This window comes from Chiloscyllium plagiosum, chromosome 21, assembly GCF_004010195.1.
Source record: "Chiloscyllium plagiosum isolate BGI_BamShark_2017 chromosome 21, ASM401019v2, whole genome shotgun sequence".
Lineage (NCBI taxonomy): Eukaryota > Metazoa > Chordata > Chondrichthyes > Orectolobiformes > Hemiscylliidae > Chiloscyllium > Chiloscyllium plagiosum.
Window position 1 is genome coordinate 16,055,376 of NC_057730.1, and position 60,948 is coordinate 16,116,323.

A 60,948-nucleotide genomic window follows, 5' to 3' on the forward strand; every position below is an offset into this window, starting at 1 on the left:
CATCTGAGGAGCAGTTCCTGATGAAGAGCTTTTATCCAAAACGTCGATGCTCCTGCTCCTTGGATGCTGCCAGACTTGCTATGCTTTTCCAGCAACCACACTCTCGCATATTATTCAGTCATTCCTCAAAATGTGGGAAACAATTGCCTTGGAGCACAGCCCATGACAAGAACCAACATGTGGTACTCTTTTTTGAGGGGGGTAGTCAGGGATTCAAGCCCAGGGCCCAAGAACATTATTCAGGTCGCTGGATCAAGTCATAATGCCACTGGGCTATCACCTCCCTCAGGTAATGGCCCCTTGTCTCATAATACTTTAACTCATATAGGGAAGGCAATGGCCTGGTGATATTATCACTACACTGTTAATCCAGAGAACCAGGGACCCTGGGTTCAAATCCCACCAAGGCAAATGGAGTATTTGGATTCAGTAAAATCAAATCTGGTTTAAGAATCTAATTAATCCATTGCCAATTGTCAGGGTAAAAACCTGTCTGGTTCTCTAATGTCCTTTAGAGAAGGAAACTAATGTCCAAAAGTGAAAGAAACAGCTATTCTTACCTGGTCTGGCCTACATGTGACTCCAGACCCACAGCAATGTGGTTGAGTATTTAAACTAGTAAGGTTAGTGAGGAAAGAGATCAATCTGAGACTGGTACAACTGAGAAAGGGAGCAAATCAAACAGTCAGGGCAGGCAGGAACAAAGCAGAGAACAAGGCAGGGCTGATAAATTAACCTGCATTTATTTCAATGCAAGAGGCCTAACAGGAAAGGCAGATGAACTTAGGGCATGGTTAAGAACACGGGACTGGGATATCATAGCAATTACATAGACATAGCTCAGGAATGGAAAGGACTAGCAGCTTATGTTCCAGGTTACAAATGCTACAGGAATGATAGAAAGAGGGGCAAGTGAGGAGGGAGAGTGGTGCTTTGATAAGAAATAGTATTTCTGCTGTATTTTGGGAAGATATTCCTGGGAATACATCCAGGAAAGTTATTTGGGTGGAACTGAGAATTGAGAAAGGGATGATCACTTTATTGGGATTGTATTATAGTCCGCCACAATGGTCAGTGGGAAATTGAGAAACAAATTTGTAAGGAGGTCTCAGTTATCTGGAAGAATAATAGAGTGGTTGTGATAAGGGATTTTAACTTTCCAAACATAGACTGGGATTCCCATGGTGTTAAGGGTTTAGATGGAGAGAAATTTGTTAAGTAGGTACAGGAAAGTTTTCTGATTCAGTATATGGATGTACCTACTAGAGAAGGTGCAAAACCTGACCTATTCTTGGGAAATAAGGCAGGGTAGGTGACTGAGGTGTCAGTGGGGCAGCACTTTGGGGCCAGCGACCATAATTCTATCAGTTTTAAAATAGTGATGGAAAAGGATAGACAGGATCTAAAAGTTGAGGTTCTTAAATTGGAGAAAGGCCAATTTTAATGGTATTGGGCAAGAACTTTCAAAAGTTGATTGGGGGCAGATGTTTGCAGGTAAAGGGACGGCTAGAAAATAGGAAGCCTTCAGAAATGAGATAACAAGAGTCCAGAGACAGTATGTTAGGGTGAAAGGCAAGGCTGGTAGGTTTAGGAAATGCTGAATGACTAGAGAAATTGAGGGTTTAGTTAAAAAGAAGGAAGCCTATGTCGGATATAGACAGGAGAGATCAAGTGAATCCTTAGAAGAGTATAAAGGCAGGAGGAGTATACCTAAGAGAGAAATCATGAGGGCAAAAAGGGGACTTGAGTTGGCTTTGGCAAATAGGGTTAAGGAGAGAATCCAAAGAGATTCTATAAATGTATTAAGGACATAAGAGTAACTATGGACAGAATAGGAGCCTCAAAGATCTGGAAAGCAGCCTATGTGTTAAACTGTGGGAGATAGGGGAGATACTAAATGAGTATTTTGCATCAATGTTTACCGTGGCAAAGGACATGGAAGATATAGAATGTGAAGACATCTTAAAAAATGTACATATTACAGAGGAGGATATGCTGGATGTCTTAAAACCCATAAAAGTCGATAAATCCCCAGAATCTGATCAGGTGTAGCCTAGAACTCTGTGGGAAGTTAGGGAAGTGTTTTTTGGGCCTCTTGCTGAGATATTTGTATCATCGATAATCACAGATAAGGTGCCGGAAGACTGGAGGTTGGCTAACATGGTGCCACTGTTTAAGAAGGGTGGTAAGGACAAGCCAGGGAACTATAGACCAGCGAGCTTGATGTCGGTGGTAGGCAACTTGTTGGAGGGAATCCTGAGGGACAGGATTTACATGTATTTGGAAAGGCAAGGACTGATTAGGGATAGTCAACATGGCTTTGTGCGTGGGAAATCATGTCTCACTAACTTGTTTGAGTTTTTTGAAGAAGCAACAAAAAGGATTGATGAGGGCAGAGCAGTGGACGTGATCTATATTGATTTCATAAGGCAGTTGACAAGATTCCTCATGAGGAAGGTTAGATCTTATGGATCTTATGGAATACAGGGAGAACTAGCCATTTGGATACAGAACTGGCTCGAAGGCTGAAGACAGAGGGTGGTGGTGGAGGGTTGCCTTTCAGACTGAAGGCCTGTGACCAGTGGTGTGTCACAAGGATCAGTGCTGGGCCCATCATTTATATAAATGATTCGGATGTGAACAGAGGATGTACAGTTAGTATGTTTGCAAATGACCCCACAATTGGAGGTGCAGTGGACAGCGAAGAAGGTTACCTCAGATTACAATGGGATCTTGATCAGATGGGCCAATGGGCTGAGGAGTGGCAGATGCAGATTAATTTAGATAAATGTGAGGTGCTGCATTTTGGAAAGGCAAATCAGCGCAGGACTTATACACTTAATGATAAGGTCCTGGGGAGTGTTGCTGAACAAAGAGACCTTGGAGTGCTGATTTTGCCAGGATTGGAAGATTTGAGCTATAGGGAGATGCTGAATAGGCTGGGGCTGTTTTCCCTGGCATGTTTGAGGCTGAAAGGTGATCTTATAGAGGTCTATGAGGTCCATGGAGAGGATAATTAGTCAAAGTCTGTTCCCTGGTCTTGTGGGAGACCAGAACTAGAGGACATTGGTTCAGGGTGAGAGGGGGAAAATTTAAAATGGACCTAAGGTGCAACATTTTCACGCAGAGGGTGGTGCATGTATGGAATGAGCTGCCAGAGGAAGTGGTGGAGGCTAGTACAATAACAACATTTTAAAGGCATCTGGATAGGTATATGAATAGGAAGGGTTGAGAGGGATATGGGCCAAGTGCTGACAAATGGGACTACATTAGGTTGGGATATCTGGTTGGCATGGAGGAGTTGGACCAAAGGGTCTGATTCAATGCTGTACATCTCTATGATTCTGTGACTATGACTCTCAAATAGTCAACTATTCTTAACTAACTCTTATATCTGAGGTATGGTGGGCAATAAATACCGGCCTAGATAACAAAGTCACCATCCTATGAATAAATAAAAAAGCACTGCTGCAAATGCACTGGAAACATAGCACCTTGTTTATAATTCAGAGACAAAAATCTGAAAATAATTGCAGCTTCCAAATATGAAACATGATTATTGTTTCGATGAATTCGAGCTTGTACCAGCTTGCTTACACACCAGATGTTGGATGATGTGCAGGCCATTGATGTCACCTAGGCCAATGTAATTGCAAAATGAAGGATATTTTCCAAAAACCTTTATTTAAAATCACATGGAGTATGAATAATCAGAATTCCAGCAGGCTACATATTGTGGAAAATCCTGGAGGAATAAAAGAAAAATAAATTCAAAAGCTGTCACAGAAAGAATCTTAATTATTGATTATTCTTTTTGTAAATTTATTCATTTTTTGGGACATGGGCATCGCCGGCTGGTCCAGTATTTATCGCCCCGCCCCTAGTTGCCCTTTGAGAAGGCAGTGGGGAACTTTCTTCTTGAACCGCTGCAGTCCACCTGCTGTGGGTTGACCCACAATGCTCTTAGGGAGTGAATTCCAGGATTTTGACCTAGCAACAGTGAGGGAACGGCGATATATTTCCAAGCCAGGACAGTAAATGGCTTGGAGGGGAACTTGGAGCTGGTGGTATTCCCAAGTATGTTCTTCCCTTTTCCTTCCAGATGGAAGAGCTCGATGGTTTGGAAGGTGCTATCAGAGGATCTTTGGGTGAATTGGAATTAAGTCGTGGATGGAGTTGGAAAGAAATTTTCCAGATATTCACTCATATAATGGCTTGGGAATTTTATCTTTGTTTTTGTCTCCTGGATGGTTGCATGGCTGTAGGGGGGAGGAATTGTCCAGAGATAACATAATAAAAATATTCTTTATCGCCTGTCATTTATTTTTCCCGCCAGTTTTCTTAGGAATGATTTGTTTTGGTGCAGCTTCCCCATGCCAAATGCTGTGGAATCTTACTTTTACCATCTTGGTGTAAGTTTATACCTAAGTGCCCCAATTTATTGTTGATTTGGCTCAAAGACACATTACACATTACTGAGCAGACCTGTGGCAGTCCAACTCATCATCAAAAGCCCACATACTGCAGATGCTGAAAATCTGAAGAAAAAATGGAAATGCCAGAGAAAAAGCACACCTTAACAGGTTAAGCCATGTGGTCTGGAGAGGGAAGGAGCATTGAAGGTGTCTGAGACAAAATTCTAACTGTTTCTCTCCCTACACCTCACCGACTGAGAGTTTCTTTACTTCATTTTCTGTTTTCATTGTGCAACACATCCTCTTGTTTGTAACATCGGCAATCATGTTACCTCAACTTTCTCAGTCCATAGTAAAGGTTAACGGGTGATCCTAAGAGAAAGACTTTCACCCAGCGAGTAGTCAGGGCGTGGAATGCAGTGCCTGGAAATGCGCTGGAGGCAGGTTCAATTGAGGTGCTCAAGAGGAGCTTTAATAGTTTTATGGGGAGTAATATTGTGCAGGAATATGGGAAAAGGCAGGAGATTGGCACTAGGTAATAGGGTCGGACTGGTCATAGACCTGATTACAGGCATGATGGACCAAAAGGTCTTCTCATCAGAGATGTCCGGGAGCTGATGTGACTGACTTCCAATGACCACTACCATCTTCCTATGGGCCAGGTATGACTTCAACCTGTAGACAGTTGGCCTCTCCGATACCCATTGATTCCAGTTTTGCTTGGGCTTCTTGATGTCACACTCTGTCAAATGTGGGCTTCATGTCAAGGGCTATCACTCTCACCTTATTGGGGTTGCTGGAATTGATGCCAGTGTACACTGAGAGTTCAGATGGAAAACTTTGATGCGTTGCTTTTGAGTTTCCATTGCGTGAGTTGCTCATGATCAAGAGAGCAGGCATTGGAATAAAGGTGCCCACAAAGAGTGAGCCCATTGCTCTTCCTGCCAATTTGCTATTCATACAAATCCCTCCCTGCCATTACTTGCCTGTTGGCCCAGGATGCACTGCGGTCTTTGCAGGACAGTGCCATCAGTGACATCCATGATGCTGAAGAGTTCTGACAGCTGCCAGTCTACGATTAACCAGCAACCTTTAGCTGGTGGAACTTTCCCCGTGCCTGTGTGGGTTTCCTCCGTGTGCTCCAATTTTCTCCTATAGTCCAAAGATGTGAAAGTTAGGTGGATTGGCCATGGGAAATGCAGGGTTACAAAGAAAGGGTAGAGAGGGTGGGTTTGGTTGGGATGCTCTTCGGAAGGTTGGTGTGGACTCAATGGGCTGAATGGCCTGAGTCTACACTGTAGGGATTTTATGATATCTTGATCATTTTTGCGAACAGATGCTATTTGGGTGTTCAGACAAGAGGACGATCCAAACGTGCTGGTGTCTGGATTATTGGAGACTGCGGATGAGCAAGCACAGAGAGGCATGTTGGGATACCATGAAAGTTCTGATACCTTGGCCTCTGTGCTAATTGCCTTGGACTTGCGATCCCCAATTCCCCTGACTGTCCATAGCCCTCCGCAAGAAGCTGCAATTCAGTTAGAGCCTGAGAGCTGCACAAGAAATGACCCGAATAGTCACCCAGGAGATGTTAGTCTGAGGAGAATCTAATCCAATGCCCAATGATTCACACTGACTCCATGAATACCAATCAAAAAACTCCTAAACAGTATTGTAACAAGCAGCAACAGATATAGATCAGCATCCTACCTAACTAGTTTTTATGGTAATGCCATAGAAAAGGTTAACTTCTCAATTATGCTGCACCCCTCTCCCTTTCCATCCAACCCATTCCCTCAATCACCGACTCACCCTAACTCCCCACTAACTTGCACAATGGGTCGTTCTATTCAATGTGCAGCAGCTAGTGCCACAACAGAGGATTTGTCCTGCCTTGACTCTCACTCCACTTCTCTGTAAAGCAGCACAGAATGTGTTTTGGAAAAGCTGGACCTGGATGAACCAGCAAAGAATGTGGAACAGCATCTGGGCAGGGATAAGTTTGATAATGATTGTCACTCCTCGTGAAATCCTGGCCAGTGATTCAACTTGTTTTATTTATTTTGATTCCATTGTAACTTTGTGTCTAGCTCTTATTCTTTACATTAGCATGACCATGATGATTAGTTAGCAGATGAAAGGCCGTGTATATCTGTTGCTGCTTGCTTCAATCTAGGATTTTTTGATTGTCTTCTGTATCCACTATAATTACTGTCATCCACACATCTCAGATGCTTTATATTCTATGCAAATTCCAAGTAACTCTGATTGCTGTCTTATAATTCCTGCACTGTAAGGACTGAAAAGGTTTGGAGATAGAATACAGGTTTACCACAATCCTCTTTGTTATGGCTTTTCACTCGCTGCATTCTGGGATTGTGTATTCAGACTCCTGTTGTGTGGTGCCAATCTGAGTTTGGAAGTAGATTATAATCACTCTCTCCTATATTCAAGAGAGCTAGCATTTCAAATGTTCAATTGCACTCCACACTGTCAAATGCCTTGGTGGAGTCTACAAAACCAAGATACATAGTTTTTGGGAATTTTGCTTGTGCTCTATTATTGTTCATGGAATCATTACGGTCTGGAAGCAGGTCATTTGGCTCATTTGAATCCACACTGACCATCTGAAGAGCATCCCCTCAACCCCCGCACCCACCCAACACTGCATTTCCCGTGGTTAATCCATCTAGCCTGCACAGCCTTGGCCACAATTGGCAATTTCCCATCGCCAATCCATCTAACCTTCATATAGTCATGGAGCCATGGAGTCATAGAGATGTACAGCATGGAAACAGCCTGTTCAGCCTCTCCCTGTAGCTCAAATCCTCCAACTCTGGCAACATCCTTGTAAATCTTTTCTGAACCCTTTCAAGTTTCACAACATCTTTCCATTAGGAAGGAGACCACATCTTCAGACTGTGGGAGGGAACAGGAGCACCTGGAGGAAAACCACACAGACACGGAGAGAATGTGCAAACTCCACACAGACAGTCACCCGAGGCTGGAATTGAACCCAGGTCGCTGGCGCTGTGAGGCAGCAGTGCTACCCACTGTGCCCACCCTTGTCCTCACATAAGCGTTGCATTTACAAACAAACAGAAATTATTATGAAAACTCAGCAGCGTCTGTGGAGAGAAAACAGACTTAACATTTCAAGGTCAGGTGACCCATCCTCAGACCTCTTCCTCTGGCACCTGTGCTCTACTTCTGCCTCATCACCATGATAATGCTCACATATTTGATCATGTATCATCATCTTATTTGCATCTTTTCATTAAGGTAGAATAATAAATGCAAACTACGTGCCTCAATTATGAATGTTGCAATACCGTCCCAGTAGGAATTGTTACCAACTCAGAGTTAATTAAGGCACTTTGATGCATCTTGGGCCTAAGACGTTTGTGATTTTTAATCTACACGAGATTCAAAGTCATGGGAGGAGAGAGTGGGGCTGGGCACAATCTGATTGGATATGCTCTTTTTTGAACAAGCAGAGCATACCTCTGGTATGGAATTCTCTCTCATACATACAGACACTGACACACGTATAAATGCACATACAGACACACAATCACACATACAGACACCCACGCACATACAGGCACAGGCACAGACACACATGCACAAACAGACACACACATGCACACACACATGTACAGACACACACAGGCGCATATAGACACACAGACATGTACAGACACACACAGGCGCATATAGACACACACACACAAACAGACACACAAATATGCACAGACACTGACACAAACACACACGCACATACAGACATACACACACAGACACACATAAAGACACACAGACACACATACACATACAGACACATATGCACACAGATGCGTACACATTTCAAGATGCCAGTAAGCTACAGCACCGGAGCTCCTAATCCCAAAACTCTGTACACAGCTCTACTGAAAAGCAAGCAAGGTTACAACTGGAATCTCATTGATATACTCAGATCTTCCTCTATCACTAATCTATCCATTAAAAGGAAATCTATCTCACAACACTTTTATTGATGTATCCTATATCAGTAAATAGACCGAGCAAGTGGGAGATTAAATGGTATTAGCTTGAGTTAAGTGTTTTTTTTCTGCAGTGCATCTGAGCTGGCTGTGGTCTGAGAATGTATTCTGAGGTGGAGAAGTGTTGTGATACTGCCAATCTAGAGCTCATGGTTCAGGAATGTGAGTGACAAACGGCACACTAATTCAGTCAGCATCATCTACGCTGACAGTGTATGAACATCCAATTTTAATTAAAGTGGGATATTGCATTTTGAAAGAACAAACTGGGATTGTATGCAATTTATAAGAAGTATGACTGAAATGTCGATTCTCCTGCTCCTCAGATGTTGCCTGACCTGCTGTGCGTTTCCAGCACCACACCCTTTGACTCTGGCTCTCCAGCATCTGCAGTCCTCACTTTTGCTCTCCTCGGACAGTCTTATAGAACAGAGCGACCTAGGGGTGCAGGTACACAATTCTTTGAAGTTTACGTCTCATATAGATGGGTGATTAAAAAAGCAATGGGTGCACTTGCCTTCATGGTTCAGTCCTTTGAGTACAGGAGTTGGGACGTTATGTTGAGGTTGTACAGGACATTGGCAAAGCCTGTTTAGGAATACTGCGTCCAGTTCTGGTCGCCCGGTTATAGAAAGGATATTATTAAGCTGATAGGGATCAGAAGAGATTTAATTGGATGTTGCTGGGTATGGAAGGTTTGAGTTATAAAGAAAGGCTGGGGTAGGCTGGGACCTTTTTCACTAGAGAATAGGAATTTAGAAGCAACCTTACAGAAGTTTACAAAATCATGAGGAGTATAGATATGGTTAATGGATGTTATCTTTTCGTTCAGATGGGGGAATTTGAAGACTAGGGAACACATTTTTAAGGTGAAAGGAGAGAGATTTAAAAAAAGGCATGAGAGGCATTTTTTTTTAATACAGAGAGTGCTTCTAGTGTGGAATGAACTTCCTGAGGAAGTGGTAGATGTGGGCACAATTACATTCAAAAAAAGTTCGGTTAAGTACATGAATAGAAAAGGTTTGGAGGGATATGGGCCAGGAGCAGGCAGGTGGGACTAATTTAGTTTAAGATTACAGTTGGCATGGACTAGTTGTACCGTGTGCTTTTGTGTTGTAAGACTCTGACTCTATTGTGACATCTACCCATTTGGAACAAGACAACACAAAGTTAGCAGTCAGATTTATTTCATCACTCATGTCCAAGAATAACGCAAGTCACTGGGAGGCAAAAGCAGGCCAGGGACAGAACTAACAGGAGTCACTGGACCCAACACATTCACTCTGTTTTCTCTCCACAAATCTGCTGAGGTTTTCCAGCAATAACTAGTTCTGCTTCAGGTTTACGGCATCCACAGTTCTTTCGGTTTTCTTGTCCAATAAAATAAAACATAAGGGTCTTATCAATCGCAAAACTCTGGGGCAGGGGTGGAGATGTTGCCATTGACCATAAGAGTGAGTGGGGATCCTGGTGAATGGCAGAGTGAGGTGGGTTGTGGGAGTAGTTCCTGATGACCATAAGAGTGGGTAGGGATCCTGTGAATGGCAGAGTGAGGTGGATTGTGGGAGTAGTTCCTGGTGACCGTAAGAGTGGATGGGGATCCTGTGAATGGCATAATGAGGTGGACTGTGGGAGTAGTTCCTGTTGACCATAAGAGTGGGTGGGGATCTTGTGAATGACAGAGTGAGGTAGATTATAGGAGCGGTTCCTGTTGACCATAAGAGTGGGGAAGGGTGGTTTAAAGCTGCTAAAACGTAGATCAAATTTTGTGGATTTAAAGAGATCCTCTTTTTTTCCTCAACAATTCAAAACTGTAACACTGCTCAAATTATTCAACCGAGAGGTGCAGTTGCACGTAATATATTCTACAGACAAAGGGCAACAGGCACCGCAAGAGTCAAAACCGCAGGACAATCCCTTCAAATACAAGTCATCCTGAACAGTAGGGGCCTGCGTCAGATATACAGAAACCTGAGAATTAGTTCAATCAGGCTGAATGTTATCAGAAATCGGCTAATTGCTAATTCTGGTTTGAGGGAGGGGCTCCCCCTCCATTACCCCTGGTGAGTTTTCTCACACCATTCTGGAAATCCACTTCAATTGCCTACGCACCAAATTTCCACAGTGCCCAGCTCATCCTCCTGGCGGCAGGGAGTGGAGGGTGGGGATGGGGGTAGGGTGGGTGGGGATGGGGGAAGAGGTGTGGGGTTTCTGGTGCCAGTGCTATTTTTAAGCTTAGTTGCATACCAAGTCATGCACAGCCAGATGGTTTCCCTTCACCATGCACATGAATTAGATTCACATTTAGATTTCATTGTCACATGTAAATAAGTACAGGAGTTTTATGAAAAGTGTCGAATGTTCCCACACAAGATGCCATCTTAGATACAAAGGTACCCAGGTACAAAAAACTAAGGTACAAAGTAGTAAGAGAAACAGAGTTAAAAGGTTAAGCGTTGCATAGAATCCCTACATTGTATAAACAGGCCCTTCAGCCCAACAAGTCTACACCAACCTTCCGAAGAGTAACCCACCCAGACCCATTCTGCTCCCCTATTATCCGATATTTAGCCCAACTAAATCACCTAACACTGTGGATAATTTAGCATGGCCAATTCACCTAACCTGTACATCTCTGGACTGTGGGAGGAAACCGGAGCACCCGGAGGAAACCCATGCAGGCACAGGGAGAATGTGCAAACTCCACACACACAGTTACCGGAGGCTGGAATCAAACCCAGCTGCTCTGAGGCAGCAGTGCTAACCACTGAGCCACTGGCGCTACCCTGAGTAGAATAAGTAGAGAAATAAGGTGATAGTCAATTTTAAAGTCTTTCCTAATTTAACTGGAAAAAAAAATAAAGGAATGAAGTTAGAAGTTCAGCCAGCCAGAAACATACACCTGAGAGAGCACGTTGCTGGCACAGCTGATACTTCATTGCAAATTGAAGGTCAAGTACCAAGCAAAACAGATGACCTGTTCTTGGCATCATCCCATTATAGACTCCTGCGTGAGAGAGTGCTAATCTTTCCTCGCTGCCCAGTGCAGCCCAATGTCTTACAGGAGATCTAGGAGCAGGAGTAGGCCATCCGGCTGACCTTTTCATAGGCTCAGCTCCACTTACCCGCGCTCTCACCGTATCCCTTAATTCCTTTATTATAGAGCCATAGAGATGTACAGCATGGAAACAGATCCTTCGGTCCAACTCGTCCATGCGACCAGATATCCCAACCCAATCTAGTCCCACCTGCCAGCACCCAGCCCATATCCCTCCAAACCCTTCCTATTCATATACCCATCCAGATTCCTTTTAAATGTTGTAATTGTACCAGCCTCCACCACTTCCTCTGGCAGCTCATTCTATACACGTACCACCCTCTGCTTAGGTCTTTTTTATATCTTTCCCCTCTCATCCTAAACCTATGCCCTCTAGTTCTGGACACCCCCGACCCCAGGGAAAAGACTTTGTCTATTTATCCAATCCATGCCCCTCATGATTTTATAAACCTCTATAAGGTCACCCCTCAGCCTCTGACCCTCCAAAGAAAACAGCTCCAGCCTATTCAGCCTCTCCCTATAGCTCAAACCCTCCAACCCTGGCAACAACCTTTTAAATCTTTTCTGAACCCTCTGACATTTATTGTTTAAAAAAAAATTACCTTAGCTTTAAAGATTTTTACTGAAGTAGCGTCAGCTGTTTCACTGGGCAGGGAATTCCATACATCAACAACCCTCTGGATGATGAAGTTCCTCCTCAGTTCAGTCCTAAATCTGCTTCCCCTAATTTTGATTCTATGCCCTCTTGACCTAGTTTCACCCGCCAGTGGAAACATCCTCTCTACCTCCGTCTTATCTATTCCCTTCATAATTTCATATGTTTCTATCAGATCCGTCCTCATTCTTCTGAATTCCAATGCATATACTCCCAGTATGCTCAATGTCTCCTCATAAGCCAACCCCCTCAACTCCAGAATTAACCTAATAAACCTCCTCTGCCTCCCGTCTAGTGCCAGTACATCCTTCCTCAAGTAAGGAGACCAAAGCTGCATGCAGTACTCCAGCTGCAACAAAACCTCTCTGCTTTTAAACTCAATCCCTTTAGCAATGAAGGACAAGATTCCATTTGCCTTCCTAATTACCTATTGTACCTGCAGACCAACCCTCTGCAATTCATGCACAAAGACATCCAGGTCCCTCTGCATAGCAGCATGATGCAACTTTTTACCATTCAAGTAATAATTCTTTTTACAGTTACTCCTGCCAAGGTGGATGACTTCACATTTATTAACATCATATTTCATCTGCCAGACCTTTTTCCACTCACTCAATGTATCTATGCAATGTTGCACACTTTGCTCTGTCATTCATCTTAGTGTCATCTGCAGACTTTGACACACTACACATGGTCCCCAACTCCAAATCATTCAAATAAATTGTAAATAATTATGGTCCCAACACGGATCCCTGAGGCACACCCTAATTACTGATTGCCAGCCAGAATACCACTCATTTATCCCCACTGTTTGCTTCCTGTTTGTCAACCAATCCTCCATTTATGCTAATATTTTACCCATCATGCCATGCATCCCTGTCTTATGCAGCAGTCTCTTGTGCAGCACCTTGTCGAAGGCCTTTTGGAAATCTAGGTGCACCACATCCATTGGGTCCCCGTTGTCCACCTTGCTCGTAAGGCCTACACAGAATTCCAAAAGATTTGTTAAGCATGACCTGCCCTTCATGAACCCAATGTGTCTGCTGTGTCTTCCCAACGGGACAATTTCTATCTAGATGTCTTGCTATTTCTCACTTGATAACAGACTCAAGCATCTTCCCCATAACAGAGGTTAAGTTAACTGGTCTATAATTCCCCATCTTTTGTCTACCTCCTTTTTAAAACAGTGGTGTCACATCTGGTGTTTTCCAGTCTGCTGGGACTGCCCCAGAGTCCAGCAAAGTTTGGAAAATTACCACCAGCGCACTTGCTATTTCTCCCGCCATCTCTTTTAGGATCCTGGGATATATTCCATCAGGGCCAGGAGACTTGTCTCTCCTTAGCTCCATTAGCTTGCCCAATACTGCTTCTTCCATAATAATGATTGTTTCCAGGTCCTCACCTACCTATGTCTCTTTGTCAATTTTTCATTCTATTGTTGTCTTCCACTGTGAAGACTCATACAAAATACCTGTTCGATGCCTTGGTCATTTCCTCATATCCCATAACTAAATGCCCCTCCTCATCCTCTGAAGGACCAGCGTTTACTTGAGCAACTCTTTCTTGTTTTATATATTTATAGAAACTTTTGCTCTCTGTCTTTATATTCTGTGCTAGTTTTTATTTTCTTATGTTCTATGTTACTTTGTTTTAAAGCTCTTTTTGTGGCTTTCTGTTGACCTTTAAAGTTTTCCCAATCTTCTAGTTTCCTGCTTTTCTTGGCCATTTTGTATGCCTCCTCTTTCAATTTGAAAGCCTCCCTTATTTCCTTAGTCAGCCATGGCTTTTCTTACTGTTCTTTCTTTTCACTGGAATATACTTTTGCTGAGCACTTTGTAAAACTGCTTTGAAAGTCCTCCACTGCTTGTCAACTGTCCCACCATAAAGTCTTTGTATCCAGTCTATTTTAACCAAGTCCCCCCTCATCCTATTGTAGTGTCCCTTGTTTAAACACAAGACCCTGGTATTGGATTTTATCTCCACACTCTCCATCTGTATTCTAAATTCAACCATTCAACTGAGATCGCTCTTATCAAGAGGATCCCTAACTATGAGGTCATTATTTATTCTTGCCTCACTACACAGGACCAGATCTAGGATAGCTTGCTCCCTCATCAGTTCCATTACATACGGGTTCAAGAAAACTATCATGGATACACTCAATGAACTCCTCCTCAAGGCTACCCTGACCGAGCTGGTTCGACCAATCTACAGTAGATTAAACCCCCCACCCCATGATAATTGCCGTACCATTTTTACAGATATTGGTCATCTTTAGGAGTCTCCTCATTGTTCATGGGGGACCATGACCTACAAGGAAACCTTCAAATGGTTCCTAACATTCCCTTGCCTTCTGCAACAGCAAAAGTGAACAAAAGAGCAAACAAGCCTCTCAGAACAGACAGAGACTATTTGCCTTTAGAGCAGCAACAATAAGTTTATTGTCAATGAACCACCATTGCTCTCAGCTCATGTCTATGGGAATGAACTGTCGCTTTTAATTTCTATCTGGCTTCCCCACTCAACAAGGCTGTGCTGCTCCAGCATGTAGAAGGCGAAATTACTCCTGATCAATGTCCTCATCGCGCCCCCCCCCCCCCCCCCCTCCACCCCGAACGCTGCTGCTCTCCCAGCTCTTCAGTGTCCATCGCACCCACCTTTGCCAGTGTAGGCAGAGTACATCATACTAGGATTAAGCAGCACCCTCTGTATGAACTATACTACAAGGCACCTCCAAACCAATTGAAACATTGGAATCTCATCAGATCCATCATCAGCTCCTCAATAGTTCTGGTTGAAGAATGAGCTGCACTCTGCTTCAGTCAAGGGATTGTCTAATGGAATCATAAGTCATGGTTGCAATGGCTAAGCCTTGTCTCCCAGTCACTATCCTTGTGTGGCAATAACCATACTCATTCATACTGTAGGAAATGATGGCTCTGACAACGATAGCTATGGACTGCCTCTACATGAACCTCTGCCCTCAGGACCTCAGTCCAATAATATATCATGCCATTACAGTGAGAGATTGATTACTGATAACTTCTCCCTGTTTCCCACATCACCCAGGAATGGCAGCACTGCATGTAAGAACATGTTAGCTTGTAGAGGATTACTGATTAAGATTACCGGATGATTTGAAGACACTGGCCGTTGTCCTTAGATTAGACACCTCAGAATTTGCTAAAGCTATGCTGTGTTTTAGACAGAGTGACTAAAGTGAAAGTGTTCCTAATGGCTCCTTTCCACGGATTGCCAACTTGCTCTAGTGGAAAGGCTGGTGTATTCCACTGATCCTGAGAGTGAAGTATGTCTGAGGGTTAAAGAGTCTTCGAAAGGACAGGTGATTGGTGAAAGAATCTGAGATGATATAGGGCAAAGGTTTTTACTCAGTGTGGTGGACTTAGCGCTTTTCAATGGAGGAGAGGCAGGGAGTGTGTGGTCAGCTCACACCCGCCCTGATGTTCCAGCTCGTGGAGTCAAGCATTCAGCTGATCAATTAACATTGTGAAGGGGGGCTCCACACTCAATCTGGATTCTAGCACTGAACTTCTGGTGGGACAGGAGCAAGGAGTCAGTCCCAGCCAGCAATTTACAGGCCTCCCCTCCACCCTCCCCATCCCCCCTCCCACTCTCCCTAATTCGCTTGTCGACCTATTAATAAAATCGCGGAGCAAATGAAGTCCACAAACTTCCGGACACAGCCGCCCTCAGCAGCCTGCATCATCCACCCTTGTGCTACTTCCTTACACATGGCATTCTTTACTGCCAACAATTTTCCTATGAACTTGCAAAAGGTCAAGCGTGCCTTTTTTAACAAATGTTCGAATTTATTATTTGCAGGTGGGCGGGCAGGCCTCTGATTTTGGAACCATACCAACCACATTTTTGAAGACTGATGGCATGATGCCAGCTTAGGAACTCAAAGTCATCATGCAATAATCCATGTAAGTGCAAGGGATGAGTTAACACAATTTGAGGCCATAAAATTGAGCCAGTGGTTAGGATTTTCAGGGCACTGCCTATTTGGGTTGCTCGATAAGGACACAATAGAAGTTTTCAGATGGGAATGGATAAATACTTGCAGGAGAGCAATAAACATTGTGGGATATAAAGGAAAGTGGGAGAGTGGGGCTAACCTGGAAGATTGAATGGCTCGAAATGCCTCCTTCAGAACTACATTCTTCCATTGTGTTACAATATGTTAGACGATTAAGCAAAATACTCTTACTGTGGCCAAATAATGATGGCAATATCAAAAAGTGATTCCCAATAAGGAGGAAAAGTCAGTACCTGCATTGATTCAGAACAATGTGGAATGCACCTCATTCATACAAAGTTAAAAATAACACAACACCAGGTTATAGTCCAACAGGCTTATTTGGAAGCACTAGCTTTCCAATGAAGGAGCGACGCTCTGAAAGCTAGTGCTTCCAATCAAACCTGTTGGATTATAACCTGGTGTTGTGTGATTTTTAGCTTTATCCATCCCAGTCCAACACTGGCTCCTCCACCTCATTCAAACAGTAGCGTCATGGTGATAAACATTTCAGCTCCCCTTATGAGTGAGGATTTGTGCACATTGAAAGCTAGAACGTCATGACAATAATAATAGGAAAGCAAGTAACCTCCTTACAAAAACGGGCAGTAAATCTAAATATTTTATTTGTGGGATCAATCGACGCTGTCTGTCTGGAGAGCAATTGAGCACCGTTGCCTATTCCACTTGTCCCTAATTTCAAAGAGGGTGCTAAATGTCATGAGAAAAATACAATTCATATTGTGGAATGTTAAATAATAAATCAGCCATCTGTATGTGCATACCTGTTCAACGAGTTTGCTTGGGGATGACAAGAACATTTCACATCTCCCACATCTCACATTTCCTTTAAGGCTTACAACTTTATATGCACTTGAAGCATATTCTGATATAGTACTGAACTGCCAGAGATAACTAAGACGATCAGTATTTCTTAATTTGACATTAAACTGTAAATGGTTTCAGTGGACTGCGCAAGAATAATGAATATAAGTTGAATGAGATCTGTGGTAAAATTGTTATTCCTGTTATACAATACCAACTTTATGTGATACCAGAGAGAAGCAGCTTATGTTTTGTACAGTGGAGTATATCTAAGGAACATCATCCGGTACGGGGCGGATATTTCTTGCCCTGGCAAGAGAACAGCTGACAGAAATGTTTCCCAGTGTTTAGCCTGCATCGACGTACAATAGTTCCTGACTGTACTTGACAAGTGAACATTAAGGGGGAGGGGAGTGAGTGGGACTGATCCAGAGTGACTTTAGTCCCTTTGAGATACTTTTTTCTTGGTGTCACTTCCTCTAACACTGTCTTTGAAAAGGGAGATGAAATGCAGAGAACGGTACACCAATGAATTTGTGTCAAAGGTAGACAAATTAGTCAGATCTTTGTTGAAAGGATTGAATTAAAAATATTTAGAAATGGAAAATATAATTAAAAATGGTTGGCATTTTATCCTGTGCTTGAAGCCAATATTGCATCCTACATATTGATTTCGATTGAATTTGATTTATTATTGTTACATATCTAGGTACAGTGAAACATTTTGTTTTGTGTGCAGTACAGGCAGATCATACCATACAAAGTGCATTAGGGTAATAGAACAGAGTGAGGAATACAATGTTACAGCTGCAGGGAAGGTGCACAAAGAGTGAAATAAATATTAAATTTAAAATTTGAGAGGTCCTCTCAGAAGTCTAATAATAGTGGGTAGAAACTGTTCTTGATACCATTGGTACACATCTTTAAACTTTTGTATTTTCTGCCCGATGCAAGAGTTTGGAAGAGATTATAACTGGGGTTGGAAGGGTCTTTGATGATGTTGGCTGCCTTCCTGAAGCAGTGAGAAGGGTAGGTTGGGCCAAAGATGGAAGATCGGTTTGTATGATGTACTGGGCTGTGTTCACAACTCTGTTGTTTCTTCTGTGCTGGACAGAGCAGTTGCCACGCCAAGTCGTGAAGCGCCCAGATAGAATCTTTTCTGTGGTGCATTTATAAAAATTGGTGAGAGTCTCTATGGACACACTGAATTTCCTTAGCTTCCTGAGGAAGTAGAGACATCTGGACTATGGTAACTACCCATATATGGTCATTAAGACTGCTTGCTCCTTATTACTTCAGAAATGCTCCTCAACCCCTTATGTAGTGTAACATTCCCTCATTTATATCTGTATGGCATAGAAACTCAAATACTACTCTCCAGGATAGGGTCGAAGACCTCTCTCTTCACATATTAATTCTTTTGTCTTAAGGAGTTTGACACGGTTAGTGTGATTTCGCCTTGTGGGAGAGTTGAGGACCAGAGAGCAACATCTCAGAGGAAGTGGTTGCTCAGGTTATGTCAGAGATGAGGAGCAATTCTTTCCATCAGAAGGTAATGAACCTGTGAAGCTTTACCTCAGATGGTCATTGATGCTGGAACGCCAGGTATATTTAAGGCTGAGAGAGACAGATTTTTAATCAGTAAGGGAATCAAGGATTATGGGGAAAGGCAGGGAAGTGGAGTTGAGAATTATCAGATCTGCTGGAGCAGACTCTATGGGCTGAACTAATTGCTTCTGCTCCTATACTTTGTGGTCTTTCTGGAAATCTCTGTAGGCATTGGCTGCATATAGCATACTATTGGCATGAAAAGATGCCATCCTACGTGCCTTTAGAAAGGACTGCCAAATCCTGCTCTCACTAAATATTGCATTCTTGCTCTGCACTTCATAATAAGTTGTCCCTCATAGAGGTTCCACAGGAGACTTTATTCAGAATGATTTTGGTGGAACCATTCTGCGAGTAAAGTGCTGGTTATCATTGTGAAATAAGACTCCATTCAATTCACAAGAATAAGACCCTTTCTTTCTGCTCAATTCACTGCTGCCCTTGCTAGTTTAGCAGCTGTGACATGCCCTTTGATTGAAACATGGATTCTACCCCAATTGTATCTCACCAGCCTCGGCTTGAATATTCATCTGCATGGAGGCTTTTCGGAGGTTTATTTCAATCTCAGTAACATTAGTGGAGGTTTGTGGTCTATCTTGACTGGAATTTCAGTCCCATGGGATACTCTGTTAATCTTTCAAATCCTCACACAACTCCTTGGTTGTGTATTTCTGCTCGGTCTCTGTCAAAGCTCCTGTTGTGAAATCGATCCATTTTTGTGTTTAGTGTTCATTTGAAAAATAAAGGATTGTCACTAATCTTGTATTTAATAAATCTGTGGCTGCTGTAGTGAATAATTCTGGATTCTAATGTGCTAAAACATCATTAGAAAGTAGCTTCTCTTTGATCCTTTCAAAGCTGTTATCTGCTTTTGCTGCAATACCATAGAGGACTTTTTTTTTATTAAAAGCTGTCTTAAGGATTGACCAAGATCGGGGACAAACATCTCTACTTGACTCAATGTGACTAAGAATCACTGTACATTATTTATGTACTTCATTGCCAAAAATTAATTGATGCATCTAGTCTTCCTTGGTTCCTTGTTGTTGTGGTTCTGTTCGCCGAGCTGGGAATTTGTGTTGCAGACATTTCGTCCCCTGTCTAGGTGACATCCTCAGTGCTTGGGAGCCTCCTGTGAAGCGCTTCTGTGATCTTTCCTCCGGCATTTGTTGTGGTTTGAATCTGCTGCTTCCGGTTGTCAGTTTCAGCTGTCCATTGCAGTGGTCGGTATATTGGGTCCAGGTCAATGTGCTTATTGATTGAATCTGTGGATGAATGCCATGCCTCTAGGAATTCCCTGGCTGTTCTCTGTTTGACTTGTCCTATAATAATAGTGGCTGCCTCTAATATAACTTTGCATCAAAATGTAGAAGTCTGTGGTATACTTGTTTACCTTTAAAACATACTCAACACATCACTACAGTTCGCTATGAGATTTCATTACTTCAGAATCGGCTTCTCTCCTTTAAATGCTGCTCTCACATTAACCCACTACATTCCTGCAGGAAGAACCTCTTGAACTGCCTGATCCTCCCCATGATTGTGTTTTCATATATGACCTTGTTACTAAACCTTGTCCTGATCTTGCAGATCAAGCTTTTGTTAACTGGACCTTACACTTAGTTTAGGACTTGGTCTGTGTGTGTGGCTTTCCTGTATACCTTTGTGGTGAATTCTCCGTTAGGTGTTCTCTGTACCATCACGTCCAGGAATGGGAGTTGGTTGTCCTTTTCTTCCTCTCTCGTGAATTGGATTCCTGTGAGTGTGGCGTTGATGATCCGGTGTGTGTTCTCTATTTCTGTGTTTTTAATGATTACAAAGGTGTCATCCACATATCTGATCCAGAATTTGGGCTGAATTTGCGGTAAGACTGTTTGTTCTAATCTTTGCATTATCTTCTGCTATGAGTCCAGAGATGGGTGAGCCCATGGGTGTGCCGTTGATTTGTTCATATATTTGGTTACTGAATGTGAAGTGTGTTGTGAGGCACAGGTCCAGTAGTTTGAGTATGCTGTCTTTGTTGATAGGTTCACCGTCCTGTTGTCTGTTCTGTTGTTGGTTCCTTGTTGTTGGCTTATGTGTTACCATTCTCTAGAAAATCGGTTTTGCTCATTTATTGTAAGGCATGCATTCTGAAGCACTTTTGACATGCCCTTGTCGTATTAGTCATGGTCCTTTTTCCATTTCCATGCACTAGGATATCATCCATGTTCCCTGTTTCCTTTCCAGGATTCCAGACATTGACAGTTGGAAAATCTCTGATGCAACTCAAATAGTAAGCAGTAATAACAATACTGCATGAATGGTGCATCAAATTTAGTCAGCAATATTGACTCTTGGTTAAAGGGTACTTGTCAGAATGGGGATCAGTTAGCTCAGTTGACTGAATGGCTAACTTAAGATGCAGAATGATGCCAAGAGTGCAAGTTCAGTTCCTACATTGGCTGAGTTTGCCATGAAGGTCCCACCTCTCAACCTTCTCCTGAGGTGTGGTGACCCTCAGGTTAGACCAACTCCAGCCATCTCTCTCTCTCTCTCTAATGGTTCTGCTTTCCCTGTTACAGGAATGGTATTATTAAACTAGAGAGGGTTCAGGAGAGATTTACCAGAAATGGAAGGCTTGAGTTATAGGGATAGGCTGGGACTTATTTCACTGGAGGTTGAAAGGTGACCTTATAGAGGTTTATAAAATCATGAGAGGTATAGATTAAGTGAAAGGCAGGTATCCTTTCCCTAATGTGGGTGATTTTAAGACAAGGGGGCACATATTTAAGGTGAGAGGAGAAAGATTTAAAAAAGACATGAGGGGCAACTTTTTTACACAGAGGGTGGTTTGCACAGGAAGTGGTGGATGTGGGTACAGTTACAATGTTTAAAAAATAGTTAGATAAGTAGATAGATAAGAAATGTTTGAAGGGATATGGTCCAAGCGCAGGTAGATGGGGTTATGGTCAGCATGGACTGGTTGGAACGAAGGGTCTGTTTCTGTGTTGTATGGCTCTGTGACTCTAATGAAAGAGTAGCCTCATGGTCCTCTGGGATTATGATAATTATCACACTGGTCAGAACCCATAACTGGCATCCAGTTTTGTAAATAAAACCTCCTTGTTTCTATTTTGCCAAACTATGTGAACTGAACAAATAGGATGGATTTCACTCCTCAGCTCCTTAGGTTAACTGAGTGAGATCTGGTGTCTAAAGCAATGGTCCTAAAAAAGTTAATACTGTGTCTGCCCAATCGCACAGTCTCTGATTGGAGGATCAGTTGGAATCTGGTGCAGTCTCCTATTGCAGAGTCTTCATTTAGTGAATGTTAATGTGCCTACAAGTGATCGTAACCCAGTATAATTATTGAGACTTAGTAAACTACAATTTGTTATCAAAGATATGGACATATTCTCCTATAACATTTTCATGGTCCATCCCCCCTCACAGACCACTGAATGGCTCCTTAGACAAATAAGTGAAGGATGATTAGTGGCAACAATCTACCCGTGGCCAAAGCATCATGGTTGGTATTCAGGCAAAAGATTATTTTATAACGAGAGCGACACACAATCTTCGGTCTCCTTTTGTTCTGGGAGAAGTTACTTGTCCAGAGTACCATTGTATCAGTTCCATTTCCGGCATTATGACCATGCTTTCAATCACACTGTTTAACTGAGATTTGCCTTTTGCCATCAAAGGGATGAGGAATTTTCCTGCGAGCGTAAATCAGATGGATTTAGTCTCTTCTTGCACAGTAAGGTGATACTCCCCACTTCTATTCACCCGTACCTCTGAATAGCTTTGGAAATTCTCATCAAAATTTTCTTCTGTAATTTCTAGTCTGTGCGAAACTTATGAATACATGTATTTCTGCTCAACAGTGAGGTACTCTGATTGGTCTGTACTGTGTGTTTGTCACTGAATTAGGATTAGAATTAGGGTCATTGTCACTGAGTGAGAACACTGGAAATCAAATTGGGCTTTCCCCCAAAGTTATTTACAGCAGTTAAAAGTTTTTTTAAAAAATGCTAAACTCCACAATTTACCTGTCATCTCAGCGCAGTAATTTTTTACAAAGCTGATGTGGACATTGAAGTTAGAGGGGCAGCACGGTGGCTCAGTGGTTAGCACTGCTACTTCACAGCGCCAGAGATCCAGGTTCGATCCCAGCCTTAGGCAACTGACTGTGTGGCATTTGCACGTTCTCCCTGCGTCTGCGTGGGTTTCCTCCAGATGCTCCGGGTTCCTTCCATAGTCCAACGATGTGCAGGTTAGGTGAATTGGACTTGGGGAATTGCCAATGTTGTTCAGGAATGTGCAGGCTAAATGCATTAGCCAGGAGTAAATATAGGGTGGGGGGAATGGAACTCGGTGAGTCGCTCAGTGAGGGCTTGTTGGGCTGACAGTCTGTTTCCACACTGTAAGGATTCTTTGATTCTGTAATGAAATTGGAAATATTGTGGATAATATGAATAACTGCATCAAGGTTCAGGAAGCTATTAACTGAGTGAGTAAATGAATGGATGTCAACATAGTGAGGTGTGAGATTCTTTATTTGACATGCAGAATGACAACAGGCAAATACATGGAATGAACTGCCAGAGGAAGTGGTGGAGACTGGTACAATTGCAACACTTAAAAGGCATCTGGTTGGGTGTATGAATAGAAAGGGCTTGGAGGGATATGGGCTGGGTGCTGGCAGGTGGGACTAGATTGGGTTGGGTTATCTGGTCGGCATGGACGAGTTGGACCGAAGGGTCTGTTTCCGTGCAATACATCTCTATGACTATGGGCCAAATAGCCTCTTTCTATTGTGTAACCATTCTATGATTGGCTGTGGGGTGCTTTGGAATGTCCTGTGGTCATGACATTGGCATTTAAACATAAGCCTTTCTTTCCCTCCTGTAATCTCCTGGGAGAACCAATATAAACAAAGGAAATTCCACGTCCAACAATGGGAAATAAAATCTGGAGAATTCCTGTTTGATCCCCTGAGACTATCAACATCAGTATAGAGAATCCCACAGTCTTATTTCTAAAGACCTCAGAGGTAATCAACTGCAATTATCTTTTGATGTTATTAATCTGGGGAAAGTTTATTCTCCGAGAAAGTGAGGACTGTGGGTGCTGGAGAGTCAGAGTCGAAAGATGTGACACTGGAAAAGCACAGCCAGTCAGGCAACATCCGAGGAGCAGGACAGTTGACGTTTCGAGGATGAACTCTTCATCAGGAATGAGTTCTTCATCCTAATGACAAGCTTATGCTCAAAACGTTGACTCTCCTGCTCCTCGGATGCTGCCTGACCGGCTGTGCTTTTCCAGCATCACACTTTTTAAAAGTTAATTCTATTGTGTTTCTCTTGTAGAGAAATCACACAAAATCATGCCTGGAGAAGATGTGAAAAGCAGGAAATCAACTTCTGTTATTCTCTGTTTTTTGCTATTCTGATAAAACATTTTAAAAATGATTTACATGGTATAAAGGAAAAGGATCAGTCCCACGCAAAACAGAGATCTCTATTCTGCTCTCCGGGCAGAAAAATCCTAAATTATTCTTTTGTAAGCAAGTTTCCTTTATTGGTCAGTGCATGGATTATAGGAATTGGGAGGTCATGTTCCAGCTGTACAGGACATTGGCTAGGCCCCTGGTTTGGAATATTGCGTGCAATTCTGGTATCCCTGCTATAGAAATAATGTTGTGAAACTTGAAAGGGTTCAGAAAAAATTTACAGAAAACGTTGCCAGTGTTGAAGGATTTGAACTATAGGGAGAGGCTGAACAGGTTGGGGCTGTTTTTCCTGGAGTGTCGGAGGCTGAAGGGATGACCTTATAGAGGTTTATAAAATCGTGAGGGGCATCGATATTGTAAGTAGACAAGATCTTTTCTCTGGGGTGGGGGAGTCCAGAACTAGGCATAGGTTTGGGGTGAGAGGGGAAAGATTTAAAAGGGACCTAAGGCATGACATTTTCACACAGAGGGTGAACGTGTAAGGAATGAGCTACCAGAAGAAGTGGTGGAGGCTGGTACAACTACAACATTTAAAAGGCATCTGGATGGGTATATGAATAAAAAGGTTTAGAGGGATATGGACCAAGTGCTGGCATATGGACTACATTAATTTAGGATATCTGGTCAGCATGGACGAGTTGGACTGTAGGGTCTGTTTCCATGCTGTACATCTTTATGACTTTATGAGTTTACAATTTTATTAAGCCTAGTCTATAAAAGATGGCCTTTCTCATAAGATAAACGACTTAGATCAAAATTAGGCAATGATGTGTCAAAGTATTCACTTATGGTTCAAAGAGATTTTATAAACCATAAAACCATGAGTACATCAGAGAACAGAAATCCTTTTGTTGTGAAACAACTGTATGGAGGCCAATATCCCGTCACTGAGTCACCCTTTATTTACAAGTGCCCAGTACATGGGCTCTGACCAGCCAGCTCAGAGCCAGTCCCAAGACTGAGAAGACTCTCTGGCACTCCTGTTTATATCTGTCAGCCAAGGTTCCCTGATTGACCCAAGTTAACACTCAATCAAGGATCTCATAGTCAATGAGATCTACTGGCCCTCAAAACACATTGTTTATTCCTGAAAGAAAAGGGATGAGCTTGAAGGAGATAAGCCAACAGGGCTACAGGGATTCAGCAGGGCAATGGGACTGGCTTCATTTGTCCCCATGGGGCTAGAATAATTTAGAAGGGCCAAATAGTTTCATCTGTGCCAGAAACACCTGTCCAGCTGAATGCATCGTTGGCATTTAATGTAATGGACCTTCCTGAAAAGAAGTGAAGCAGGAATTGAGTTATTTCAGATTTGAAATGTTAACTCTGATTTTTCTCTCCACAGATGCTGCACGACCTGTTGAGTTTCTCTAGCAATTTTGTTTCACTGAATTGGCCCTTGAGACCCTATTTGAAGCGTTCTCTGTTAGTGTGAGAAACCTTACCAGATTAGTTCAACTTTAAAAACAAACTATCGTGGATGCTGGAAATCTGAAACATACGCAAAAAAACTGAAAGTGCTGAATAAACCCAACAGGTCTGACAGAATCTGTGGAGAAAGAAAGTTAACATTTCGGGATCAATATGACTCTTCTACAGACTGTGGTTAGGTTGGTACAGAGATCAAATAATTTGGCATTATCAGCGCAACATTTCTGACAATGATCAACTTGTATATTCACGAATTATCTTCTAAATTGATGGCAAAACTCAACTGATTTCAATTTGAAAATTAACTATTTGCTTTTAGTCACAGTTAATTGCACCATCATAAAATGATTAAAAAACTTGACTGTGCTGAGTCCTTTAAATTTTCTTAAGAGCTGTATAAAATTCTTGCTTTTCTTTTCAGGTGAGTGGGTTAGGTGAGATGATATTTATTGTGCCTTCCAACCATTAGCTGTCTCTTGCAGACAAAGATTACTCTATTCCCTTCTCAGGGTGAGTCTGTAGGTGGCCGTACTAACAATGTGGCTGCCGCAGGGTGTGTTACACTTGGGACAGAAGGTGGTCATGGGAAAGGGGGCTGTGGTAGCATGCTCCTTTCACTGCTTTTGCCCGGCTTCCAATTTTTCCCAACGGCAAGTCTCGAGGTACTTGATACCTTCCCGGATGCTCCTCTTCCACTTTGGACAGTCTTGGCCCAATGATTCCCAGGTGTCTATGGAAATGCTGCACTTCGCCAGTGAGGCCTTGAGGGTGTCCCAGAAGTGCTTCCTCTGTTCAGTATCCGAGGACAAAAACATCAGATCCGACACCAACCTCCTGATTTAGAGGGTTATGATGGTTCCCGCCCTCCTGTACAGCTCTGAGACAGCAGACACCTCAAGGCACTGGAGAAGTCCCACCAACACTACCTGCGCAAGATCCTGTGAATCCACTGGGAAGAAAAAAGCACCAACACCAGCATCCTTGACCAGGCCAACATCCCCAGCATCGGAACATTGACCCCACTCCCCCTTGATCAGTTGCAACGGGCTGGGCACATTGTTTCCGTGACCAACAAGAGGCTCCCCAAGCAGGTGCTCTACCCCCAGCACCGAAACGGCAGGCACCACGACCAGACTAGGACCAAATATATTTTCTTAATGGGTTTAAAACGTCAATGTGGAAGTTGATCCAACATGGAGGAGACAAATAACTACAATGATCGACCCAGTGGGAAAGGGAGAGTTTTAAGACATTTTCTCTTTAACCTGTTCAGAATTGCCCTCAGGAATAGGTGGGATTTGAACTTAAAACCTCCTGGCTCAGAGGTAGGGACACCATCACTGCCCCTCAAGAGTCCCAGGGTAATGCTCAGCCCCACCAGTCTTCATTTGATTCTAGGCTGCCAGGGTTAAAGGTCATTCTGCAATGCAAAAGAAACATTTTCAAAAGTGAAGGCTTGGCCATCCAGAGGGTTATGTTCCCTCACAATGCAAACAGCTTCTCCTTCTCACTGTCTCTCAAGAGCAGACAAATAGAACATAGAACACAGCACAGTACAAGCCCTTCGGCCCTTGATGTTGTGCTGACTTTTTATCCTACTCCAAGATCAAACGAACCTACATACCCTTCATTGTACTATTTTCCATGTGCCTATCCAAGAGTCGCTTAAATGTCCCTAATGTATCTGACTCTACTACCACTGCTGGCAGTGCATTCCGCACACCCACCACTCTCTGTGTAAAGAACAGACCTCTGACATCTTCCCTAAACCTTCCTCCAATCACTTTAAAATTATGTCCCCTTGTGATAGCCATTTCTGCCCTGGGGAAAAGAAATCTCTGACTATCCACTCTATCTATATCTCTCATCATCCCTGTACACCTCTACCAAGTCGCCTCTCACCCTTCTTCACTGCAATGAGAAAAGCCTTAGCTCCCTCAACCTTTCTTCATAAGACATGAAGCAATAGAAACAAACCATTGAGGAATGTGGAGTTCTGAAACAAAAACATGGAATGCTGGAGAAACTTGGCAGGCCTGGCAGCCTCTGTGGAGACAGAAAACCAGAGTTAATGTTTCCGCTTCAGCATGACTCATCTTCAGAACTGCTCAAAACGTCAACACTATTTCAGTCTCCACCGATGCTGCCAGACCTGCCAAGTTTCTCCAGCATTCCCTGTTTTCCCCTGGCACTGTTTTTATCACTGCTGTGAAGTGGCCATACATCAGTGCAATACAACTCCCAAGGAAACTGTCCTCTGTGGGTGTTAACAACTCAACCAGATCCTCCTGCTTTCTGGAAGTCTTTCCACAGGGTGCCTGGAAATGTACTGCCGCACCTTTGGGGCAAAGGGAACACAATTTGTGCCAAGTGCTTGGCAAAGTGGCAGATTTAGGGAATGGGCAAAACTAAGTTCAGTTTGAACTCATCCAGCACCTTCTGTATCAGTTTCAGAAAGCCGGAACATTTTACAAAGGGTCAGGAAACCGAGACATCTGATGAGAAACTGGGGCTGTCCCAGAACAAAGCTGCTCTCTCTCATCATATTTGACAAGGTGGACTTTGTTATCCTGCCAACAGAACCGATTTGCTTAAGAATATTGCACCATCTTGTTTTGTTGTCGGTTACTCCTTGCTATGGCATTCCTACATAATGTGATGCTGTACAATCTGGAGAACAATAGATGGAACATGTGTTATTACTTCCCTTCTGATTCAGCCAAATTCATGCTCTACTCACTGGATTGAAGTTCCGAGTCACAGAGTGAACACCGTTAGGGGAGGCAGTATTCTGAGCGGTTCAGTAAATCCAGAGACCTCCACCACCATGTTAATGTTCTTGGCATTGATCCAACTGTGGGCAGATGGTGGCATTTGAATGCAAATGCACACAAAGGAATCGTGAATAAAGAAGCTAATGATGACCATGCTGGGGAAAATCCCATCTGGTTCACTAACATCCTGTAGGGAAGGAAACTGCCATCCTGACCCGGTCATGTGACTCCAGACCGACAGCTATGTGGTTAACTCTGAACTGCCCTCTGGGCATTTTGGGATGGGTAATAAATACTAATCTAGCCAAAGACATTGTGAATGAATAGTAAAAATCCTGGACCTCCTTACCTGTGGATGTAGCTTGACCCCACGGAATTAAGACATCTCAGTGCTACCTTCTCAATGGTAATTACAGATGGACAATAACTTCTGGATCAACCCAAATAAAAAACAACAAGGTGAGAGAATGTTGCTTTAGCAGATGTCCATTGCTATTCCTCATTAGAAGTAGGAATCAGTTTAAACTGAGCTTCTCTTTTTACTGTAGGCCCCAATAACAATTGAGAATGGATTTCTTCCCAGAATACTATCCAGGACTGAGCTGCAGAACAGTATCTACTCAGTCACTTAAGAATGCCCCCTCGCTGTCAGTGCTCCATGGGATTTGAAGAGGAATACAGACCAAAAAGGCAGCTTGTTTTACCCAAAATAAGGAGTAGAAATGTTTCAAAGTAACTGCAACCTGCATTTAGGAAGCATCTCTTGTGCAACAAAGCATGCTTCACAGGAACGTTACAGAGTGAGGTTCAACAACAAACAGAGCAGATGGCCAACAGCTTATTCAAAGAGTGGATGTAAACAAGTGGTGGGGAGGGCAGAGAGGTTTAGAGATAGAATTCCAGACGGGACTCAGACAACTCAGTGAAGGAAATTAAATTGGCCTTTTGGGGAAGCTGGGCGAATGAATGAGTGGAGCTTAACGCAAGAAAGGACTCGAGCAGCAGAGTTTTTGGTAACCTTACGTTGATAGAGGAGTGAATCTGAGAGTTCAGTCACCAGGATGTTAGAGCAGTTAGGTCTGGAGGTAACAAAGGTTTGGGGACGTTGTTCATGGCCAAGGAGACAAGGTGGGACAGAGCAGGGTCTGGTACATGAGGGTACATCAGGCCTTGGTCACTAGAGTTATAGGAGGCGTGGGTCATGGGCTGAGGGCTGGGGGAGCAGCAGGATGTGTGTCTTGTGTCCCTTCCCTGGGGCCGAGTCAGGTGGTGTTACACAGACCGATATATGTGACTGAAGGTTTGGTGGGAAGACTGACCCCAGTGCGAACTTTCTGATTAGCAGCAGACAGTTAGAGATAGAATCAGCAGCTACTGTCCATCTCTGTTTTTGTTCTCAGCAGCAATAAATCTGCTCCGAGTGTCTCCTTTGTTTCTTTGTTCTTTTTCTTGCCTGCGTTGTGTGAAAACGTTGCCATTCAAGTCCCTTGTAAATCTTTCCCCTCTCACCCTAAACCCATGCCCTCTAGTTCTGGACTAGCTGCTGGAAGAGCTCAGCAGGTCTGGCAACGTCTGTAGAGAGAAATCAGAGTTAACATTTTGGGTCCAGTGACCCTTCCTTAGAGCAATTCTGAGTTCTCTCCAAAGATGCTGCCAGACCTGCTGAGCTTTGACAGCAATTTCTGTTTTTGTTTCTGATTTCCAGCGTCCAGTTATTTCAATTTTCATTTAACATTCTGGTAAACCTTTCTCTTAGTGTCGGTGTTAACAACTGCCTGATCATACTCCTGTGAACCATCTTGTGACATTTTACTGAAACAAATCTGTCCAGTAAGTTTAACTTTTTGTGTCTCTGAAAGTGTGAAGCATCAAAATTAAATGGAAATGATAAAGTTCTGCCAAAAGGCACTGTAAATATTGCACTGAGGTTGATTTTAATTATAGCTTTTAACCAGTATGTTGAATAAATCAGATTTTGGAATTGGATATTTGTTTTCAGTGAAACTGTAACCCAGTTGTTTCTGCACACTATTATCATGTGTGCAGTTTAGTGTTAAGATGTTTTAATTAACACAGGGCATTAAGAATTATTGGAGGTGATTTCATTTCCATGATTAGTGCAAGATCATAGCAAAAGAGCAGTCAATGTGTCCAGTTTCCTCCTATTGCAACAAAGCAATTTTTTTTTATTCACAACCTACGCTGGCTAGCTAGCATTTATTGCCCGTTCCCAATTGCCCTTCAGAAAGTGATGTTGAGATGACCTCTTGAACCATTACAATCCACGTGCAGCAGATATGTGCCAGTAGGGAGGGAGTTTTAGAATTATGACCCTGCGACAGTGAAGGAACAGCAATACGATTCCAAGTCAGGATGATGAGTGGCTTGGACGGGAGTTTGCAATTGGCAGTGTTTCCATGTCCATCTGCTGCCCTTGTCCTTCTAGATGGAAATGGTCGTGGGTTTGGAAGGTGATGTCTAAGGAGCTGTGGTGAATTTCTGCAGCGCATCTTGTAGATTGCACACACTGCCATTATTGAACGTTGGTGGTGGAGGGAATGGATGCTTGTGGATGTAGTGCCAATCAAGCGGGCTGCTTTGTCCTGGATGGTGTCAAGCTTCTTGAGTGTTGTTGGAGCTGCACCATCCAGGCAAGTGTGGAGTATTCCATCACACTCCTGACTGGTGCTTTGTAGATAATGGAGACAAAAAAAAACACAGCAGATGCTGGAATCCAAGGTAGACAAGCAGGAGGCTGGAAGAACACAGGCAAGCCAGGCAGCTTCGGGAGGTGGAGAAGTCAACATTTCGGGTATAACTATACCTGAAACGTTGACTTCCAACCTCCTGATGCTGCCTGGCTTGCTGTGTTCTTCCAGCCTCCTGCTTGTCTACCTTGTAGATAATGGACATGGTTTAAGGAGTCAGGAGGTGAGTTGCATGATGCAAGGTCTCTAGCCTCTGACTTGCTCTCCCTGTTTAAGATAGACTGCTGAATCATGATGAATCAGTCTTGCCTGACTGATGGAATAGAAGATCTTGCATTTATTTAGCACTTGTCATGATTGTAGGATGTTCTAAAGTACTCTGCAGTCAATAACGCACTTTTGAAATGCAGCCGCTGTGGTCATGTAGGGGACCATAGCCACGAATTTGCAAGAAACAATAGCAATGCGCTAATGATTGTATAAATTATTTCAGTGGTGTTGGTTGGGTCATATTTAATAGTCAGGACACCGCAGATGAGAGCCTTATGTCTTTTAAATACATGCAATGTGATCTTCTAAATTCACCTGAATGGAAGCAAAGTTCTCAGTTTAATGTCCATTCTGAAAGGGACAGCACCAGATCCTGTTGATGCTGTGCTGAAGTAGCAGCCTTGGCTACCTGCTCACATTTCTGAAGCAGAACTCGAACTCACAATTTTCTGACTCAGTGGTGAGCGAGCTAAGAGTGAATAATTTATAGACTGATTTCACCATCATGGCATGAACGAAATTATTGCTCTCAAATTCACAATGTAGGTGAAGTATCTTAAAATTTGGAATGTGTTATTTTTAAATTAGAAAGAACCAGATTGAGTATAAGAAGTGCCAGAGGATCTTCTTTGCACGTGATATTTCGTCATATTAATTAATGCCCACGGGTTGGAACATGAAGCATCAAATCAGCAGAAACTTTCATTAGATGTCAATGCAATGTTTGGGTTCTCTGTTACAGAATTGCCCTGGAGTCCTCAGAAATTAAAGTTTAATCACCAGACCATTGCTGCGTGTAACACAGGAGACAATCTGCACTGCTATTAACCGTGGTCTTTTTATAAGACATTTCCTTTGAGCAGCTAGTATTGAGCTTCTTGAGTGTCGTTGGAGCTGCACTCATCCAGGGAAGTGGGGAGCATTCCATCGCACTCCTGACTTGTGCCTTGTAGATGGTGGTTAGTGTTTGAGGAGACAGGGTGCCAGCTACCGGCGGCACGCTGACTAAGTGGTTAGCACTGCTGCCTCACAGTGCCAGGGACCTGGGGTTGATTCCAGTCTCGGGTAACTGTTTCCATGGAATGTTGCACATTCTCCCTGTGTCTGCGTGGGTTTCCACTGGGTGCTCCGGTTTCCTCCCACAATCCAAAATGTGAGGGTCAGGTGAATTGGCCATGGTAAACTGCCCATAGTGTTAAGTGCATTGGGTAGGGGAATGGATCTGGGTGGTTACTTTTTGGAGGGTCAGTGTGGACTTGTTGGGCCGAAGGAACTGCTTCCATATTGCAGGGAATCTAATCTAATTTACTTTGTCCCAGAAATCCCAGCGCCTGACCTCCTCTTACAGTCACACCATTTATGTGGCAGGTTTGTTGAGTCTCTGGTCAGTAGTGATCTCAGGTTATTGATGATGGAGAATTTGGTGATGTTGTGAATGACAAGGGGTGGCGGTGAACTTTCTCTTTCTGATTATAGTCACCGCCTAGTATCTATGTGGCAGCAAGGCTACTTGTCACTTATTAGCCCAGACCTGGATATTGCCCAGGACCTTCTGAAGGGATCCAGCTAGGTACGGGGCAGCTTCGTGATCTGAGAAGCTGGAAATGGCTGTGAAACATCAGCAATTGACCTCAATACTGACATGATTTCAACATAAAGGGTTAGTTATTCCAAATCACACATCGCGTAACTTGAACTCACTGATTACTTGCTCCCCTGTACATTTTGGGACTCAAACCTTTAACCCTGTTTCCCTCAATTCCTCCAGTATTGTCCATTTTATTTTGTACTCAAACCTATTTGACTGAGCCTTCTTTGGCCATTAACCCCTGGAATAGTATTTGAACCAAGAATACTCTGTCTGCAACGAACCCTTTGTCAGGCACACACCCGCCCACTAATTGCAAGACTGACCAGAGACCATTTTGCAGAGTAAGCAACAGCAGCATATTAAAGTGAGCGCCCACTTTTGAAATGAAGAATTTGTCACTCATCACACATAGCCTCTGATAGTGGTAATGACTGGATTAAGTGGGGTTTATTGAAGATTGAATGAGAAAGGACAATGATACAGATCAGCCTAATCTGATCAAAACTGTTCATACTGAAGGGTTGATCAGTTTGAGGGGATGTTATCTTACTCCCCTCTATTTGTTTGCACAGAACAGTATGCAGAGCCAAGCTACCTTGGAGGCTTATAGCAAGATTGGCATTGTCCTGTCTCTAGGCTAGAAGCTCTGGGTTCAAGTCCCAGTACAGGACTTGATGGCCAAAGAAGTGACGCTCAAACAGATTTGAGTATCAATGAAAACAGAAACTGCTGGAAAAACTCCATAATAGTTGGGTGTTTGTTTTTGACCAGTGTAAGCTTAGTAGTCTGAAGAATAACTGAAAGAACTGCGTATGCTGTAAAATAAGAGACAAAAATGGACATTACTGGAAAAAACTCAGCACGTCACTTGACCAGAAACGTTAATTCTGATTTCTCTCCCCAGATGCTGCTGGACATTCTGAAGGGCCTTGTTATCTAGGCCTCAGTGACTGCAAGATGATGTGGTTTATATTTTATGAGCGGGGCCTATCTTTCTTTCGATAGGCTGGGAATCCGCACTGCAACCATGTCTTCCACAATTTACAATAGTATTGAAATTTGTTCTTTACATTTCAATTTATTATTTGACACCATGAGACTCGGAGACGTTCTTATTGAGCATGGTCAGTGGGATAATCATGTGCCATTGCCATAACCGAGCAATCACCTGATGTTACTACAAGAGCAACTTCTATTTATGAGAGAAAATGGCTGCTTGTACAGCACCTTCCACAACCCCTGTTTACCCCAAACTGCTGTAAGATCAAATGAAGTGTTCTTTAAAAATGTTGTAAGGTAGGAAATACAGCAGCCAAGTTTTTACACAGCAGGGTCTCACAGACAGTAATCTGCTAATATGTTTCACTTGAGGAATAAATATTGGCCAGAAGACCAGGTGTAACTCCTCTGCTTCTCTATGCAACAGTGCTTTTCCATTGTATATCTCAACACTGGGGGGGAGATGGGGTCCTCAAGTTTGCTTCTATTCTACAAGGTGTCACCTCGGGCAGTGCAGCACTCCCTCATTAATGCGCTGAAGTCCAGGAATGGGATCTGAACTCACAACCTTCAGGTGAGAGTGGGTTATAGACTGAGTCGCAGATGACAGGTGGTATATAGGACCTTGAATGTCCCAGAATGCTTCATGGGAACACTACCAAACATTGAAACAAAGCTACACAAAGAAATATGAAAACAGATCAACAAAATTAAAGCCAAAAAGAAAGGTTTTGGACAACATATAAAAGGCAGAGTGAGAGTTAGAGAGGGGAAAAGGGAGGGATTGCAGAATGAATGACAACACATTTTCATTTGAACTCATTGCACAATAATCGTTAACTGAAACTGGGATGAAATAATCTCCTCCATTGCCCTAAGGGATCAAGGTAAAATAAAAACAAAATTGGGCACATATTTGGAGACTTTGCATCATTTTGCTGCCGGGCTCTGACAGCTTGACTTAGTCCTACATCACGAAAGCAAAATCCCAGGTAAAATGCAGCCAGAGTAATATTTCATGCTGGCTTTTAATATATTGAATTGATGTGTGTGTGTGTGTGTGTGTTGGGACATATCAAAACACAAGTAATACAAACCAAGTTGAATTACATCTATAAAATGTAATCCTAAATCATTTAATTGCTTCAGTTTCGCTCTTGTTATGATTTGATAGACCTGCTCATGTGTGTGTTTGTTCATTATAAGCTGTGAAATTGAACCTAATCATGGATATGTTAGGAAGAGGTGTGGATCATACATATTAGTCAATGACAAAGGAAGGCTGGATGCTGCTACTAGGCTGGTCATGGGTTCTTGTGCAATAATTTAGGGCCTTATACATGATGCCCTCTACAGGGGTTCTGTGCCCTGTGTGAATGGGGCAAGTAACTTTCTCAGTTGCTGGCATTTTGGATATCATAGAAACCCTACAGTGTGGGAGTAGGCCATTCAGCCTATTGAGTCCACTCTAACCCTCTGAAGAATATTCCATCCCCACATTTCCCATGTCTAATCCACCTAAGCCTGTGCATCTGCGAACATTATGGGCAATTTCCCACAGCCAATCCGCTAATCTTCACATCTTTGGATTGTGGGAGGAAACAGAGCACCCAGAGGCAACCCACACAGACACAGGGAGAATGTGCAAACTCCACCCAGACAGTCACCCGAGGCTGGAATCAAACCCGGGTCTCTGGTGCTGTGAGGCAGGAGTGCTAACCACTGAGTCACCCAGATATGTGAAAGATAAATCTGTTATCTTTGCATTCGAGGGGTGACATTTCACCTAGTGATTGAATCATAAAGAAATGGCATACATCACGCAAAAGGCAGGAAATTTGGCTTCCACGTTTTTGTCTGTCAGCCCTTTTCCTTCCAGCAGGTGCTCCCATTGATGGGAATTATGAGGGTGGGTGGTTGGGTTCAGGAGAAGATCTGTGAGTGTTGGGGAATAGGGCAAGACATATCTGTGATGGTCACTGGTGTCTTGAAGCTCGTGACCCCCAAATGTCACCAGCAATTGGTGTTCAGAATCTCACTTTGGGTCTCTGATTCGACATATGGCCTTAAAAGGCTCTGTTTCCCATGAGTTTGTGACATAAGACTTTAAGCGGGGCAGTGAATTTTAATTGCATTGCCTGCTCCAATTATCCTAATCCGACCAATCAGTTGATTGATTCTCAACAATATTTCCTCAAACAAATTCCAATATTTTTGTTATAAACAAACAAAAATATATAGAGGGTTATTTTGTTATAATGTAACTGTGACCTTTCTCCTGGGCTGCTTGAAGGAGTGTCCTGGAGATTAGTCTTCAATGAATCATAAAGTCATAGAGTCCTACAGCACAGAGACAGGCCCTTTGACTCAAACTGGTCCATGCCGACCAAAATGTCCACGCTATCCCTGCACTTGGCCCATATCCTTCTAAGATTCTGGATCAATGGTGCTGGAAGAGCACAGCAGTTCAGGCAGCATCCGAGGAGCTTCAGCAAAATCGACGTTTCGGGCAAAAGCCCTTCATCAGGAATAAAGGCAGAGAGCCTGAAGCGTGGAGAGATAAGCTAGAGGAGGGTGGGGGTGGGGAGAATTTAGCATAGAGTACAATGAGTGAGTGGGGGAGGAGATGAAGGTGATAGGTCAGGGAGGAGAGGGTGGAGTGGATAGGTGGAAAAGAAGATAGGCAGGTAGGACAAGTCATGGGGACAGTGCTGAGCTGGAAGTTTGGAACTGGGGTGAGGTGGGGGAAGGGGAAATGAGGAAACTGTTGAAGTCCACATTGATGCCCTGGGGTTGAAGTGTTCCGAGGCAGAAGATGAGGTGTTCTTCCTCCAGGCTGCTTCCACTATAGCGTGGAGTAGCCAATCACTTAGGACTGAGATGTGGGAAAATTTCTTCATTCAATCTTGAGATTTCTTCTCCACTCTGTCCACTTTAATAACATCCTTCCTATAACAAGGTGTCCAAAACTAAATACAATACTCCAAGTGTGGCCTCACCAATGTCCTATACAGCTGCAACAGAACTTCCCAACTTCTATACTCAATACCCTGACTGATGAAGACCAGTGCGCCAAAAGCCTTCTTCACTGCCTTGTCTACTTGGGACAACACTTCCAGAGAACTGTGCATGTGAACTGCAAGGTCCCCCTATTCCACTCCACTCCTTAAGGCCCGACCATTCACCATGAAGCTCCTATCTTGATTTGACTTTCCAAAATGCAATACCTCACACTTACCCATATTAAACTCCATTTGCCATTTCCTGGCCCACTTCCACAACTGATCGAGGTCCTGCTGCATTTTCTGATACCCTTACTCACTGTCCATGATACCGCCTATATTAGTGTCATTGGCAAGCTTACTAATCATGCCTTGTACATCCCCATCCAAATCATTGATATCGATAACAAACAGCAATGGGCCCAGCACTGACCCCTGAGGTACTCCACCAGTCACAGGCCTTCAGTCTGACAAGCATCCTTCCACTATTACTGTCTACCTCCTCCCATCAAGCCAATTCTGTATACAATTTGCCAGCTCGCCCTGGATTCCATGCAATCTAACCTTCCAGAGCATGCAATCTAACCTACTATGTGGAATCTGAACAAAGGCCTTAATAAAATCTATATAGACTACATCAATTGCTCTGCCCTCGTCAACCTTCCTGGTCACTTCATCAAAGAACTGTAACAAATGTGGGAGGCATGATCTCCCATGCATACAGCGATGCTGACTATTCCTCATCAAACACTGTCTTTCCAAATGTGTGTAAATCTTATCTCTCAGAATCTCCTCAAATAACTTACCCACCTCAGATGTTAAGTTTCCTGGTCTATAGTTCTCAGGTATTTCTTTGCAGCCCTTCTTGAACAACGGCACAACATTCGCTTCCCTCCAGTCTTCCAGGACCCAGCCTGTGGCTAATGATGATGCAAAAATATCAGCCTGGGGCCCTTGCAAATTCTTCTCTCGCATGTGGCAGTGTTCTTGGATATATCTGGTCAGGACCAGGAGATTTACCCACCTTCATACATCCTAGCACATCCAAAACCTCCTCTACCATGATATGGATTGTCCCCAAGATATGACCACTAACTTCCCCAAGTTCCCAAGTCTTCATGTCTTTCTCCATGATAAACACAGAGGAGAAATATTCATTGAGGACCTCGCCCATCTCCTGCAGTTCTGCACATATGCCCACTTTCATCCTTGACGTGTTATTATGCTAGATTCCTTCAAAACATTTCAAGGGTTGGAGGATCTGAGCTACAGGGAGAGGCTGAACAGGCTGGGGCTGTTTTCCCTGGAGCGTCAGAGGCTGATGGGTGACCTTATAGAGGTTTACAAAATTATGAGGGGCATGGATAGGGTAAATAGGCAAAGTCGCCAGGTGCTGGCAGGTGGGACTAGATTGGGTTGGGATATCTGGTCGGCATGGACAGGTTGGATCAAAAAGTCTGTTTCCATGCTGTACATCTCTATGACTCTAAGAAAGTAGCCCAGCCCCTAATTTTGCTAGTTGCTTTAAGCAGTGTACCGTGAATATTCCAGAAGGGGTGCAGCTGGCCAACCCACTTAGTTTTAAACAAAACAGAATTTCCTGACAAGATTACGGAATGAAACACAAAGAAAAGAGAACAGAATACTGAATAACTTAATCCATCCGAAAACCCCACAGATCTCCCTAACTTAATGATGCTTTTCCTAATACTTGTCACAATCCCTATAAACACCTCCTGACACAAAAAGGTCAAATCAAAAACAGGGACTTACAGGAGAGAAGTCAGAGAGAGAGGAGGATCAGCGTGGACCTGCTTCTTTGGGTCCAACTGCTTTAAAACTGCCTGACTGCTTTTAGTGACTAGCCAGATCAAAACCAAACCAGAGAAAAGCTGAGCTGGGAGAACAGATCACTCCCCTTTCATTGTACAAGTGATTTTTTTTAAAAACTTGAAAGCCTTTTGACTGAGACAGCATCTGTTAGCTGTAATCAAATTGGCCCTAAAACCCTTCAAACATTGACTTTTCAGAATCTGTGTCTTTTAGCACTTCTCTGAAAACAAAAGACCAGGGACACCATAACCTTTTTAAGTGAGCAACATCAGCACAAGGGTCCTATTATCTCTCTTTAGTTATTCTTTTTCCTTTGATATACTTAGAGAACCTCTTGAAATGCTTCCAGGACGAACCTATTGAAAGTGCACCTGCGCAATGGAAATGGAACTGCACTTTTTTATCTTTAAACATATGGACAGTCTGCTTTGAAACAAAATTCAGTTGAGAGGTCAGGTGGCCTCCTATTGTCTGGCAATGTACATGGAACTACAGCAGAGAATGTGGGGTGGATTTGGCTGTTCCTCCTGTCTGTTTTGGCGGTGGGAAAAGCTGAAGTGGGTCCGACCCAGGCATTCCAGTGGTCCGGGTTTTTCTTGAGGCTTCAGCAGCGTCTTCATGATGACATGGTTGGTCTGGTCTGGCCTGGGAATCCTCTTGGCAGCATTGGTGGCTATTTTCACCAGCATTGGTCTGGATCCCTTTGTGGTGGCGTTAGACATTCTGTGACTCCATGTGACGTTTTCTTCAGCATTGTGGAGGGTCTGGCCTTGGATTCCAACAGCGTGGGGGAGGAGTTGAGTCCTTGAACCCAGAGCTGTGAAATAGACTAAGTCGATGTTGTCTTACATCCTCTTTCTTTTAATATTTTTCCCTCATTATATTGTGGTGTTATTCTGAAATTTTCATCACTTTATTTTTCCAGTTTATGAGAATGATTTTGTACTTACACATTTCTGTAATGTTGGACTTCATTGGTTTTATTTTTCGAATTGCTTTTCCTAAGAATATGCACTCAAGTATGTGTACCTTTATATCTTAGATGGTGCTGTAGGTGGTGACATGTAAACGTTTCACTGTACTCATTTGACTATGTGTGACAATAAAGCTATTTCTAATTCAATTCATTTCAAGGCTAGATGTTGCTTGCTTAGTCTGGTCAGTGTATTAACTGTAATGTTTCAGAACATTTCCCTAGAGAAGAAAGCAAAAGGCAAAGATCTTTTCTGTGAAATGCCTGCTTTCATTGCAACAACTATGGAAGCCGAGTGCATAGTTTTTGGCTGCAAGATGGAACTCCTCAGAATAGGTGTTAGAAGAACACAAGGGAATGCAAATGGATGAAACTCAAACACTGTGCTCATGACATCAAAGCTTATACTCCACAACCACCTGTTGAAGGAGCAGCGTTCCTAAAGCTAGTGCTTCCAAATATACCTGTTGGACTAGAACTTGGAGTTGTGTGATTTTTTTTAACTTTGAAAGACCATTGGAGTAGACAATGGAAGGAATGTCCATAAGCCAATTGATAATTGGTGTCCATGAAAACATAAGTCATAAGGAACAGAAGTAGGCCATTCAGCCCATTGAGTCTGTCCCACCATTCAATGAGATCATGGCTGATCTGATAATCCTCAACTCCAATTTTCCACCTTTACTTCATAAGCCTTGCTTCCCCGACTGATTAAAAATCCTGTTTATCTCCGCTTTGAATATATAGGTCACCGGACAGAAACCAGATTTAATAAGGAATCTTTAGTAACTCAGGTTTTGAGAGCAGCACCAGTTGACTGCCCTTCTGACTGGGCAGACAGAGAAAGGCCAGCAAAAGAAATTCCTTCCTAACTTCACCAGGGCGCGGAGAATTGTGACTCGCTTTTACCGAATAACTTACTGAACCAAACCAGATTTTCAGACTGAGGTTTGACTACACCTCTACTGGAATAAGGGCAAGAAACCTCTGGCTACAAGCAGGAAGCCCCTTCAAATCCATCATCGGATGTCTCCAACCCCTATTTCTTTGGTGAACTATCAAGGAAATCTTCAGGACGTTAACATTTCAAGCTTCCACCTTGACAGACTCAAGTGCAACAGTGAATATTTGGACTTTTCTTATGTTTGAGTGTCTGCATGCATTTGTGAGTGGGTGCAGTTGCAAATATATTCATGCAATGAGAAGTATATTTATTATCCTTCTCATAGAGTGCTATAGCATGGAGACAAGCCCTTTGGCCCAAACTGGTCCATGCTGACCAAAATGTCCGTCCGTGCTAATCCCATTTCTCTGCAGTTGGCTCATATCCTTCTAATGTGTTGCTGGAAAAGCGCAGCAGGTCAGGCAGCATCCAGGGAACAGGAGAATCGACGTTTCGGGCATAAGCCCTTCTTCAGGGCTTATGCCCGAAACGTCGATTCTCCTGTTCCCTGGATGCTGCCTGACCTGCTGCGCTTTTCCAGCAACACATTTCCAGCTCTGATCTCCAGCATCTGCAGACCTCACTTTCTCCTCATATCCTTCTAAACCTTCCCTATTCATGTATTTGCCCAAATACCTTTTAAATGTTGTTAATGTGCCTGTCTCAACCACTTCCGCCAGCAGCTCATTCCATTTTACACCCTTTGTGTAAAAAAAGTTGCCCCTCACATTTCCTTTTATTCTTTCCCTTCTAACCTTAAACTGATGCCCTCTAATCCTTGATTCTCTTTAATCTTAGGAGAAAACCTATGTTTTTGTCCTGTTCCTGAGAGTCCCGACGCTTAGAAGGTTAAAACGCCCTCTTTTTTAAAAAACACATATATCTGGGGCCAGGTAAGAGAGTAGGAGGAACTACCCTGCCCTCTTTCAATTGTCCATAATAGATGCCACAAGCAGGTTGAACAATCTCAAGGCATTTCCATCCGAATATGAATGCAAATGGCATCAGGTAAAAAGGGCATTGCCAAACTTCTTGCCACAAGCAGCATGACTGGATTCAGTTTTAAACTTGATTAGAGACAAAATAACTGCAGATGCTGGAATCCAAGGTAGATAAGTAGGAGGCTGGAAGAACACAGCAAGGCAGGCAACATCAGAGGTGGCGAACTTAACGTTTCGGGTGTAACACTTCTTCAGGTTCTGAGACAGGTACATTAACAACATTATACTCAAAACGTTGACTTCTCCACCTCATGATGCTACTAGGCTTGCTGTGTTCTTCCAGCCTCCTGCTTGTTTTACGTTTAGTTTTAAACTAGCAAATGCTCCATTTAAAACAGGAAATTCATCTCCAATCAAAAAGAATAGGTAGTCAAAACATGAAATGGAGTATAACATAAAATGTTGGGACAGTCACTAGGTCCAAACAGCATCCATTGAGATAATGTGGTTTATTGCTGGTCAGGGGAGCAATGATAGGCTAATCACGTTTCTCATTCACATGGATCTGTGAAATTGTAATAAATTAAAAACACTTTTGGCTGCCTTTGAAAGACAAGCATGACCTCTGGTGGTTCAAACATGCAACATCAGTGAAAGTCTGTGGTCATTTTATTAAGGCAACTCTAGAGATGGAGCTCAGAATTAGAGTAAAATATCTGGGCAATAATGTCGAGTCTTTCAGTATTTTTAATTTTAGTCACACAAGCAAAAAAATGGAAAGACATTTTGTCATAATGAATATTTAGATCTCCAACTAAATTTCTGTGGCACATCTTCTTGATGAATTTGTACTCTCCCCAGGTTAAGTAACAATAATATATTTCACTCAAGTACAAATACTTAAATTTGCTGTGTTTTCATCTGAACTTCAAACCCCCAAAACCCATTTCTTTCTGACAGCAAAGGTTGTTTTTCCATCAAAATCTGTTGCTCTTGAGGGAGTGCAGCAAAGGGACTGACGTATGAGGGGAGATTGACTAGGTTGGGATTGTTTATCCTGGAGTTCAGATGAATGGGGGAGGATCTCATCGAGACTTAAAAAATTCTAACAGGACTAGACGCAGGGAGGCTGATCCCGGTGATGGGTATGTCCAGAATCAGGGGTCACCTTCTGAGGATTCGGGGTGGACCATTTAGGATGGAGATGAGGAGACATTTCATTAGATTTTTAGATTTGCTACAGGGTGGAAACAGGCCCTTCAGCCCAACAAGTCCACACCACCCCTCCGAAGAGTAACCCATTCCCCTACCCTATATTTACCCCGGACTAACCTACCTAACACTGTAGGGAATTTAGCGTGGCCAATTCACCTGACCTGCACATCTTTGGACTGTGGGAGGAAACCGGAGCACCCGGAGGAAACCCATGCAAAAATGGGGAGAATGTGCAAACTCCACACAGACAGTTGGGAATCGAACCCAGGTCCCTGGTGCTGTGAGGCAGCAGTGCTAACCACTGAGCCGCCATGCAGCCCCAAAAGAGAGGTGAGCCTGTGGAATTCATTACTACAGGAAGTAGTTGATGCCAAAACATTGAATGTATTCAAGAGGCAGCTAGATATAGCACTTGGGGGTGAATGGGACCAAAGTTTATGGGGAGAAAGCAGGATTAGGCTATTGAGTTGAACGATCGGACATGATTGCGATGAATGGCGGAGCAGGCTCAAAGGACCGAATGGCCTCCTCCTGCTCCTTTTTTAAATCTTTCTATGTAATAGCACACAGACCTTAGAGAATTTTTAAAAATTGTGTTTTTATCCTTTCTCTTTCCATTTTCTGATCCTTACAATATCCATTTCTCATTATTTGGCTCTGAAGAAGGTAACATGGCGGAAATGTTGCTTTTTTTCCCTTAAAAGCTGACAGACTGTCACATTTTTTCTTGTATTTTCTTTTTCTGATTTACATCTGCAGCTTTTGTACTTTATTCCTTTATGTTTTAGCTATTTCTGTCCTATGGCGTAATTATTTACTTTGAGGTTTGCTGGACGAAAAGCTGCTTATTGGACTAGTATGTTGCTTATTTAAATATATCATCAATTGTTATGCACTACATCCAATTTCCAAGATTAAAAATCAGTACAAAACAAACCAAAATTAGTACCTTAATTGCTTACATGAAATCTGAATGGTCATTGGCCACATCAAATGTGTTGGTCCCTTTTCTCAGTTGTTTTGTTTGGAAACTAAATGAAACTGTATTGTGAGTGTTCCATGCTTCCTGAAGAGTGCTCCAATTCCCTATTTACATCCCCATGTAAATGTAAATGTACAAGATCCCATGGCGCTATTTCAATGAACAGATAAGTTAACCCTTGTACTCTGGCCATTAGTTATTTCTCATTGACCATCACTAAAATTTTAAAAGGTTTTAAGTGCTGTTTGAGGGAGTTTGCTTTGTATACATTTCCTTCAACAGTACTTTCCAAACCCGCCACATCCACCACCTGAAAGGGCAGGTGTAGTAGATACATGGAAACACCACCACATTTAGGTACACTTCCAGATCAGTATCATCCTGAATTGGAACTATATTGCTGGTTCTTCGCTGTTGATGGGTCAATATCCCGGAACTCCTTTCATAGCAGCATTGTGTGCACCGATGCCACACGGTTTGCAGCTTTCCATAAAGCAAATCATCACCACCTTCTCAAGGACGGTTAGCGATGGGAAATATATGTTGCAGGGTCTAGCCAATGCTGAGTACACTCTATATTAGGTTGATAAGGTGTCAGGTGAGTGTGAGGTGGGTGGGTGCAGGATAGGGTGGCATGTGAGTGTGGGCAAGTTTATGGTTAGTTCATTGTATAATGGATACAGCACGGTGATTGCTTAGAATGAGCAGTTCAACTTCCAAGATGATTGGTTAGTGAATTGAGTTGAATTGAATTTACTGTCATGTGTACTGAGGCATAGTGAAAAGCTTTGTCTTGCGAGCAGTACAGGCAGATCACATCATTAAGTAGCATAGATATTAACTAATAGATAAACAGCAGCAAAAACAAAAACAAAGGAGTAGATCCTGTGTGATGATTGTTTCTTTTTCGATGAGTATTTTTTCATGCTAATCAGTTAGTGTAAGGAGTGGATCCTATGCAGTGATTGGCTATAATAAGCGGTGGATCTTGCACAGAATGTTGGTTTGTATACGATGTAGGTCATGCATGATGAATTATTACAGCAATAAATGGATTCTGGACACTGATTGCTTAGTTTCAGGAGTGGATCATGCATGGTAGTTGCTTAGAGCAAGGGGGTGGATCCTATATAGTGACTCGTTAGAACAAGAGGTGTATCCTACATGGTGGTTGGTTTGTGAAAGGGGTGGATCCTAAATGGTAATTAGTCAGTACAATAGGTGGATTTTGCATGGTGATTGGTTAGTACAATAGGTGAACCCTGCACGGTGATTGGTAAGTGCAAGGGGCGGTTCCTGCACGGTGATTGGTTAGTGCAAGGGGCGGTTCCTGCACGGTGATTGGTTAGTGCATGAGGCGACCTCAAAGTGATTGGTTAGTGTCTCAGCGTTCCCAGAGGGCTGTGCGGTCCAAGATGGCGGCGCCCAGTCCGGGACCTTTGGGCGGGTTCCCGTTCCCTTTGGGAAGTGGCGCCGAGTCCGGAGCTGACCGATCCGGATCAAGAGCAGGAGCAGGAGCAGGAGCAGGAGCAGGAGCAGGAGCAGGAGCAGGAGCAGGAGGCGAGAAGGTGAAGAAACCCTGCCGGGCCTGTGTGGACTTCAAGACGTGGATCCGCGAACAGAAGAAGCAGGTGGTGAGAGAGCGCGCGCGCGCCCGTGGGGGTGGGGAGTGATTTTGGGGCGGGGTGACAATAGACAGAGTCTAGGCCTTGGTCTCTTGGAGTTGTGGGTTGCCGGTGTCACCTTTACTGACCCAGCAGCACGGATGGTTGGGGTGCCGTTCTGATGGAGGAGAAAGAGCTTCACTTCCATCGCACCTTCACAGATGCCGGACTTCCCAAAGAGTTCTACCATGGTTTCTGTGTTTAGTTAAAGTCGCTGTTATGTTGTGGCAAAGCAGCTGATAATTTGTGCATGGCAAACTTCCCCCACACACCATTGCAGTAATGCTGTTTTGAGTCATTAAGTGTAAAGACTTGCAAGGACTTAGGAATATTGCTCCTGTTCTTTGAATTTGTTCCATGAGATCCTTAATACACACATGACCTTGGAGCAATGTCTTCTATGGTACAGCAGTTAGCTTAGGTTTTGTGCTCAAGTCCCTGCTTCTGAAGCATGATCCCACAACCTTCTGAATTAGAGATGAGCTAGAACTGATCTCCATATTATTGTGCTTTTTCGCACAATTCAGCAACATGCCCATGCACACAGCTTGAGTCCTTCTTGCATCAGTTCGAACAAATAAGTTGTTAATAGCCATTTGTTAATTCTTGGCTGTTAGTTTTTCTCATCCACAATATATTTATTATAACCGATAAACAAAAGCTTTCAAAGGAAACCATTTAAAACAAACCTATTTTTAAAGCTACTATGATTTAACATCGTAAAATCCATCCAGACCAGTTGCTTTCTGTAGATTCATTCTGATGAAGGCCAATCTGCTGTCTGCAGAGTGACTGTTCAAATCAATCATAGAATGCATTGAATTAATTAGGGAGGAATGCATTGTTGTCAGTGATTCTACTCAACTTTACTTTGTAGCCTGGGCAATTGGGGATAAATCTGAGCAATAAATGCTGCCCAACCAGAGAAGCTCTCATCCTGTAAATGATTTCTTATTAAAAATGGATTGAGCAGTCGCAAACGAAACTTAAGGCAAGGGAACACAGGAATGGTGGCACCAAGGATACTTGGTGAGTGTGGCCACTGGTCATAGAGTCATAGAGATGTACAGCACGGAAACAGACCCTTCGATCCAACCCGTCCATGCCAACCAGATATCTCAACCCAATCTAGTCCCACCTACCAGCACTCGGCCCATATCCCTCCAAACCCTTCCTATTCATATACCTATTCAAATGCCTTTTAAATGTTGCAATTGTACCAGCCTCCACCACTTCCTCTGGCAGCTCATTCCATATATGTACCACCCTCTGTGTGAAAAAGTTGCCCCTTAGGTTTCTTTTATAACTTTCCCCTCTCACCCTAAACCTATACCTTCTAGTTCTGGACCCCCCGACCCCAAGGAAAAGACTTTGTCGATTTATCATATCCATGCCCCTCATAATTTTGTAAACCTCTATAAGGTCACCTGCTGTTATTAGCATAGCGTTTAGGAATAGGGAAGTGATGCTGGAATAGTATAAACCACCAGTTTGGCTACAGCTAGATTAATGTAAACCGTTCTGAAATCCATTTAATGAAGGGATGTGATAGCACTGGAGAGAGTGCAGAGGAGATTTACCAGAATATTGCCTGGGCTGAAGAGTTTAAGTTTTGAAAAGAAATCAGACTGGGTTTTGTTTCCCTTAGTGGTGAGGAAACTGAGGGATTAGGGGGGTACGATTGATGTGTGTAAAGTTAGGAGCGGCAAGGTAGACAGGAAGACTGGTAGAGCAGAAACCTTCATAGCTTTGAAGAAATATTTGGATACGCTCTTGCAATGCCAAGGTGTACAAAGCTATGGTCCAAATGCTGGAAAATGAGATTAGAGTTGTGAGGGGATTGATTTTGACTGGTTGGACAGTTTGGGCATGTTTGTTCTGGAATTTAGAAGGGCAAGTGGTGACTCAATTGAAGTATGTAAGGACTGAATGAACCTGACGTGGTAGACATGGAAAGATGTTTCCTCTGGATGAGTCCAGAACTATTTAAAAATTAGGTGTCGGCCTTTTAGGGTAGAGATGAAGAGAGTTTTTTTTTCTCAGCATTGTGCGAGTTTGGAATTCTGCCTTAGAAAGCGGTGTGGTTAGCCAGTGGGATAATGCCGGGTTACAGGGGTGGGCTAGCGGACTGGGTGGGATGCTCTTCAGAGGTGTGGAGGTGAAAGCAAAGTGGCGCTGTGATCATTGAATGTTTTTAAGGCGGAAGTAGTTATAGTTTCTTTATACACAAGGGAATCAATGGTGCCCCGGGTAGATGGAAGTGTGGGATCAACCATGATCTTATTGAAGGGGGGGGGGGGTAGGCGACGTGCTTGAGGGGGCCGAATGGCCTACTTCTACTCTTAATTGATTTTATTTTAGATTTGCTCTGCTCGTTCAACTACAGAATGTTGCAGAAGACCTGGATAAAGAGCGTCCTGTTGAATGCCCTTTAGACCGAGAGGAACTGGGGAGAAACACTTGGTCTTTCCTACATACAATGGCCGCATATTACCCAGACCAGCCCACCAATAATCAGCAGGAAGACATGAAACAGTTTATTTCTTTGTTTTCAAAATTCTTTCCGTGTGAAGAATGTGCTGAAGACTTGAGAGACAGGTCAGTGTTGTATAATTAATATTGCATTTTCTTTTCGTAGTTATTGGGAGAATCCCTTGACCATCTTTTCCAGGCTCTCATCCCTCTGGGCTAATCTGGAATAAAATATTATTAAAGCTAATTAAAAAGCAAAAGTAAATCTGATATTGATACAATATCAAAATAAATACTCAAAATAAATAGTGATAACTTGAAATAACTTGGGTGGCATGGTGACTCAGCGGTTAGCACTACTGTCTTTCCTGATGAAGGACTTTTGCCCGAAACGTCAGTTCTCCTGCTCCTCGGATGCTGCCTGACCAGCTGCACTTTTCCAGCACCACACCTCCATTGCTGTCTCATAGCTTCAGGGACCCGGGTTCACTTCCACCCTTGAGCTATTATCTGTGTAGAGTACTCCCTATGTTTGTGTGGGATTCTCCAGATGTTCTGATTTCCTCCGACAGTCCAAAGATGTGCAGGTTAAGTGGACTGACCATGCTAAATTGCCCATAGTGTCCAGGGAATTGCAGGTTAAGTGGGTTAGTCAATGGATTAGTGGGAACATGCAGGGATACAGGGATAGGGTAGGGGGCTGGGTCTGGGTAGGATGCTGTTCAGGGGGTCGATGTGGACTCAAAGGGCTGAATGGCCTGTTTCCGTACTGTAGATATTTGATTCTCTCAACCATTTTATTGATTTTAACTGTGCGATTTTTGTGAAGCCTTTCCTTCCTATTTTTTTACCTTAATTTAAATTAGGCTAAGTTGGCTTTTTGTTCTTCTTTTGTCTCCAGTTTCCTATTCAGTTTGCAAATGTTACTATCTTTAGAAAAATTTGCTTGACTAAAATCTGATCCTGTTTATTAAATGGAAAAACAAAAATTGACAGGGGTCATTCATTTAGTGAATATCAATTTCCAGAACCACTACCTTGCTTGCTGAGTTTATGGCAATTAGTTAAAAGATGGGACCCACCTCTGTGATGTGCAGCGTTGTTTCCATCTCTCTACAAGTGCATAATGGGTTTGTACTGAAGTCCCAACTGTACAGATTGGCTGGCTGGTCAGGGGCCATGTGTTGTCTTTAACCAAGAGCTACTGTCTCCATGGTACTTTAAAGGCTGCCATTCAACAGACCTGGCTTGTCAGAAGGAACTTGTTAATTATTGTCTTAAAGGCTTCCAATGTTCCCAAGTGCTGGTATATCTTACTGAGGGAAAGCTGCTCCATCGAAGGTGCTGAGATGGAAGCTGGACATTAAGGCAGGTTGAACAGGTCATTATAAAGTGGTAATTAAGGTAAGGCAGTGACGATTTTAAAAAATCTTGAGATCTGATGAAGGGCTTATGCCCGAAATGTTGCCTCTCCTGCTCCTCAGATGCTGCCTGTCCTACTGTGCATTTCCAGCGCCACACTTTTCGATTCTGACTCTCCAACATCTTCAGTCCTCACTTTCTCCTTGAGATTTTCTGTCAGTAGTTGTGTGGGAGAGTGATGTTTTTGAAGACAGGAGGCCAGGGTATATGTTTTTATTCATTCACAGGATGTAGATATCGCTGGCTAAACCATTAGGAGTCAACCACTTGCTGTGCAGACTAGAGTCAGATGTGCGTAATGATGGAAGTTTCCTTCTCTAAAAGACATTAGTGAATCAGGGAATTTACTCCTAACTCCACATTTATTATTGAATTCAAATTCTACTATCTGCTGTGACAGGATTCAAATCCAGGTCCTCAGAATGTCTCTTGATTAATATTCCCCTGGTAATACCACCAGGCCATCACTTCCCCCATTAAGTGTAGGGTTCCAGTTATGGTGCACATTATAGTATTCAGTCGAGTGAGATGATGTCATACCAGCTGTTGCAAGCTGCTTTGCAGTTCAGTTTTCACTCAGCCCCTCCTTTCCTGAAGGGCAGTGATCATTGTGAAGTGGTGGTCACTAACATCAGGTTGTTCTGTCAGAGGGGCAAACACAGTTCAGCTCATCTAACCTTCCCTGATAACAACACTAGCTTGTCCAGCAGAGGTTAGTATCACTGAGCTCCACAGCACAGGAAAATGCCCTTTGGTTCATCGAATCTGTGCTGATCAAAAACAACCACCTAACTATTCCAATCCCATTCTCCAGCACTTGGCTCATAGTCTTGTATGCCTTTGCATCGCAAGTACACATCTAAATATTTTTGAACATTAGGAGGTTTTCTGCCTCTACCACCTTTATAGGTTTCCACCATCCGCTGGGTGCAAAAGCTGTTCCTTGCATCCCCTCTGAATCTTCTGCCCCTTACCTTAAACCTGTTCCCATGGTCATTGATCCCTCTACCAAACGGGAAAAATTTCTTCCTGTCTATGCCCGTCCTAACTTTATACATCTCAATCGTGTCACCCTTCAGTCTCTTCTGCTGTAAGAAAAATAACCCCAATCTTTCCAATCTCTCCTCAAAACTGAAACTCTCCAGCCCAGGTAAATGTTCTGTGCACCCGCTCTGGTTCACTCGCATCCCTCCTGTAATCAGGGTTTCGGAAGTCTACCCAATACTCTTGCTATGGCCCAACCAATGTTTTATACAGTTCTGGTGTAACCTTCCTGCTCTTAAACTCAACGCCTCAACTAATAAAGGCCAGTATCTCCAACTCTGGTAGCCACTTTATCTACGTTCCATTTCCTTAGGGGACTGTTAGCCATGGACACCAATGTCCTTCGGTGCTGGATAGCAAAAATAATCCAGTCCCTGGCTGTTCCTCTCTCTTCCTGCAAAAGAAGTGGCACTGAAACCAAATGGAAAATACTGCAGCTGCAACAATGTTTTGGCACACATGATCTGAGAATCCTTTGAACCGATGTGATGTGGTTGCTCTCTATGTGAAACAGTTACATTTATGAAATGCACATAATTAACTTGTGGTGATGTGGTTAATCATAGGCTAATGTTTGAGAGAGGTAACAGAGTGGTTGTGAGGTGAATGCTGTTTGATGTAGCCTGATGGTTGATATTTGGCCAATTGAGGCTGCACATTAGACAGTTGGAAAGGCTGGTGGCAACAGGAAGGGAACTGCATTATACAATGTAAATGCTTTTCTTTTAATTATCTATCTGAGCACTGGTAGTCCTCTGAAAAAGAAAGTGATTTGAATTTCTGGTTCATGTTAGCAAGCTCTGCAGGATTGTCTCTGTGCAGTGTAGACAAGCAGGAGGCTGGAAGAACACAGCAAGTCAGGCAGCATCCGGAGGTGGAGATGTCGATGTTTCAGGTGTAACCCATCTCCACCTCTTGACTTGTTATGTTCGTCCAGCCTCCTGCTTGTGTATCTTGGATTCTAGCATCTGCAGTTTTATTTTTTGTCTCTATGATGTGGGGCAGTGTTGAGGGTAGTTGATATGAAGAGACATTGCACAATGAAACATTCAGCAAACTTTGCTTTGGAATCCACACATGATACTAGTCTTGTCGTTCTTCCAGACTGAAGACCATGCCTCCCGACACCAGCACCAGGTACAAACTTTCGCAGTGGATGTGCCTTCTCCATAATGACATTAGCAAGCGAATAGGAAAACCAGAATTTGACTGCTCCAAGGTGGATGAACGATGGAGGGATGGATGGAAGGATGGATCATGCGATTGATTTAAAAACTTTTCAAGTTTTATTTTGACTCCGACTTATTTGATGTTTTTCTCCCTGATCTTAACGACATGCTGTTTACCCAATTTTAATAATATTGAAAATTACAAAACTTAATTTTCCCCACTTATTTCTACATTCTTGCCTCACTATTCCCAAATTAAGATAGATGATCTCTCAACGTGCTCCCTCACTTAGAAACATGGGAGACAGGTGATGGAATAATTGCACTTTAAACAATTGCTCTTATTCTTTATCCTCTAGGGGGTGCAGTTGCTTCAGGATAGTGATTTGCTTTTGTGGTAAAGTCTCTCTTCTTCCTGATATTTGAAAATGTCTCCATCCAGATGAAGTGATCACTTCAAATATTTGGTTCCATTTTGCTGTTAAACAGGTAATACTGAGCTACAGTAGCATAGAGAGAATCACAAATATCTTTGCGTGGCTGAGCCTAATAAACCAAGCATAGCGAAGTTAACTTTGTGTACCTGTCAAAGGGTATTTATAAAATACCAGTTAATGAGTGAATTTATGAAATTGCTGGGATAAAGTAATTCTGATCTCTCTGAAGTGATGCAAGTGATGGTAAACAGAAACAAATTGCATCAATTGAGTAGGGTTATGTTAATGAATAGTGATTAGTATCCAAAGAACAACATTTAGTATAACTGATTTACATCTGTACTCATGTATTTTCAAGCCTGGTTTTGGACTCTGGATTATATATGGCAGTTAATATTGGCACTGTATTGAATAGCAATTTTAAGACATTGCAATATGCACTTACAGCGCAATTTACGCACAATCTGCCATCTATCACACCAACTCTACATTGATTGTTTAGAAATATTAATGGAATAGCAAGCCAAGACATTTTTAGATCTGTTATAAGATTTTATAAGACTTGAAGAATATACGTCTGAAATATGTCTAATGTTGGAACAGTAGAAGGTCCTTAATGGCAGGCTACAGCTTTCATCCGAATACTGTATCTGATCTTCACAGCTGAAAGACACTACAGACATTTTGGGATAAAATTAAAACAAAGGAATGGAGGACTTATATAAAGCTCAGAAGAGTTGCAATAAGGTATTTGCACTAAAATTATACAAATGCAACTTGTCTGGGCTGGTTGTAAGAGTATCTGCTAATTTTTGGAGTTTGAATAACTCAGCTATCAATCATCATGCAAAGATTATTTCTTTAAATGGCCATACTTTATCTGTCCCTAAGGTCTATATGTAGCATCCTGCTGTTGTAAAGTTTCAATCCTGGGAGGAAGTGCACTCTACAACACTCTGCCTGTTAAAAATCAGTCATTTTGAGTACCCAGCTGTGGGTGCAGGAAATTAATAAAATTTAAAATTATTGTGTAAAAGTATGCAAAGCTGTGTTTGCTGCAGCTGTGATATTTAGTGGTAATTAAGTATGGCATGCTGTTTTCAACCACCGACAAGCATTCATGATTTCTAATTTTGTGAATTTGTTTGGTTACTATGAGTTGTGTTGAGTCTAGACATGTGCAGATTGTCTTGATGAGTGAGCTGAATTGCCATCTGTTAAATATGAAAATTGAGCACCACTCTCAATCAGTACCTGAAACATGCTGAATGTGTTGCTTGATAATGTAGTGGACACCCGTTTGGGGTATAATCTGCCTGTGTTTTCTATATTCACTAATACTGCAAACAGGAGAGTTGGCCATTTACCGTGAGGGATTGACTGATTTAGACTGAGTTAAAAATCACACGACACCAGGTTATAGTCTAACAGATTTATTTGTAAGTACTAACTTTCGGAGCGCTGCTCCTTCATGGAGCAGGATTATAAGATACAGAATTTCTGCGTCTTATGCTCCTGTTCTACAGCTACCTGATGAAGTAGCGATGCTCTGAAAGCTTGTACTTCCAAATAAACCTTTTGGACTATAACCGGGTGTTGTGTGATTTTTAACTTTGTCCACCTCAGTCCAACACCGGCACCTCCACATCATGATTTAGACTGGACATTGTGGTACAGAAGGTACTTAAATATTCTAAGCAACATGAGTGAGTTTAATAACCATAACCATTTGATATACTGAAGAGACCTTAAAATGTGCAGTTTTTTTTTTAGAAAAAGCCCCTTTATTTTAAATCAAGTGATTATATTATGGGAACTCTGTGTTCTCATTGGTAATCACTAATACTCCCAGTTTAGGATGTGGGAGAAAAGAGGTCAATTTCAGTTTCTACGGTTGGTTCATCATATAAGGAGATGCAGTATTGCTGGATTCAAAGTTGCTAAAATGCTGCAAGGTTTGGCATTTTGAACTCTGCACCATGGCATTTTTGTGCACTAGACTTCAGTCACTGCACTATCTTGTTCTTACTGCATCAGCCTATAAGTACTTGTTTATCATTATATATCTTCTGGAGTACCTGCCTACGTTGATCATTGGAATTTGTTACAAGAGTTTTGCTCAAAGTGTAGTAAATGTGTTTAAGGAAGACCAAAGTAAGATATTTAATGTTGCACTAAATGATGGGAGCAGTCATGTGCGAACAAAATTCTTGTTACTGCTGTGAAATTTGAATATTCTGTTCTATTGTGATGGGAAGTTTACTCTTTTGCAAAATGCCCTTGTGAATCTTTTGGATTTGTCATGCTATAAAAACACCAAGGGTGGCCCATCTGCAAATGATTGACTTTAATAATGTACATGTACAATAATGCACCTATCACATCAGATTCTGTACAGTACGATGTGAGAGAAACCCAGTCTACAATAGCCATTACATTCTCAAGTACCGTCTCCATTCTAAAATTGATCTTCACAAATGAGTTTTTTAAACAAAATAGAATTAGATTTATTTGTTCAAATAGAAATTACTTACAATTCAGCTGAATGAGACCATTTTTCCAAGATTTTGATTGAAGATGTAAATAATTTAAATAATGTTTTTAAAATTTTGTACACTGCATTATGTATTTATGATTACCAGGTTGGTCAGGTGGACAGTTTTTACTTGATGATCCTCTTTTGGAAAGCCAACTCTGTTCCCTTCTTAGCTGATTCTTAAATGAGCCCAATACCTGTGCCTCAAACACCAGCCATTGATCACCCTTTGTGAATTCTTCACAATCCCATAACTGTTGCCTTGTCCTGGATTGCATGGGTGTATCTGGATGTCCCCTTGAGGTTTATTTACTCTGCCCTGTTTAACTGTCTTGTATATATCCTAAGAGCCTCTCTGGTTTTCTTTTTGAAGCTGAATGTCATCACCTCTTTCTTCTGAGTTTGGAGATCAGTCGTTTTTCCTTCTGGATTGCTGTACTATGTTGTGCCAAATAGCAAAGGTAAATGTGTGACTGTGAGTAAGGTTTTCAACTGAACGGACTTGACGACATAACCCAGAACAAGTTCGGCACTCTACAGCTTTCTGCGCTCGACACGGAGCTCAGCAACCTTCAGTTAGATTTGATTTCATTTTGTACTTTTTTTTTATTAATCTTCCAATTTATGTTTTGCTGGGTTTGTCTTGTCTGGTTTCTTTCTTCATTCCTATTTGTTATATTCAGATGGTTTTTACATTTAAAAAAAGTCATACTTCATGTAATGCTTCCTAGTTTTCCTGACAAGGGTGTTGTTTGGCCTTCTCAAATCACTGCAGCCTATTGTGCAGTTTTGTCCAGAGTGCTATTAGTCCAGATTTTGATGCAACAATGATAGAGGAACATTTTATACTTAAACCTATGAATTTGTTTCTGCATTCCTGGCAAGACCATGTTCTGAGTTGGCATTCACTTCACTTTTTAGATGAAAACGAGAGACAGCTCACTTAACAGCATTAAACATCCTTTCATTGTCACATTTAATTCAAAATAATCATAATTAAAAATGAAATTTCCACTTGAGGAAACAGTGGTTGTATTAGTTGGTAACAGGGTTTGCAGCAACAGGAAAACAGAATTTATTCACTGAGCAGATTGACAATAATGATTTGAAGATCCAAAGAGGAAGACCATATTGGAAATTATATCATGGAGACAATTGTTCACTCAAAATATTGCAGATTAAATGAATTTTCTTTTGAACAGCTTCCGTTTCATGAATGATCGTAACAATGGGCTGTAATTTAGTTATTGAAATAATTTTGTTTCACCTACGCAGATGGTTCCTTAGCAACCACGCTACCACCAGTGAACAGGAGACCTAACTTAAATAATTGAAAGAGACAATAAATGACAGAACTGCTTTTGTTTTAGCTCCTTTTTTGAACATGTTTGGACCTTTTGCCAGATGTGAAAATGAATAAGAATGTTTCTTTATATTTGTATCCCATGTCATAAGCAGCTGTTGTGTTGGAAGTCATTGATACATTCAATGTTGCTTATCATTATTTATTTGGTTCCAGCTGTTGAATAAATATAATGTTCAACAAGTCCTTAATATTTGACTCGTCTCTGTCAGGAGGAGCTACATGCAATTCCAGTTAACCACAACAGTCTCAGGTCTTCTCCCAGTGCTATTAGGCAGGGAGTTCCAAAAGTTTGACCCAGTGATAACTTGCAACAATCTTCATGACAAACAAGTAATTAAAAATTACATCTCCATTGGAAGGAATCAAGTCTTATGCATCAAATGGAAACCTTTCCCAGGGTCGAGAAAACAACAGATTCACTACGAGAGCAGATTGATAATTTTAAAAAGTACAAAGGAGGAAGCCATGTCAGAGATCATAATGTAGAGTTTATTGTTGAAGGTAGTGCAGTTAGAAGGAAATTTTCAAAGGTGTTTGATAAAATGCTACATAATAGATTCGGTCATACAGCACAGAAACAGACCCTTTGATCCAACTTGTCCATGCCAATCAAGTTTCCCAAACTAAACTCCTCCCATTTACCAGCATTTGACCCATATCCCCCTAAACTTTTCATAACCATGAACCTACCAAATGTTGAAATGGTACCTGCATCTACCACTTCTTCTGGTAGTTCGTTCCCCACGAACCACACTGTGGAAAAAGTTGCCCCTCAGGACCTTTTTTTTTAAATCTTTCTCTCTCACTTTAAAATATGCCATGTAATTTTGAATTACTCTACCCTAGGGAAAAGACCCTTGCTATTCACCTCTTTGTCCCTCATGATTTTATAAACCTGTATAAGATTACCTTGCAACCTTCTATGCTCCAGTGGAGAAAAAAATGTCCCAAACTATCCAGCCTTTTCTTATAACTCACACTGTCCATCCTGGTAAATCTTTTCTGAACCCCGTCCAATTTAATAATATCCTTCCTACAGCGAAATTTGGATTAAAGGACAAATGACAGAGTACAGTTTTCTTTTAGGAGACTGAGAGAATGTAGTAGTTGCTCATCAGACTGGATGATGCCTCCAGAGATAAGTATTTGGACTACTACCTTTTTTGGACCATTGAATATGATCACAGGCCAAAGGTTGGAGATGAGGCAAGTTTTCAGCTGCATTCAGCAATAAGGGTACTCCTAGAGGATTAATGGAAAACAGACTTATGAAATAAAATTGTCAGATGAATTTAATGTTAGAGTCCAAATTGATGAATCTTTGCAGGAAAATTTAAACTGTACTAAAAGTCTGCTGTGGTAACAGATCCATGGAGTCTCATTCACACATTCTTGAAGATTGAAGGACAAATTGATATGGCTGTTTAAAAGAAATGCATAGTAATCCCTGCCGTACCTGTGGGAGATACATTCCAGGACTTGCTGCGGAAGCTCGAAACCGCAGATAGGTGTGAATCCATTAATTTAAATGGGAAACATACCTTCTCCGCAGCTTCCTGGTCCCTGGTGCTGGAATGCTCCCTTTTATATATTTGGACCAAGGTAAACCGCAGTAACCAGACACAGGAGTTGCCCTGTATACAGAATCGTGGTAGCAAACAAAAAGATTTTGCTAAACCTTAATAAAATACTGATTAAGCCTCAGCGAGAGTGTTTTCCTTGTTCATGAAATGTAACCATCACCAGCAAGGCCAGCATTTATTGTTCTTTCCTAATTGTCTTTGGGCATGTGGTAGTGTGTGGTGTAGGTACAATATCAGTGCTACTAGTGACGCTAAAAGAATGGATGGGTTCCCCTCCCATCAGTGGAAACTGTGGATTTGGAAGTTGGTGTTGAAGATGTCCTGGCAAGTCTCCTACTTTCAATATCATGGCTGCTTCCATTCCTTTCACATCTCCTACAAAATCATCATTCTCTGCTATGCTCCCAAACACAACAAAAATGATAAACCTAAAGATATCTTCAGTGCTTTCCACCCTCAGCTCCTATCAAATTACTCCTCATTCTGCAATTTCAACACCATCTCAACTCATTGTGATGTTTCTCCTTGGAGTTCACTGCCCTCTTCTCTTCCCTAAGCCTTTCCTTCCATCCAAATTCCCCAACTCTATGCATTGTCATGCTCCTTGACCTTGCTACGGCACATGGCCTCCCTCATTCCATTGTAAATAGTTTTAATCAGCCTATTCAGGCATGTTACATCACACGTCTGGGAGAGGTCTGAACCTGGACTTTCTGGCCCAGAAGTATGGAAATGACCATAATCTCCTTCTATTATATCAGTCTGAAAAGAGCATTTCATTACTTTCTTGTTTTACATGTATTACTTTTCACCTACACCATCCCTCTTTAATATTCCAAACCTACATTTTTCATTGTTATGTGCCTGGAAAAAGACTAACGCCCAACTCACTTTCTATTGCACTTTCAAATTCCCAATTGTCTAGCCTTTCACTGCATCTCTACAGTTAAATTTGCTCAGTTCTATCCTTCAACATTCCCTCTCGGTGTGTGCTTTGTGGCTCTGTATACGCCAATCATTGACAGCATGCTGATTGTAGTGTTGACTACCAGTTCTGGACCTCAGAGGCCCACATGGCCAGAATAAAAATTAGAGTGAGCGCCTACTCTCCCCTCCACCTCATCTTCAACAAAATATTAAAAACATTGCCAATTCTCCCAACATATTCCTTTCAGCACAAGGTACACAGACGTCTGGGGATATGGCAGACAAACTGGTCTATTTGTCTATTGTTGGACCATATAAAGAACAATTTAATTCTGTTCTCAAATGAAACTGCTCACTATTCCAGGATCATCTTGGCATGTAAAACAACCCTGTGCTTTGTTTCCCAATTGCAAACATCTTGCCTCAGCCCCCTCCTACACCTCCGACAACCAGTGCAAGGAGCTCGTGACTCTTCGTCACTGAGTTTGGGGCTGTCCCTCCATCTGCTACTGCCATCCTAGGGGGGAAAAAAACAACATTTTTAAAAAGTAATACTTGATGATAAACACACTGATCATACTGGAGCTCTATTTTGAGCTATGTCAGCTGCACCAGTATGTCATTCGCAGGTTGTACTGGTTTTTCCTGCTGGGATTTCCTCTGTTAGCCTAAACCATTGCACCAAGCATCCTTTAAGGTCCCCCACTGCCCTTCTTAAACTTGCATCTTTCTCCAGTATCTTTCCTGTTGCTGCTTTCTGGGTGCAAGAGATTCAGATCCAGCACTCAGTCCACTATCTAATGTATTCCAAGGTTCCTTCAACAACAATTTACAAACCCCCAATCTCTAACATCCAGAAGAAGAAAGGCAGCAGATGTATTTATATTCAATTTCAAATGATACAGCATTCCTAACTTGGAATTATAGTCTGGTTCCTTTGCTGTCGCTGGATCAAAAAGTTGCAATCCATTCTATAATAGCTGTCTTTTCATTGCAGAGAGTACAACGGTTCAAGAAAGCAACTCAGTACAACTTTGTGAAGGGCAGCCAGTAAAAGGCAACAAATGCTGGCATTACCAGTGACAATCCCATCCAGAAATAAATGTGATCAGATCGTCTGTACATGGATGTCAGCTTTTGGTGATAGGGATCTTGTCTGGCCAATTGATTTTCATTAATTGTTTCAAACAGTTTAGGTGAGAGAATTTCGGGGTTTTTAAAAAATATATGTGGAATGACTATGCAACAGGATCATCAGAACAACAGCGCTGTATACTTTGGGGGATAAGGAAAGATTACCAGTGTGTTCGTACGGAAGTCAAAAATGTAAAAAAAAAGCAATTGCATTTTAATTTGCATGCAACAAATTCATATTTTCCAGTAACTGCAAAGCTGCCAATATTACTGATAAAATTTGTTTCTGCAGCACATGGACATGCTTTGTTCAATCTGTTGTTTGAAAGTGGATTCAAATAGAGACCCTCTTGTCTGCCTGAACTAACGTAAGTCTCTCCACAGGCTAAATATGTCTGGTAATTCCCACCTCCCCCATCATGTATATAATGTTCACCATGTTTATAGCCCAAACGACAGCAACTTCTCTTTCATAAATTCTGTTTCTGCAAACTATCAAATTGCCGTGCATTAAATTTAACCTCATGAAAGACTCTGCCTCAAGCAATTATAGATTACAATGCAGGGCATGCACGACATTTCAGCACCACGTTAACAAATATTTCCTAAAAAACACTGATGACTCATGCTGAGATATCTTCTTTAAGGCCCTCAAACAAAATTAATCTTCATTGGCCAGGGATGGAACACTTCAGTTGTGCAGAAATTTCTGGGGTTTCTGGGATTGTTATCCTGTGTCAAGGAGGCTAAGGGGAAATTTAACACAGATGTTTGAAATTATGAAGGATTTTGGTATGTAAATGTTTGTGGTGCTTAAGTAACCAGAAGGCTTTAGTTTAAGATCACTGGCAAAAATATTGAGGGGGAGATGAAATTTTTTTATGAATTGAGATGTTACAATTTGGACCATACTGCCTGAAAGGGCAGTGGAAATGGATTCAATTGCAAATTTAAAAAGTTTTTTTTTTAACATTAAAATAAATATTTGGGAAAGGAAAATTTGAAGACAATGGGAAAGAAGCAAGAAGTGGGATTAACAGGATAGCCCTTATAAAGGTGCTGCTCCACAAGTGTTACACTAAGTCAGAAGTGATGTTAAGCAAGGAGAAACCAAGGTAGCTAGAAATGCAATGAGGCTGGATGGCTGGCACAGACCCAATGGACCAAATGGTCATCTGTACATTTCTGATTCCATGAAACCTTCCACTAGTGGATATTTTAATCAAGCTGTTCAGATATAAAATTACACACATCCAGTGCGCATGAAACTTGAACTCTGACCTTCTGGAACAGAGACAAGAACATGACTAGTGTGGCTCAAGAGGCCGCTCGTTCTTTTGCCGAGGAACCAAAGGTCACCGATTTAAGTAAAAGGCAAAAGTGCGAGAGGAG

The 60,948-nt window shown here is 42.4% G+C and overlaps 1 protein-coding gene across 3 annotated transcripts; it reads left to right on the forward strand.

Moving 5' to 3' along the window:
• The first annotated feature begins 45,178 nt into the window (after positions 1-45,178).
• gfer (growth factor, augmenter of liver regeneration (ERV1 homolog, S. cerevisiae)) lies at positions 45,179-59,850 on the forward strand. 3 transcript variants are annotated; one of them, XR_006314771.1, is made up of 5 exons: positions 45,185-45,305; positions 45,348-45,436; positions 47,853-48,064; positions 51,509-52,062; positions 59,420-59,850. XR_006314771.1 is itself a non-coding variant. In XM_043711330.1 (4 exons), the coding sequence occupies exons 1-4, from the start codon at positions 45,218-45,220 to the stop codon at positions 51,669-51,671; spliced, it is 549 nt and encodes a 182-aa protein (XP_043567265.1). In that variant the 5' UTR covers positions 45,179-45,217; the 3' UTR covers positions 51,672-55,937. The 3 variants fall into 3 exon arrangements, 2 of the variants coding, with proteins under 2 accessions (XP_043567265.1, XP_043567264.1); XM_043711330.1 differs by lacking the exon at positions 59,420-59,850 and having other exon boundaries at positions 45,179-45,305; positions 45,348-45,433; positions 51,509-55,937; XM_043711329.1 differs by lacking the exon at positions 59,420-59,850 and having other exon boundaries at positions 51,509-55,937.
• Positions 59,851-60,948: the final 1,098 nt, after the last annotated feature.

What these genes read in the sequence shown, in the direction of transcription:
- gfer (XM_043711329.1), top strand. Translation starts at nt 45,218, where the DNA reads ATGGCGGCGCCCAGTCCGGGACCTTTGGGCGGGTTCCCGTTCCCTTTG. An exon ending in AGCTGACCGATCCGGATCAA is followed by an intron (nt 45,306 to 45,347) that starts GAGCAGGAGCAG and finishes GAGCAGGAGCAG; the next exon opens with GAGCAGGAGCAGGAGGCGAG. An exon ending in GCGAACAGAAGAAGCAGGTG is followed by an intron (nt 45,437 to 47,852) that starts GTGAGAGAGCGC and finishes GTTCAACTACAG; the next exon opens with AATGTTGCAGAAGACCTGGA.